At 43.6% G+C, this 72,089-nt stretch overlaps 2 protein-coding genes across 2 annotated transcripts in view; both read right to left on the bottom strand.

Annotated features, from left to right (window-relative positions):
* The window catches only part of SLC30A1 (solute carrier family 30 member 1), a 5,596-nt gene extending 1,505 nt beyond the window's left edge, over positions 1–4,091 (bottom strand). Inside the window, exon 1 of the mRNA XM_035111277.3 lies at positions 3,317–4,091. Coding sequence (XP_034967168.3) covers positions 3,317–3,914 — 598 coding nt within the window. The 5' untranslated portion in view covers positions 3,915–4,091. The remainder of the gene's footprint in view (positions 1–3,316) is intronic.
* A 39,682-nt stretch (positions 4,092–43,773) lies between these two features.
* Positions 43,774–58,689, bottom strand: NEK2 (NIMA related kinase 2). Its single transcript, XM_035110547.3, has 9 exons — positions 58,265–58,689; positions 55,338–55,555; positions 53,347–53,587; positions 51,853–51,935; positions 51,523–51,649; positions 51,196–51,418; positions 50,310–50,364; positions 50,164–50,234; positions 43,774–44,781 (listed from the first exon to the last, which is right to left on the bottom strand). The coding sequence occupies exons 1-9, from the start codon at positions 58,358–58,360 to the stop codon at positions 44,552–44,554; spliced, it is 1,344 nt and encodes a 447-aa protein (XP_034966438.1). The 5' UTR covers positions 58,361–58,689; the 3' UTR covers positions 43,774–44,551.
* Between the last annotated feature and the right edge of the window lie 13,400 nt (positions 58,690–72,089).

Here is a 72,089-nt window from a genome sequence, read left to right as displayed (position 1 = left end):
GGTGGTGTCTATCAAAAAAGAGTGGCATCTGTCAGGACCATATGAAGTCAAAAGCCAAACTTTGAATTTTATTGAAACAAACATGCACCCATCTTCCTTTACAAGTGTGCCCTCAATTCTGATTCAAATAAAAAAGACTGTCCCAGATATTAATAGTTTAGAGAAACCTCTCTGCAGCTTTTTGACACAGGCAATTGTTCTCACACTGGAATATCATACAAATGGGTTTGCCGATACAAACCACCCATTACATCAAAGGAGATTTTTCTTTTTGCGAACTGCAAAAAGTTTTTGAGATATTCACTCATGGATATCGACTGTGAGCAAAATTTTGCCTGGTGATTTCACCAATATAACCGGTAGAACTGGAAACCATCACAACTCCCACACTTGTTTCACCAGGTAAACTCCACCTATATAATGTACTTTACAAGTCCCAGAAGTAGCATCCTCAAGTGAGTTCAAGAGTTACGTTCACGCATACTAAAAAAAGAAGACAGCTTTTAAAAGTAGCAGAAAGTCAAGGTCTGCTAACAGGTATATGCTTAAGATATGAACTAAGCACACCGATACAACACTTTTAGGCTTCATGACCTGCAACTATAGGAACTATTCAATAAATCCTTCTTCCTGTTTTGCACTAAGCAATAAAGCTCAGTGAATACCGGTAAGCCAGTATATTGCCTAATTGTGATAGTCTTGCCCCGCCGGACCTAACATTTATCACCTCCAACTATTGCCAGACTAAGTTTATGCCCCACTAGTATTTTGCAAACTTACGTTCAACTTAAAATCCTTACTATACCTGGGGCAGGACATACAAGGTTTGCCATGCTTGGCATAACTTTTAAAAAATGTATTCAATTCCATTCACTTGCAGTTCAGTAAAGGAAATATAGCTGTGTAGTCTGTTGACAGCTAATCATCCTTCAACTGTATGGACTAGCTTCGGTGGAAAACTCTAGGCCACATACAGCCCTAGAGGAGCAACAGTGTCCTACCTAGGTGTCAATACTGAGGATGACTGGTGGGCTATAGAAATAAGACATTCACCCTATAGAGACAGAAAGAGAGAAGTTGGCCCACTTCTCTATGAAAGGGAACTTCGCCATACAACAACTTGGCCAGATCCTACCAGCTGTCATAATATGCTGCCTGACTATTATCCTATCACTGACTCCCTATTAAAACATGAAATAGAGGCCTAAAATAATTTACTGGCATAAACTAAAATTATATTAAATATAGCGTATTGCCATAGATTCCCATTTATTTCTACAGTATATAAGAAGTTCTTTCATCTGAGATGTTGCTAGGATCAATTATGAGTTCCAGTGGCCTGAAATTAAGAGATGACTTTTCAAATACATAGGGCCTTTATTTTCATTGTTTTACAAAAACCAAATTACTAATGATAAAAGCTTTAATGAAAACAGAATTAAACAAGAATACCAAATCAGAGCGAAGTAGTTCAGCTGACATAGCAACAAGCAACAATGTAAACATTTGTACCACTCCACTTTTATTTTGGTACGATCCCAGGAAATTATATCGGGCTGAATAGGTCTTTAATATTCTGACTACACTGATGGTTTTGCAATATTTCAAGTCTGTAGAAGAGCTGTAAGCAACACTTATAAACAGACACTGTATTCTGTAGGATCAGAAATAAAACAAACTGCTTTTTCATAAGGAATTTTACATCCCACATCCATAGTCATGATCACTGTCACCTATGGATATGCTTCCTATTGCAACTTGGTTCCATTTAAATACCTGGCAAAAGAGGAAGTGCTTCTAGTTACTGGAACCAATACGATCCAAAGGCTTTGGGCGTAGATCAGGAATGTCAGCAGAGTTCATTCTGCTCATCAGGAATGTTGGGAAGGCAGTTAACAGAAACTGTAGCTTCCTGTGAGCTTTGCTACTCTGTCCACTTTAATGCAACATGTTAACCCTTACATAGTGGGATGTGCAGATTTCCCCATGAGCCCAAACTGTGCTATAGGATATAAAGTTTCCTTCATCAAGCTGTAAAAGAAAGAAGGCTGGTTGTAGTACCTTAGTTGTCAGAACTGTTCTGGGAAGCCCAAGGGTTACTCAGTGGCAAGAACAGGGGTAAGCAACCTAAGGCCCGTGGGCCGGATGCAGCCCAGTTGCTTTCTCAATTCAGCCCATGGACGGTCCGGGAATTGGCGTGTTTTTACATGAGTAGAATGTGCCCTTTTATTTAAAATGCATCTCTTGGTTATTTGTGGGGCCTGCCTGGTGTTTTTACATGAGAATGTGTGCTTTTCTTTAAAATGCATCTCTGGGCTATTTGTGGGGCATAGGAATTCGTTCATCCCCCCCCCAAATATAGTCTGGCCCACCACATGGTCTGAGGGATGGTGGACCGGCCCAGAGCTGAAGAAGGTTGCTGACACCTGGGCAAGAACATTAACAGCAGTAACTTCCTCTGTAACAGCTTTCCCACCACTACTGTGCATGGTCACAGGAATTTATGGTTCCTAAAGTCATACTTTTCATTAAAGGGGGGTGAAAGGCATGCCTGCCCTGACTTACTTGCTTTATAATTTGCATCAGACTCCTCTGCAAGGTTCAAAGACAGACATGCTGGGTTGTCTCAGCAGACATCTTGGGAAGGGGGCTCTAAAGGTAAGAAATTTGAAAAGCACTGCTGTAGTTCCTTTCCTTGCATTCTGCGAAAGCTTAATGCCAACCAGCAAAGATTGTGAAATGTTGGTGGCTTTCATGTAGGGAATTCAAGGTACAGTACTTATTCTATAAAGTAAGGTGTGTTCCTGTTCTGTACAAAGGGCTCCTTCCATAAAACAGAACAGAATAACGAATGGGTGCTGCAGCAGCTTCTGTTAACTGCCTTCCCAACATTCCTGATGGGGAGAATGAGCTCCTTGACATTCCTTGATCTACACCCAAAGCCTTTGCATGGTATTGGTTTCCAGTAGCTAGAAGCACTTCCTCTTTTGCCAGGTCTTTAAATGCAACCAAGGAAGCATATTATGCCCCGATGACAACTATCACCACAACTATGAGATATGAAGTGTGCAATTCCTTATGAAAGGGCAGTTTCATTTTATCTTTGAACCTACAGAATGCAAATGTCTGTTTAGAAGTGTTGCTTACAAGCTCTTGTGCAGACTAGAAATATTGCCAGGCCATCAGTTTAGTTGGAATATTATGGAGGCTCGGACCGCTTCCGGGTACCGCTCATATTTGGGGGGATGCGTGAGAGAAGCCAGCCATCCCCGGGCAGAGGGGAGGCCTGCTCGCCCACCTCTCCCCCCCAGCTCACCTAGCTTCTCCAGGCTGACTCCATTGAAGCTGCCGAAATTGTCCACCAGGGTGTTGGTCTCCTCCTCTTTCTGCCGGTCTCCGAGAGGCTGCTCTGCCTTGCTCCGGCCTCGTTGGCCCCCTCCTCGTCCCCCGTGCGAATGCCCGTGGCCTCCTCCGCCACCGCCGTGCTGGTGGAAGAGGCAGAGCCCCAGGACGTTGACGAGGAGCCCTGCGGCGCCGACGCCGATGACCACCCAGGGCTGGCTGATCTCGTTGGGCTCGGTGAAGCGCTCGACGGCCTCGAGCAGGATGGTGAAGCAGAGCGCCGTCAGGAAGACGGCGTTGACCAGCGCGCCCATCACCTCGGCGCGCACCCAGCCGAAGGTGTTCTTCTTGGTGGCGCGGGTGCGCTCCGCGAAGCGCACGGCCACCAGCGCTACCACCAGCGCCATCACGTCCGACAGCATGTGGAAGGAGTCCGACAGCATGGCCAGCGAGTCCGTCACCCGGCTCACCGCCACCTCCACCACGAAGAACAGGAAGGTCAGCGCCAGCATGCACATCAGGCGCGCCCGGCGGCACCCATACCGGCGCCGGACCGGAGGCTCCGCGCCCATCCTCAGCCGAGACGGAGGAGACCCGGCAGGAACCAGGCGGCGCCCAGGAAGCCGCCGCTGTAGCCGAGGGAGGTGATGGAGCGGCAGCCGGCGGCTCTTCGACTGCGCCTCGGCCGCTTCAGGCTGTCGACGCCTCGGCTTCTTTGCTTCCGCTCTCCTCGGCCGCCGCCTCCGTCTGCCGCCGCGTTCGAATGAGGACCAGCAGGCAGCGGCACCGCCGTTCTTTGCAGACGGTTTGAAACTAAACTTTGCACCCGAACCCCCTCGCACTCCTTTCCACACGGAACCCCAGAGCCGCCCGCCGCGCGGGCCCGCCCACTCGGGGCCTCCTCATTGGCGACGGCTCCCGGCAACCACGCCGCCCGCCGTGAGGGCCCGCCCACCTAGCAGACTCGCTCATTGGCGGCGGCCCCGGCAACCGGGCGTGGATCGGTCACGCCTCCCCGCGAGCTGATTGGCACCGAAACGGCCTTGCGACCAGTCCCAACCGCCACGCCTATACGCGGCTTTGCGATTCGCCCGCCGAACCTTCGGCTTCGTCTGGAGGGGGCGGGGGCGCGGCCTCGGGGGGCGTGGCGCTGGTTTCGATTGGGGGGGACGCGGTCAGTCGCGGTGTACGGCAGCCTATCAGCCTTCGCTTTCCGCTCCTCGCTCCGTTCTGCCTCCGCCTCCGAAAGAGTCATTTTTTTCGGGACTGGTGCAAAACGTGGTTGCGCTGAAGGAACAGAAGAGCCTTCTTCCTCCTTCGCCCCTCCCACCCGCGCGCATCGCCCCGGTTTTCCACACGGCCCACCAGTGGAACGCGGCGGCATTTACCTCACAGCGGCTCTTTTACACCCGGCCCGAGCTTCCCCTTCCGCCTCGGCGATACTGACAGGTTGACCCTCCCGCTCTTGGCAACCGCGCCCGGACACGGGGCGAATGTGAGGAGGGCGCTGGGCATGTGTGAACCTGTCAGTGCGCACGCGATACACCGCACTCTTCCCCTTCGCAGCACCTAAGGGCAACGGTTCCCGAGTAGCGTTGTCCCTGTATGCGTCAAAAGCAATAACAATAGCAACAACACATTTCCATACATTTCTAGGCTCCCCTGCCTCGGGGGCGCCTACATATTACTTGCCTCATCATCGTCTTGCAATGTAGGTCGTGCCGGGGGGAAAAACAAGAGTGGCCCAAGATCGCCCAAAGAGTCTTGTGGCACCTTATGTAACAATAGATCTTGTTCGCCCTTTAGGGTGGCTACAAAACACTCGTGTTATTTAACCAGCTCACAGCTTCTCCACAACATCCAAGTAAGTGAGCAAGATTCGCCCACACCATAAGGGATATGGCAGGATCGACGGGCAAACCATCCCTATTCTAGGTCATATTTATGGCTTTGGGACCTTACAAAAGATGTTTGCTTGTGTTCTCCTGTGCTCAGGTCTCCCTAGATAGCAGCCTGCCCAAAGCATTGAGGGTCCTGCTTTTCTTCTCTTGGTAGATATCCAAATCCTCCAAATAACAAACAGATGCCAAAGCTACTAAGAATCCCAAATGCACACACATTTCCATGTTGTCGCCTCTCCTGGCAAAGCAATGCGTGTCTCCTAGCCGTATGGACACCACCTACCGCACCTACTGGAGTTGAAATGTATTAATATTGGCTTGCATTGTACGCACAGTCAATGCCCATCCATCTCTGCCCAGCTTGCTTTATGATGCACAAGTGGTTCATGACATCCAGGTTTTGACAATACAGGCACTAAAACAAATACACCAGCCCTCCCATCTCAAGTCTAACAGGCCCTGATGAGGTACCCCATCTTGTTGTGACAGCCATAAATTCTTCCTCTGAAACATGTTTGTGAAGGTCTGGAAATCCTATATTCAGCACAGAGCTACTGGTATCTGTAAAGTGTCCATGAATCTGGTAGGACTTGCAGATTTCACCGCCACCGCTTATAGTTTAGGTATTAAACTGATTGATTCAGTCACCATTCAGGTTACCACCCTGCTCTGAAAAACCTAGGTTTTACAATAATGCTAGAATTTAATCAACCAGTCAGTCAACCATTTTTATCTTAACCATAAGTCTCACCAGAAATAAAACCATCCCCAGCAGAAGGCTGTTACTGGAATTTGGCCCTTGGGATGTGTAATTCTGCCTGGGGGCTTGTGATGCCCAGAAAAGGCATTTGTTTTCCTTTTGGGGTATCTCCTCTGGAAGGCACAAGGGATGCTGTTATGGGTGAAATCTTATTTGGTCATATTTGTTGTTTTAACGAAAGCCAGGCACCACAGCTGACATAACACCTAATATAGCTTTATGCTATATTAGCTCACCACTGTTGGCATTGCTGCAGTATGCTTTCAAGAATCGCCAATACTTTATAATTTTCATTTTATTACTACTTCCTTTCTTTCATAACTTTAGAGGTAACTTTCATGAATTTGGGGGTTTGTGAAGGATTGACAACCGGCAATTGTTTAGTGATCTGTGGTTCCTCCACAAGAGGGATGTCTTGAGAATCTATTTCAGCATAGCCAATAATCAAATTCCAAAATTAACTGCCTGTTTACACTGCCAGTGCTTCAACGTCTTGCATCATTTCATTTTAAGGATATTAAAAGTTGCCTGTTTCCCAAATGCCGTTTTTCTCAGACAGTCTCGGTAGATTAAATCTCCTCGGTGAATAGTCCACACTTGAATTGTGGCAGTTAATTCCAAGGTCATCTGGCAGTGGAACCCACTGATTCAGTTATTCCAACCATTATTTTGATACAGTAATGGAATGTCCCTCAAACCAACTTTTTCAATTACTATTCCAAAAAGCAGCAGTTGAGAAGAGACATTGCAATGGCTAGAACTATTAGAGCAGTTTACTCTTGAATAGTCCAATGTATCTTAATGAGAGGATAAATTGTTTGGAGACTGCTGCAGTAGGGCTTCCCTTTGTGATTCTTAGCCAACTGCTCTGGGATATTTCTTGCTACTGAGGCTGCTATCTACCAGTACTGTATGGAGAAACACAATTGCTTGTGGTTACTTTAAATTAAAGGACACACTAGCTAATTCTATCTTCCGCTGCTTTGATTGTGTTGCCTATTTTGAATCAAAATGTCAAGATTTTACACTTGGAGCCAGCGAGATGTGACTGTTGTAAAGTTTTGGTTTGGCTGTGGTTACTTCAGGTTCAAACATGCTGCTGAAAGCCTCTTCGTAAATACAAAGTGACAAATTTTATGATTGTTTTGCTACTGAGTAAGCACTTGCTAGAAGTGTGCACTTGTTAATCCAACCTTCCAGCCAAATGTACCCAAACAATCTTTTTTTAAAAAAACAACAACATAGGTTCACATAAAAATATATAACATTCTTACATGTGCATCATGTGCAATTGCTGATGCTGTTATTCTGCAGTTAAACATGTGTATCCTGCTCCTTTGCCAAGGAATTAAGTTCCACCATATCATCAGATGTTAATTTAATTCATTTGGTAAGTTGTGGATTTTCAATGAAATTGATTTCTTTTAAGGCTGTAATACTTTGGATAATTACAAATAATTACAGATGATTATGAATTTCAAAGGATGGCTGTGTTTTGGTTTGCGTACTGTTTTGGAAAGTGTGAATTTGATAGATTTGGCTTTTAAATGCATAATGAATCAGATCTTTACTCCATCCCTACTTAGAGTAGAACCACTGAAATCAATGGGATTAAGCCAGTTGTGTCCATTGATTTCAATATGCCCAATCCAAGTATGATTCAGTCAGGTACAACAACCAAGTAGCACTACTTTCCAGTAACTATAAATAATGTTTGGTCATGATGTCAACATACCTTGGGTCAAAGCAATAGGACTTTTTAGTCCAAAGGCTTCTGGTTAACTTGTAAAGGTGTGATCTAGGTTATAGAGGTGGCCAGTTCCATATTCTACAACTCTATGAAAGGCTGGTTCTCAAAAGTTTGAAATTGCCATCTAAAATTTGCAATCTGAAATATTGTTTCCAGTACTGTATTGCCCAAATGAGGGAAAAATGCAGCCTATTTATACACAGATATGAAAAGGCATGATCGCCGAAGAATTGATGCTTTTGAATTATGGTGCTGGAGGAGACTCTTGAGAGTCCCATGGACTGCAAGAAGATCAAACCTATCCATTCTTAAGGAAATCAGCCCTGAGTGCTCCCTGGAAGGACAGATCGTGAAGCTGAGGCTCCAATACTTTGGCCACCTCATGAGAAGAGAAGAATCCTTGGAAAAGACCCTGATGTTGGGAAAGATTGAGGGCACTAGGAGAAGGGGACGACAGAGGACAAGATGGTTGGACAGTGTTCTCGAAGCTACGAACATGAGTTTGACCAAACTGCGGGAGGCAGTGCAAGACAGGAGTGCCTGGCGTGCTATGGTCCATGGGGTCACGAAGAGTCGGACACGACTAAACGACTAAACAACAACAACATGAAAAGGCAACCTACTTCCCAATGCATTTCTAGGCATTGTCAACCACTTTTCCTCATAATGATGTTCATTTCCATTTTAAGGGATGCAGTCTTCTCCAGTTTAATAGCACATGGAAGCTACAGCTATCCATTAACAGTATATGGATTTATCCGTTTAGCAGTACATGTCTACCCAGATGTTAAATTACATACATCCACTGCGCTCAGTGGGGCTTACTCCCGGGTGAGCATTACAGAATTACAGTATCAATGCATCAAGACAAAAAAAAGTATCATACTGCTGTACAGCTTCTCCCTTGAACTCCACCTGTATCAAGTTATGGGACAACACATAATCAGTGAGTTGCCGACTGCAGTGTCATATTTCTTCAGCAGTATCCACCCACTACGTCTTCAGTACGAGTTAATAAGCCAGTGTATTACCCAATTATGGAAATGAATGGCAAATTAGTCAAAACATCTGGCTCCTTACAAATCCTTTCTCTGCTGGGGATTGTGAAGGTGGTGGTGGGGAGAACATTTATTAAGAAGAGGAACAGAGTACTGTGTAGTTGAATTACTCTGGGAGGCCAGTAAAAGAAGAGGAAGAATGAAGGAGGGCTGACTCATGATTACTGCTCCTTACTAACTAAAGTATTTCACTGGGGATTTAATACAGAAGGTTTTTCTGTTTTCTCTGCAGACCTCAGCAAGGCTTGTTTGCCCCTCACCACCCATAAAAGTGAGCTCCACATGATATATTTTGCTGTTCCTTAGTTTGATTCTTTTTTCTAAAAGGGGGAATAAGCTCAATTGTTGTTGTTAAGTTGTTTAGTCATTTAGTAAACAAGTTATATTTAGCTAGTTACTTTTATTTAAAGCAGGGCTTCCCAAATTGGTCTGTAGACCACCAAATGTCATTGAGCTTCATTTAGTTGATCTGTGGTATGTCTGTAAAAATGCAATTAAAAATCATGCAGGATCTAGCACAGCAGAGGAAAAAAGTATTAAGTGGTCTGGCAGGACCGTCTGGTATAGAAGATTCCACCACACCACCCGCCGGGCACCATTCAACAAGCATTCCTGTCCAGTGGAGGCTTTCAGTCCTGACAGAAAACAAATCACAAAGTCATGCAGGGCCCATTGCTTAGTGCTTAGTGCTAGAGCACATCTTTTAAATGCAGACGGTCTGAGGTTCAATCCCTAGCATATGGAGGTAGGGAAATGGCCTGCCATTTATGCACATACACACACACACTCCTAGAAATCCTTTTAGTCTTCACTCCAGTAACAAATGGAATCACTCATAGCTGTAGTGCATGCCTTCAATTTACAATCCTTGTTTCATGCCATAATGTCCTTAATGGTTTAATCAGGATCCAATCTTTATCCCCACCTCTCTGGGAGTAAGCTCCATTGAACTAAATGGGACCTACTATTGAGTACGCAACTGCAGATTTTCACTTTTTAAAAAATAAATAAATGATTGCAACTAATAGGAACCCACTGAGACAGGAAAGCATTGGGAAGTTCAAAAGAAATTACAGATCCAATTAGAAAACCCCGTCTCTCTCTCTCTCTCTCTCTCTCTCTCTCTCTCTCTCTCTCTCTCTCTCTCTCTCTCTCTCTCCCTCAACTTTGTTCTTAAGAATGGCAGGTGGCTTGTAGGTGTTGCATTCTGGCATCTGCAAGTTGGGTAAAACAATACATGGCAAGGACAAATATAAGATTTTAAACTGTTTTGAAGGAGAGGGGAAAGTGTTGGTTTCGGTTTCAAAAATAATTGGTTTTTAAAAAAGAAAAGCTTTAAAACCTGGGATTCCTGATACTGGAGGGAAGAGTGGCTCTATAGTATTCATTGTCACGAAGCTGTGGCTATTTCTAATGCAGGCATCCCCAAACTGCGGCCCTCCAGATGTTTTGGCCTACAACTCCCATGATCCCTAGCTAACAGGACCAGTGGTCAGGGAAGATGGGAATTGTAGTCCAAAACATCTGGAGGGCCGAAGTTTGGGGATGCCTGTTCTAATGCATGTGTATGTGTGTAAATATAGATGTAGCCATCTCTCTCTATCCATCTTACATGTAGTCTTGCTATTCTGTTCATAAATAACCTTTTATACCATTTCCACTTTGGGAGGTTCCTTTGACCTTGTTCTGATACCCTGGGGGACCTTCTTTGTTTTATGCAGACCATAACTGACCAGCATAGCAGCTTCAACATATAAAATAGATATACGGTATATTTGTGGAAGGAAAAAGAAACGGCTTTGGCAATTATCCAAAAGGTGTATTTATTTTTGCTCTTTCCACATAATCATCTGTTCTATGGAAAGCACATGATAATGATTCAGCAGAAGGAAAAATTCTAAAAGCAATAAATTTGTGGAAGGAAAAAAGAACGGTAAATATTTTCCTGTCCTGTCCTGTAATTGCAGGAATTGCCCTGTGAGTGGCAAATTAGTAAACTGTACATTTGAGCTACTGTATATTCCTGCGTATAAGACTACTTTTTAACCCAGGAAAATCTTCTCAAAAGTCGCGGGTCACCTTATACACTGGGTCGTATTTCTTATATGGAGAGTATATCCCAAACTCTATATTTTAACTGGAAAAGTTGGGGGTATGCCGGAAGGTATTTTTCTTGCTAAGAATATATTTCTTGGAGGTGGTTTACAGACAGTCTTACTCAGCAATGGGGGCACAAGTTCTTTGGTGATCGGATATTTAATTATCTGTTTCCATTTCCGTTTGTTTCGGCCATTAACCATAACAAAATTGGTAATTTAAACACTTTGCAAATTAAAATGTATATGGGTCTGATGAGGTTTGAAGGGCAGAAGCCTATGATATAAATAGGGAAAGCTTCAGGTATACTCCGATACAGGTGTAAAAAAAAATTGTATAATCTAGGAAGGAAGAATATGAACAGCAATCCATTTCTTTCAAAATGGTGTCAAGCGTGTATCAGGGCACAATATCATTGTCTTGTCATCATTAGTGTTAATGAGAGATTTCCTCCGAATACAAATGCCAGGATTTTCATCAAGTCCAAAGGAAGAGAAGGAAAGGGTTAATTTAAAAAACCCAACCATCCCAGCTAATGCTCTTTCCTTCTTCTCTTTCTTTCTTTCTTTTAAAAAAACCCAACCTTGGACATTAAATGCAAAAGACACATCTAGCTTCACTGCTGGTTTGGTCCTGAGGCTGTATGATTAGGATACCCAGATCCATTTTCTACTCGGCTGTGAAGCTCACTATGTATCTGGGCCCAGCCTACCTCATAGGGTTGTTGTTGGGATAAAGGTATGTTGCTTTGAGGTTCCTGGAGGCAAGGTGGGATAGGAGGGCAATAAATAATAGCAAATTAATCATTCATAGTAGTAGTGAACCAAATTCTCCAAGTGTGAATGCTTACATAGCCAAAACACTTTGCAGAAGTATAAAAATACTTCCAAGAAAATATCTAAGGGGAACTCCCAGCCCAGCCCCCAAACACCCATTCCAATGGGGGCTAAGCATACTTGATGGAATGGAATATTGTGTGACAGTTGGAAATCCAGGGTGAAGGAGAAGATTTAGTTTTGAGAGTGGGAATAAAAAGGGGGTAAAAGATTTTGAAAATTAGTTTGAATATTTCTGGGTAAAAGGGTAAAGAATATTGGACAATTAAGGTAAAGAGAAGTATGAAGGGTCAATGGTCAAAAAGAAGTTATAATTTGGAAGAAAGAATGTAATTTTAGAATTGGAAACTGCAATAATTAGTGAATTATAAAGAACTCAAGGAGGGGGAATGAGGAAGTCCGAAATGTTTAGATTTGAAATTGAAAAAATATGATTATGTCTTTTTATTAGTTTTATGGGTTTTCTCTTTCCATCTTTTTTCTTCACTTTTTTATATAAATTGATTAAGAATTATCTATAAATAAGAGAGCTAAGAGGCATCCTGATGATGTTTAGTTAAGATTCTGGAAATGCTATGAATTAATTATAAAAGAATCGTAAGGAAGATAAGTGAAAAACATTGAAGAAACAAGACGTGATGATATTGTTCTATATATCTGTATTTTTTATTTTTTATAAAGTTTTTGTATTTTTCTCTTTTTTCGTTTTCTCTTTTTTTCTTTTTTTATGTAAAACTCAATAAACATTAAAAAAGAAAAAGAGAAGCTGGAAGCCTGACCAGCAGCTCTCTGCACAGTGTCACGAACTGGCTGGATGCTGAGGAGTGGTGGGAGGTACCAGCCGGGGAACCCCCAAGGGATGGAGGCTCAGAGCCTGGGGATTGGTGGTGGGACGATGGCAAGCGTGAGTAGAGGGAGAAGAATGGGAGGAGGAGGAGGCATCAGAAGCTGAAGAGGTAACAGGGTTTAGTGAGCAGTAAGAGTCTGTGGCAGAGGGAAGGTCCAGAAGCAGAGGAGGAGGGAGGCCAAGAGGCAGAGATGTCAGGGACTGGGCAGAGGAGGGAGTGGTGGAGACCGCCTCCCCAGCTTTACCCTTCCTGGAAGGAGGAAGAGGAAGACAGTTTAGAATTACAACAGGGGTTGGAGGGAGGTCACAGCTTAGAGGCAGATGAGGGGGAAATCTGGGAGATAATGGGGGACCAGGGGGACGACAGCTGATGGACATAGTTTCTTTAGAAAGCATTCCAGACCCCACCTCCCAGAACTCGGTGAGCCTTGAAAGTAGGAGAGCAAAGAGCTCAAAGGCAGAAGGCGTAATCATATTATAACTTCCCTTGAATCTTCACATGCCATTAGGAGCCAGCTTGCACAGTTTTGAATATATCCGCCTTCATCTCAACAAACTTCTTCTTACCATAAATGACAATTACCATTAGCTGAATAGCAAGGAGACATTATTGCATATTATTAAGATGGTTCTGTTTCTTCTCTATGAAATCCATGTTACGGTAATTGTAGCCTCCAGTTATAAAATGGCAATTAAAATAATAGAACATCGGGAGAATGTTTGCGAGCATGGAAAGATTTATTATCTTACGTTTTCAACAAGTTGTAAGAGTCCCTTGGGGAAACCAACTATAATTATGGATAATTTTGAAATATTAAAAGGCACTCTCCCAGAAACATAGCTCAGTTTTTGGATCACAACTGAAGCAGTAGTGATGGGATTAGCTCAAGTTTTTCATGGAGAACCTCATGAACTCAGAAAGCTGTAGCGCATCCTTCCCCAACCTGGTATCTTCCAAATATTGTTGGATTACAGTTCCCATCAGCTCCAGTCAGCTGCTATCTTTCTCTCTCTCTCTCAGTTTAGAGAGAAAGCTGGAAAAATCACATGTCCCCTGCCCCCATTTCTTTTCTATCAGCTCTATGTGATTTTCAAGACTCAGATTCATTCTACTATATCTGACTTTTACTCAGTTTCCTTGGAAAAGAGATGTATATGTGCATGTGTGGCTCTGCGGTCTGTGTGGCGCTGTGGTCTAAACCACAGAGCCTCTTGGGCTTGCCGATCGGAAGGTCGGTGGTTCAAATCTGCATGAAGGGATGAACTCCCATTGCTCTGTCCCAGCTTCTGCCAACCTAGTAGTTCGAAAACACATCAGTGCAAGTAGATAAATAGGTGATGGCAAGGTAAACAGTGTATCTGTGCGCTCTGGTTTCCATCACGGTGTCTCGTTGTGCAGAAGCGGTTTAGTCATGCTGGCCACATGACCCAGAAAGTTGTCTGCAGACAAACACCGGCTCCCTCAGCCTGAATGTGAGATGAACTCTGCAAGCCCTTAGTCACCTTTGACTGGAGTCCTTTGTCCAGGGGTCCTTTACCTTTTTTTTTTAAAAAAAAAAAACACACCTCTTGTTGGCTCTCAGGAGAAAGAGGTCAGGTGTGGACCTTGGTAATATTGCTGCCCTGTGCAAAGCCATTTGATGCCGTCCCTGCAGCCCTCGTGGTGTCGGCTTAAGCCAGGCTTTGGGACAGAGGAAGGGGGACTCTAGAATCCTGTCAGAGCCCAGAAGGCACTGCCTTAAATCTGCCCCTGAAGGGATTGTTTAGGGGAGAGAAGTAACCAGAGGGCATGGCACCCATAGCATTCCTCAAAAATCCAAACGTCCTTGTTGTTGTTTAGTCGTTTAGTCGTGTCCGACTCTTCGTGACCCCATGGACCATAGCACGCCAGGCACTCCTGTCTTCCACTGCCTCCCGCAGTTTGGTCAAACTCATGTTCGTAGCTTCGAGAACACTGTCCAACCATCTCATCCTTTGTCAGCCCCTTCTCCTTGTGCCCTCAATCTTTCCCAACACCAGGGTCTTTCCCAAGGATTCTTCTCTTCTCATGAGGTGGCCAAAGTATTGGAGCCTCAGCTTCACGATCTGTCCTTCCAGTGAGCGTCCTTATGGGCCTGTAAAAATTGGTGACCTTTGCACGAGGACTTCTGAGTGGAAATCTTCTGATTCAGAGGTGGGCAATTTGAGCAAAGAAGTACTGGCATGGTGGGCTTTGATTGTAGAGGTGCTTCTGGTATAGCATCTACATCTGGGGTTGGCCCTGAGGGCGAGTTCTGCTCTGATTCCAGTCTCTGGCCTCATCCCCTGGAAGAGAGGATCCTGCACCCACAGGCCTGTCGTCTACTTTGGAAAGGGTGTAACAAACACACAAAGAGGCTAGAGCTATTTCAGCTTCCGGCTCTTTAAATCTGCTATGGATCTATGGTGTTAGCGGGGCTTTTTTTTTTTTCCTCCCCAGCTGGAACACTCCGGAACTCAGTTCCAGCACCTCTCAGATGGGCGCCATTGCCATTCTAAGAAAAGAAGGGAGGTTTTCATGCACCTCATTTTCCATAAAAAAATAGCACTGGGTGTTAGAATTCATAAAGACTTGTTTGTTTGTTTGTTTGTTTGTTTGTTTGTTTGTTTATAAATTTATAAATTTATGAATTTATTTGTAGATCGGGTCACGAAGAGTCGGACACAACTAAACAACAACAAAATGCTTAGGATTCATGTTTAAGCAAGGATTATGCAGCAGACATAAGTCTCATGCCAACTCTGCTTCTGGGCAGGGGTGTAGGAAGGTGCGGGGGTGCAGTCCACCCTGGGTGTCATCCCTGAGGGGGTGACAAAATGGCACACCACCGGGGGGGGCACTTACCACGGGGCCTGGCCTGCAACGCGCCAGAGCCATGAATCTCTCCAGTGCTGCCCGAAACAGCAGCGTGGCGCTTGCGTCCGCCAGGCGGACTCCGTGGACAGGATCCTCCTGAACGGATCCTCCTGAACGGAACACTGCAGCGCTCCCTTGGGCAGCTCACCCCGCCCCACCACTCTGGGTGCCAGAGCAGCTAGCTACGCCCCTGCTTTTGGCTACTTCCTATTGTGCCAGAACTGTTCCCAACCCTTAGGATGCTATACCTAGGGAATCTCTCCTAGCCCCCCAACTACACCCTGTGGCTGTCATTGTTGGATATATTTGAGCACTTTTAAGGACACAGCAGGGACGCGGGTGGCGCTGTGGGTTAAACCACAGAGGCCTAGGGCTTGCCGATCAGAAGGTCGTCGGTTTGAATCCCCGCGACGGGGTGAGCTCCCGTGGCTCGGTCCCAGCTCCTGCCAACCTAGCAGTTCGAAAGCACGTCAAAGTGCAAGTAGATAAATAGGTACCGCTACAGCGGGAAGGTAAACGGCGTTTCTGTGTGCTGCTCTGTTTCGCCAGAAGCGGCTTTGTCATGCTGGCCACATGACCTGGAAGCTGTACACAGGCTCCCTCGGCCAGTAAAGCGAGATGAGCGCCGCAATCCCAGAGTTGGTCACGACTGGACCTAATGGTCAGGGGTCCCTTTACCTTTTACCTTTAAGGACACAGCAAGAAGCTGGAAGTGTCTGAGCAATGCCACAGCTGTTGATCTTTCTGCTGAAACAGGCCCTGGAATGTGGACTTTGCTCCTGTTTATTGACTTCCTTGTCAGTCCCACCTTGCCTATGTTCTCACCCTGACACTTTTTATTAAATGGCCAGACAGTTAACTTTGCTTGGATATATCCCTGCCTGCCCTGATTTAGGCTCGTCCCTTTTATGACTCGCTAACATTATTACCAGCAATGCAAGGATAATGCAGCATGCAAACCACAAGTCACAGGGAGCAAAAACGGCATAAAGCTCAGAGGGATGGTGAAAAGGCCTGAGCAAATAAAAAGATCTTCATCTGGTGCTGAAATGACACCACTGTAGATACCAGGCAAGTCTCTCTGAATAGAGCCTTCCACAGTCAGGGACCCAAGAATGAAAAAGCCCTCTCTTCCCTAATGGTGTATCAGCCTCTCACCCATTCATAGACTCATAAAGCTGTAGAGTTGGGAGAGACCCTGAGGGTCATCTAGTCCAACCCCCTGCAGTGCAGGAATCTCAGCTAAACCATCCATGACAGATGGCCATCCAACCTCTGCTTCAAAACCTCCAAGGAAGGAGAGTCTGTTTAAATCAGGCATCCCCAAACTTCCACCCTCCAGAATTTTTGGACTACAATTCCCATCTTCTCCAACCACTGGTCCTGTTAGCTAGGAATCATGGGAGTTGTAGGCCAAAACATCTGGAGGGCCGCAGTTTGGGGATGCCTGGTTTAAATTAACAAGCAGTTGTTGGTGAGCTCAGGATTTGCAGTCTCGTAGTTTGTGTAAACAATGAGGAGGATTGTAGAATAGCTAGCTGGCCCTTGGCATCAGCATGGCAGGGATGCTTAGGTTGGCAGGATGTGCAAGGTTGTCAAGGGCGCCTCAGAGCCAAAGGAATGCACAGGGCAGATAGTGAACTCTTTATTGTCAAAGATAACACAGCAGCTTCAACAGCTCTGTGTGCTATGCTGCAACAGGGGACCCCTCCTCCTCCACCAGTTTATGTACCTTTGCCCAGCAGGCTATGCCTGTGTGGAAACTTCCTCTGCTCATCCCTTTTCAGTCCCCTCCTAGTTCTGGGAGACAGTGATGCCAGGAGTGCACCACTGACCTGCCTCTTCCTCGTCTTCTTCCCATCCATCCATCCTGTGCTCCACCCTCCAGCTCTGACGCTTCCCCTGCCTTTGACTCTTGCCTCCTGGCCCATAATGTTGCCTACAAATCACTGTAGGGAACTAAGCTCTCATACTTGCTTAGGACAATCCAGGTACTAATTCCCTAATAAACTACTTCTCCAGTTCCTTGCAGCCCAATTCAGCAATGTCTCAGGATCTACTTGTAGGCTTCCCATGGGTATCTAACTGACCACTGTGAGAGCAGGGCGCTGAATTAGATTAGCCTTTTTGGCCTGATCCAGCACAGCTCTTCTTTTGTTCAATTAAACAAGTCACTGCTATTGAGAGTACATTTTAATAGGACTGAGATGACAACTCATTAAGGTTCCTTGACCTTCCCTGTGCGTAAGTAACACAACACTGCATCTATTATTAAGAGTTATATACTTAGGTTGGGTTCTTTCTGTCTAATAAGGCAACACATACATACCAGACCTTCTGACCCGTTGATTTCATGAAACTCACACACCTACCATAATAATGCTGGCATCTCAATTCTGGCCTTGCCTGCCGAAAGTGCTTAGTCTGTGTTGTCTGGCATTCACATATCCCATTTGATTTCAAGCCAATATATGGGACACGTTATAGACCCCTATCAAATATTGGCTAGCATGTTGAAGGAAAGCTACTTCCAGCGTAAAGGATAATAACAACAACGGATAAACAATGCAGTTCCTAAAGTGGGAAAAGAAAACAGGACTGCAATGCCCTCTCCCCCAGCTGTTTGCTTTACTGTATCTCCTTTAGACACATCCTTCAATGAAGTTTTTCCATTGTAGTGGATATCTTTCTATGCAGGTTGTTGGGTGTTCCAGGCCAGCATTATCTCAAAGAGTCCATGAACAGCGTGTTGAACCCTTAGTGACATCAGGGCAGCTAATAATTAAACCTGAGATTTTAAGTATTGCTGCTCAAATAAATAGCAAATACTCAAGGAAAGAATACACTTTTTACACACTAAACTAATACTAAAGTTTAGCATATATTTTTTCGATTGCATTTATATCCCACCTTTCCACCAAGGATCTCAAGAAAGAATCATAGAATTGTAGAGCTGGAAGGGACCACAACGGTCATCTATCCCACCCCCTTCAATGCATGAATAGTCCACCCAATGCAGGGCTCGAACCCACAACCCTGAGATTAAGAGTCTCATGCTCTACCGACTGAACTATCTGCTCCTCCTTGTTTTTGTTGTTTAGTTGTTTAGTTGTGTCCAACTCTTCGTGACCCCATGGACCAGAGCACGCCAGGCACTCCTGTCTTCCACTGCCTCCCGCAGTTTGGTCAAACTCATGTTCGTAGCTTCGAAAACACTGTCCAACCATCTCGTCCTCTGCCGTCCCCTTCTCCTAGTGCCCTCCATCTTTCCCAACATCAGGGTCTTTTCCAGGGAGTCTTCTCTTCTCATGAGGTAGCCAAAGTATTGGAGCCTCGGCTTCAGGCTCTGTCCTTCCAGTGAGCACTCAGGGCTGATTTCCTTCAGAATGGATAGGTTTGATCTTCTTGCAGTCCATGGGATTCTCAAGAGTCTCCTCCAGCACCATAATTCAAAAGCATCAATTCTTCGGCGATCAGCCTTCTTTATGGTCCAGCTCTCACTTCCATACATCACTACTGGGAAAACCATAGCTCTAACTATACGGACCTTTGTTGGCAAGGTGATGTCTCTGCTTTTTATCCATGAAGGGGCCTCCTTGTTTTAGCCTCACAAGTACCCTCTGGGGTAGGTTAGGTTGAGAGACAGTGACTGGCACAAGGTCACCCAGTGAAACTCATGCCCAAGTGAGAATTTGAACCCTGATCTCCCAGATCCTACACAACACTGGCTGATGAATATTGTTTTTGGTCAGGTCTTTACTGTTTATTTGAGTAACCAAGGGCAACTTTAAGTGCTACTCCAGCACATGTCTTCATAACCCTATATTCTTTTCCTTGGGTCAAAATCCTCCTACTGTACTATTGCATGAATCTTGGTGCACTGTGAAAACATCTTTATTTCAGCAAGCATTTCTGAAATGTTGATTTTATCCAGTCACATTTAATACTCTCCTGCTTGATTTGTTTGGTATGTAATTATGGATATTATGTTGTTGGCAATCAATTGGAGATCTATGACAATAGGTGGTTCTTAAACATCTTAAATAAGTAAATACTACCTGCAACCGCAGTAGCGCAATGCAGGAATTAAAAGGTGGGTTTCTAAATGCATGTTTGGGCTTCAAGGTGGTTTCTGGGTCTGGAAAGGTGGAAGCCAACTGACCTAAAGCATTCTGCTCTATTGCTGCTGGAACAGTTGGTTGCTCTGCCACTGACTTAGAGCAGGCATCCCCAAACTTTGGCCCTCCAGATGTCTTGGACTACAATTCCCATCATCCCTGACCACTGGTCCTGTTAGCTAGGGATCATGGGAGTTGTAGGCCAAAACATCTGGAGGGCCGCAGTTTGGGGATGCCTGATTTAGAGGTACTACGAGAAGAGAGAATCATATGTGTTAAAAAGCAATTGTGTCACATATAGCCCTTCAGAGGAGAGAGAGAGAGAGAGAGAGAGAGAGAGAGAGAGAGAGAGAGAGAGAGAGAGAGAGAGAGAGAGAGAGAGAGAGAGATTTAGTAGAGACACAGAGGTGGTGTGCATAAAGAAGAAAGTTTTAGCATTGCCCTCTCCCTGATGTTTAATTATGAGCAGGCAGTTTGCTTGTTCTTTGAATAGATCTTCAAAAAACTGAGCCCTCCTTTAACCACACCTGCAATGTGAGTTCAGCCACCTCTGTCTCTAACGTCACTGTGGGTAGTAGCACAGTTTGCACTGTTAATCCTTTTCAATGTCATTAGCACACCTCTTAATAACAGGCCTCTAAAGTGAAGCATCGTCCCAATCTAGCAACTGGGCATATGTTGACAGCTCCTTGCAGCCACAGTAACTCACCACTGACGTGTTGGTGTAGTGTAGTCTTTTAGCTCCCAGTCAGGAAGTAGATACTCTGAACAGTACTGGGCCACCTCGATGTGTGGCTGATCCCAGAAATATAAACTCTCCAAATTTTGTGTGATATGATGTGTGCAAAAATGTGCATATTAGGAGAAAGTGTGCATAAGAATAAATAGCTTACAAGAATGAATGGTGTTGGAGAGGCTGCTTGCAGAAACATCAGCATTTTGCAAAACTGCATGCACAAATATGAAATTTACGAGAAATGTGTGCTAGAATGCTGGTTGTTGTTTTTTTCTGTGGAATTAAAATAAATAAATAACAATTTATTGCAGAATAAGGAGAATGAAATTTGGGGGAAAGGAGAAATAGAGAGAAACCAAAATTGAAAGTTTTGTCCATCGGTTTGGCCCTGGTTCCCCTCCTGTTTACTCTTGCTGCCTACCTCCTGTCCCCTCTAAGCAGGGACAGTGGCAGAAGAAGGAGAAGCAGGTTCCACTCAGCTTGCCCCTCCCTCTGGGTGGCTGGGTGGCTGGGAGGATAGAGCCACAAGGACAGAGTTGCCATACAGTACGTCTGGAATTTCCTGGACGTAGACAGAATATGGCAGTCGGAAGCAGTATCAGGGAGAAATCGCTGAAATGTCCGGTAAAATCTGGATGTATGGCAACCCATGTAGATTTGGGTGAATTTTCTTTAAAATAGCTGAAAAATTTATTCTTATTCTTTAGATTTTGCCGAGAAAAGCTCAACAACTTTGGGCAAAACTAAAAAGACAGCAGGGAGATGGATGTGGAGAGTGCTGTGTGTGTCTTCTGAGGGCATGTTGCTGCCCCTAACCTGGAACCGCCTCCAAACAACATCTTGTTTATTAGCAAAAGCAACAAAGTGGCATTTTCGCTGCTGCATTCTAGTGTGTCTCCCTTTTTAAAAATAGAACAGATTATAGACTCATTCCACAGCGGGCATCTGTTCTTCCTTTCAGATATTATGCATCCATACTCTAATTCTCTTTTATGTGAAGCCTGTCATTCAAAGGATGCTTGGGGAACATGCAGAGATGGGGGGCTTCGGCCCCTTGTGGGCTACAGATATGCATTTGTACACACAAACATACACCACACACAAGTGTGGGGACTTTATTCAAGCATTCAGTTAACACATAAAGGTCAGGGGGTGGAATATTTCAGAGCCTCGAAGTGTCCCTGTTTGCCAGGGACAGTCCCGGGTTTACAGAAGCCATCCCGGTTTCTGATTTGATCCCAGAATGTCCTGCTTTTCCTTAGGATGTCTCTATTTTCATGAGAGCAAAGTTGCAGGGTGTAGACTTAGCTGGCCCCTGATCCATCTGAAGGCAGCCTTGTGTAAATTTTATTATGTTTTTATATATGTTGGAAGCCGTCCAAAGTGGCTGGGGCAACTCAGTCAGATGGGTGGGGTATACAGTGGTACCTTGGTTCTCAAACGCCTTGGTACTCAAACGCCTTGGTTCCCAAATGCCGAAAACCCGGAAGTAAGTGTTCCGGTTTTCGAATGTTTTTCGGAAGCCAAACGTCCAATGTTGGCTATTGTTTCCAGGGTGCCTGCACCAATCAGAAGCTGTGCCTTGGTTTTCAAACATTTCGTAAGTCAAACAGACTTCCGGAATGGATTGAGTTTGGTGCTTTTGTTTTTGCTATTTATTTTGCGTTTTTATTTTTGAGGCATTTTTGGTTAATTTGTTTTTGTGACTGTGTGGAACCCAGTTCAGCTACTGATTGGTTGGTTGTGTGACTGCGGAAATGGATAAAAGCCATTGATTGTGTGACTGCAGAAATGGATAACAATGGCTATCATCAGTGCAGGTAAGGAAAAAATAATAATTTTATTTTTATCATCTACAGTAATGTCTTTTTTGTTTTATAGTACAGTACATTGATTATTGCTTTCATTTTATGGATCAATGGTCTCGTTAGGTAGTAAAATTCATGTTAAATGGCTGTTTTAGGGGTTGTTTTTAAAAGTCTGGAATGGATTAATCCGATTAATCCATTTTGCATTACTTTCTATGGGAAAGTGCGCCTTGGTTTTGGAACGCTTTGGTTTTGGAACGGACCTCCGGAACGGATTAAGTTTGAGAACCAGAATGTCCCTATTATCATCAGAAAAATGTTGGAGGAGGTTTGATATTTTCATCACTCAAATAATGAGCAGTGAGTACCAACAGGATGACAGCCAAAAGAGGGCTGGTGGGGAACAAGAAGGAAGGAACCCTGAAGTCTGCAGAAGTACAAAACATTTTTAAAAAACACAGTAACAACTAAGGAGGCACAACACTCCAGAAACAATGCAGTGAAAACCGGGTGTGCTCAGTAGCCATGGAATGTTGAATCACTTGGAGAAGAAACCCAGGGCTGGATGGAATGGAGTATCCTGGGGAGGGCATGGCTGGCTGGAAACCTGAGCAGGAGCACTGCTGCCTAGAGAAAAAGATAGTTCCACATACACATGTAAACACCCGTGTGCTGTAACAGCAGTTTTGAGAAAGCACGGGGAGAGAAATATTTCAAACAAATATTATATAACACACATACTGGTAATTTGGGTGTAGCATGTAAATTACATGGAATGAGGAAGCGTTCTGGTCAGCACCACTTTAGTCTGCACATTGTGGCTGAAGTCGCAGCAACCGTGGTCAATAAATTACCTTAACCTGAAGTAATTTCTACTGAATCCCAGAATAGCTGGCTCAAGTTATCGACCTAAATATGAGGCTGGTGCATCAAAAACAGTAGTAACTCTTTGAGGCTGCTTCAAGTCTCTCAAAAGGTGCTCCCTTGACACTGAGATAGGGGAGCGTGCGTTGTTTGTTTGTAGTGTCGGAGTGGTAGTGGGCCAATTTTCATGGCAAGTCTATCAAACATTTCCAGTATCAAAGGAATCGGAAGGCCTTAGCGTGAAGCATTCAACACAGACACAGATCTATACAGTGGTACCTCTGGTTAAGAACTTAATTCATTCTGGAGGTCCGTTCTTAACCTGAAACTGTTCTTAACCTGAGGTAACACTTTAGCTAATGGGGGCTCCTGCTGCCACTGCGCTGCGACCGCGCGATTTCTGTTCTCATCCTGAAGTAAAGTTCATAACCAGTGGTACTATTTCTGGGTTAGCGGAGTCTGTAACCTGAAGCGTTTGTAACCTGAAGCATTTGTAACCCGAGGTACCACTGTAATCCTTACTTGACCTTTGTCCCCTGTCATATAGTGGTCAGCAGCACCACCCCATAGATCAGTGTTTCTCAACCTTGGTTCCCCAGCTGTTGCTGGACTACAATTCTCATCATCCCTAGCTAGCAAGACCAGTGGTCAAGAGTGATGGGAGATGTAGGTCCAACAACAGCTGGGGACCTAAGGTTGAGAGAAACACTGCCATAGATCATCGACTCAATGAAGAAAATTAAACTTTAAACACTAGTGGGCGTGGATTGATGAGGCTGAAATTCTTCGAATAATATTTAGGAAATACCGGTAAGTGTATCCAATGGGTTGCCTTTTAGAATGGTGAAATGATCAAGAATGTATGAATACAGGGGTGTTTATTTTTCTTAATCTACCCTCTATGAGCCTTACATGTCTTGTGGAAAGGTTTGTTCAGTCACACACAGAGAGGGGGGGGGGGCTGCTGTTACGTTGGGGCTGGATTTTGGATAACAATAGTCCAAGAATTTGCATGTGATCTACAGGCATATGCAACTTGGCAGATGGCAAGTCTCAAACAATGGGCCTCATGTCAGAAAAACTGGTGGTCTGGAACAAAAGGGGCACAACAGGCCATATGGTGGTGGCATATACTTGAAATGAAGAGAGGGAGTTTCTACGTAATTCCCAGTTAAAATATAAATATGATACATTGGGATACCATTAAAAAATTAGTAAATAGTGACATTCTTGGGCACATTAAGGGTCATTGTACTATAACAACGGTGATGAAGGTGGCTTACAGAAAATGGAAAAGAGTAATGGTTTAAAATAATAAAAATAACGACTGCAGTTAATAGCATGGAAATCTTTAGTGCACAGAAGCTGATGAGCTTCATCTATTGCAAGCAACAATTTGGCAAACTTGTTCCACTGGTTACAATAAGACCTGGCACAACAAAACAAACTTTAGCAGCAATAGGCTTATGCAGAGAGAGATGAGCATTTGCTGTGATGTGTGTTTCTACAATCTTCACTACCTCAGGCCAAAGATCCACCAAGTCCAGCATCCTTGGCCAACCAGATGATCATAGACTCATAGAATGGCAGAGCTGGAAGGGACCCCGAGGAATCTTTTGCCCACAGCTGCCCCTGGGTGGGCTTGAACCACCAACCTTCTGGTTAACAGCCAGATGCACTGACCCACTGCACCACATGGAATCCCCCCAAGCAGGAGCTCAAAGTCACCTCTTCTCGCCTATGTTCCCCAGGAACTGGCAAAGGCTGAGAGAGACCCCCGTTGGAAACCCTAGAGAGCTGCTTCCAGTCAGTGCAGGCAATGCTGAGCTAGTTGAACCAGCGGTACAAGGCAGTGCCATATGTTCCTGTACCCCTCTGTGTAAGCCTTGTTCACCGGGTCTAACAATAGGCCATTGGGAGTGCAATTCTGCAGTCCCCTAGCGTGCAGTTTATCCTGGAAGAAGCAGGAACAGAGAGACAATCTGGGGACCCTAGGGAAAACTAGTTGATGTGTGCTCCTGGGACAGATGTGGACGTTTTTGCCTTGGAGTGTGCTGCAGGCAGGGGCCTGTCCCAGAGCTAACCCAGGGAGCAGAGGTGCAATAGCTTCTGTGGGACTGCCCCATATGCTGCTCTGTAGGTGCAAGACCAAAAAAGGTCTATGTTATGGAATTCTACTCAATATTCATCCAGAGCAGGTTCCAGCGTATAGTTAGCAGAGTAAAAACTTAAAACACGTTGCAGGATTCAAAAAAAAAAAAATAGACCAGAGGCAAATAATATTACATCCAGCAGAGCTTTACTGCTACTGAAGGCAAATGAGCATAATGGTCACAAATCCAATACATTCAGGATTGGCACTGTCCAGAAGAAATCCAGTTGCAGCAGACTTAACTTAAACTTACAATAACTTATAAGAAGTCTAAAACCTTAGCACTATGCATACTGTGTACCACACTAGAAGGAAGAGAGATAGAAATAAAATGTGAAACCCAGGCTCCTTCTGGCCTTACTTTTATAGTCAGCATGACCTCGACAGAAATGCTAACAAAACCAGTTTAAACCAGCTGTACTCAGCTTCTCTGAAGGAATAACCCAAACATCATGAACCTTCTGCTTGTTTCTTTCACACAGAGAAGCTTCCAGAACCCTCTGGAATTAATTAGAATAGGAAAGATGTCTACACATTAGATTAATACTTTCTGCACTAGGAAATGCAAACCCAAAGGTCTAGGCTGCAGCTTGTGAGGTGTGTGGTTTGTGTTTGGGGTGGCCACACACCATGTCTGCCTTGGCCTTGCCTGCCCACTGGCATGCAGATCCAGAGGGAATATGACCCTCGGACTAAGAAAATGTTTCCCATCCCTGGTGTAGGACCAGTGAGTTAGTAGAGATGCAGATTGTCCCAAGGATCGATCCATTCTGAAATAAAAAATTATGACTACAGGCAGAGCCGAGCTGCAATGTAAGCAACACATTAATCAAGGACATGTTAATACACAGTGACTCTAAATTGGGAAAATATTGGCCCTCCATATGTTGCCGGACTACTTTGTCCCTGACCATTGGACTTGCTGTCTGAGGGTGAGGCAGATGGCAGTTGAAGTCCAGCAACCTCTCAAAGGCTACAGGTTCCCCATCTCTGCTTCAAACGAACAAAAGATCGGGAGATCCTTTGGTAAGCTGTTTATTTATTTGCTTATTTAAGAGGCGTACCAGTCACATAGCGGCTGAAACTAGACACCCTAAATAAAACTGTCGTGGTTGTTTTTTTTTAAGGTCCACACATATTTTCTTAAGTAGATCTAATGAGTCCGGATTAAGTGCCAGGGAAACTGATAACAGCTCATTAAAAATGGATCCTGCATTTTTCAGGAGGCTTTGAAGTCTAACCTCCCTAGCTCTAAGTAGGTGAAACTGAAGGTCAGCAAGTGGATTGAAGTCACCCTTGACTTCCAGTGAGTAAGGCCACCCATCTAGGCCAGCAGAAACCTGGGGTGGGAGCAATGAAGGAGAGAGGTATGCAGATAACACCACACCCAAACCCTTAATTGTGCTCTTGATATACCCGCCTATATACAGCCTATATATACATACAGTGTATGTATGAAAGATGTGCTGGGTGATAGTCAACTAAGTTTTACTCAGAACATACGTACTGAAATAAATGGACCTAACTTAGTCATGTTCATTAATTTCAATTAGTCTACTCTGAATTAAACACCTTTAACAAACAACAATTCCCAGGATTCTTTGGTGGACGGGATGGATCCTTTAAATGCCTACTTGAAATTAAGGTCCCACTCAAAAGCCCAAGCAGACATACAATAGGAGCCTTGGAGTCTCCAGTGACTGAGTTGGTTGGCATCTGTCTGAGGAGACAATGGAGGAGTGTGCCATTGGGGGTGAAGTCAAACTGTTGGAGAGTTACAGCGCCTGCTGTGGCTGTAGAGACTGAAAGGGGAGAAACGTGTTCTGTTGCAGCTGGGGCAGATGAAGGCGTCCGGTTGTGCTGATGCAGGTCTACCATGGCGTCGCTTCTTTCTGCGCTCCTCCCAGCAGTTGTTTTTCTTCTGGTCACTACTGTGGATACACAACCTCACTGATTGTCTCTAGGCACTGTGGTCGTCTGCAAGGGATTCCCACATGGCTTGGGTTGGTGTTGCCAGCCTTCATGTCATGTTGGCAGACATCTTTGTAATTCAGAGTTGGGCTGCCAATTGGCCTGGTGCCTAGAGCCAGCTCCCCATAGAGCATGGGTAGGCAAACTAAGGCCCGGGGGCCGGATCTGGCCTAATCGCTTTCTAAATCCAGCCCATGGACGGTCTGGGAATCAGCGTGTTTTCACATGAGTAGAATGTGTCCTTTTATTTACAATGCATCTCTGGGTTATTTGTGGGGCATAGGAATTCATTCATTTCCCTCCCCAAAATATAGTCTGGCCCCCCACAAGGTCTGAGGGACAGTGGACCACCCCCCTGCTGAAAGCATTTGCTGACCGCTGCCATAGATAATGTCCTTGGGGGTCCTGCCATCTTCCATTCTGTGGACATGACCAATAATTAGATCCTAAGATAAAAAAAGCCAAAACTAGTTATGTACAATCTCACTGCTTCCCTGCTAAGATGCTGATTCAAGCCAAGACTTTTCTGAATTCTGATTTTTCATCTCGTCTTCCAAAACGGATGCAGCACATCCGGTTTCTGTATCAGCCACCCGTTTAATAAATGTCCTCATGTGTCTTTGGTACAAGGTGAACGGCCAGCCACTGATTAACCCAGAAACAATAATGCTATTAACAGAGCCTTTTGTCTTAAGCAAAGGTTACGTTGCCAAGCTGTGACACAAGCCTGATGCTTGATAACTATAATATAGGATTGCGATGACACATAAGAGAGATGTTACATCTGGGCGTGGGGGAGATGTGAACAGTATTATTTCGACTACATTTTTCAACAGACAAAGCAGTTACCCTTTCTTTTTTCCTAACCCCAAAACTGCACAGTGAGCCAGTTTGAACACACACTCCACACACACACCCCGCCGCCGCATAAATGTATGAAAAGATCAAATCTACACCTGTTTCTCTCAGTCCACCCAGTGCACTGTTCCACCTGAATAGATCACCTGATTGTCACCTACATGCATGGAAATTGTGAAATTTCTTTATTTAACTACCTAGGAATCAACCATGCAAGTTGCATGCATGTTAAGTGGTCATTGGCTGATCTGTCCCTAAGTACACTGGCAGGGACAACACACTTAGTGGGTCAATGGAGAGGACCTGCACACACTTCCCATCATGCGCCGAGCTAGGTAGACTGTGGCGAAGTATTGGCACCTGTACCAATGACAAGACTTCCCCTTCCTCACCTCTCCAGAGTGGATTTTGAGGAGGCAGGGGTGGGGAGGGGACTGGAGAGCAGAGTGTCATGGAATTCTACTCAATATTGATTCAGAGCAGAACTCCGACGTATAGTTAGCAGAGTAAAAACATGTTGCAGGATTCCCAAAAAATACCGGTAGACCAGAGGCTATTAATATTACATCCATGGTCACAAATCCAATGCATTCAGGATTGGCACTGTCCAGAAGAAATCCAGTTGCAGCAGACTTAACTTAAATTTACAATAACTTATAATAAGTCTTTCAGTAGCACCTTAAAGACCAACTAAGTTTTTATTTTGGTATGAGCTTTCGTGTGCATGCACATCTGATGAAGTGTGCATGCACACGAAAGCTCATACCAAAATAAAAACTTAGTTGGTCTTTAAGGTGCTACTGAAGGAATTTTTTTATTTTGTTTCGACTCAGACCAACACGGCTACCTACCTGCAATTATAATAAGTCTAAACCTTAACACTATACAGAGGTACCTCGGGTTAAGAACTTAATTCGTTCTGGAGGCCCGTTCTTATCCTGAAACTGTTCTTAACCTGAGTTACCACCGCGCGATTTCTGTTCTCATCCTGAAGCAAAGTTCTTAACCCGAGGTACTATTTCTGGTTTAGCAGAGTCTGTAACCTGAAGCGTCTGTAACCTGAAGCATCTGTAACCCGAGGTACCACTGTATACAGAACACCAGACCAGAAGAGAGATAGAAAGAGAAAGTGAAGCCCAGGCTCCTTCTGGCCCTACTTTTATAGTCAGCATGACCTTGACAGAAAGAGATAACAAAACTAGTTTAAGCCAGCTGCACTCAGCTTCTCTGAAGGAGTAAGTCAAATATCATGAACCTTCTGCTTGTTTCTTTCACACAGAAGCTTTCAGAACCCTCTTGAATCAGATAGAATAGGAAAGATCTCTATGCATCAGATCAATACTTTCTGTACTAAGAAATGCAAACTGACACAAAGATGGGAAGGAGGAAGTTCTGTTGCACAAGTAGAAGGCTACTCTGTTGTATGCAACCCCTCATTTTATAGATGGAAGCCTAGTGGCAATGGAATACTGCTCGTGCTTGGATGCCTTGAGCGCAGGTAAAAGGCAAACATACTGGGCCACAGCCAAAAACTGAAGTGACAAACCAATTGACTTAACCGGGTTAGGAACATATCCCCGCTTTCTGGACTATGGCACCCATCTACTGAACCCACACTATTTCTTGCTTATGCAACATGCCGCAAGGAGCATGAGCTATGGCCAACTATTTTATGCGTAAAATATTCAAAACTGCACAACCCATTTGCAGCATAATAATTCAAAAAGCTTAGTCAGTTTGTAAGCAGGCAGTGGCATCTACTCCTCCTTACCACCACCTTGGGGTCTCAAATTTCAGCAGCACTCTGTGCAATGCCAAAATTTGGTGCCCCCCTTTCTTATCTTTCATTCTACATCATAGTTGTGGCAACCCCGAGGCTCTTCAACCATCACGACTGAACTGGTTGTGCTCCCCTAAATCCTCTTCTGCCACCGCCACCATTGGCAGGGCAGAAGAAAGAGGTGGGTGAAGAAGCGAGTAGTTTGCAATGGTGAAGAGGAGGAGCAAGTCCACAAGGGCTTCTTGTCCAATGGCCCCATCCTGGACTGTGGGCTCTCGGCAGGTGCCCAATCCTGGCGACCCTTGGCACTGGCCCCAACACCTACAAGCAACAAGGGATACGATTCAATAGAAACAGGTGGCTCTTTTCATTGTCTCAGCCTCACATTCATGCTGGCTCTCCGGTGCACATTTGAACAAAAACGGATTGTCCTGACACAAGAAAGGACAAGCTAAGAAATGTAAACAAACACTTTGTCCACCAGCTAATTATCAGCAGCAACTAACATGCCAAAGAACACTAGAATTGTGTGTACTTCTGTCTGGCAAAAACATGAGAGGAGCCTGCTGGATCAGACCAATGGCCCATCTAGCCCACCATCCATCCTTTTTCTCATAATGGCCAAGCAGGTGCTTGTGGGAAGCCAGCAAGCAGGATCTGAGCACCAGAGAACTCTCCCCTCCTGCCGTTTTCAGCAACTGGCATTCAGATTCAGCACAACCCTCCCTGCTTTCTACGTAGGAAGTGCTGAATCAATATGCGCTTTTCACAACCACTCATTCAACAACTCCAGATTGTGCAATGTTTTTATTTCGAACTGGGTGTAACCCAGTTTCAGTGTCATGAAACCTTCGCCTTGCTCTGCGACTTGGCAGTTTGAGAAGATTGTATGGATTTGTTGACAAACTGCAGAGCAAAGTTCTGATTTGGCTCGAGAGCCCAACTTTCCCACTGGCTGGAAGTGCTCCAAACGTGGATTACAGTAGTGCTAACCTACTGTACCTCTAATTATATTCTTGGCTTTCACCATATCCTTAGTATTAAAAATGAGGAAGAAGTCCTGTAAAAGTGACTCACAGATGAAGATGACTCAGAAGATACAGAACAGGTGCATTTGCTGATACTTTAATTAAAAAGTGCTTGATGTGCTAGCTATTGTCACAATCTTTCGAGAGATCTATTTTCTTCTTCTTTAGGTAGTCTAGTCTTTAGCAAACAAAGGACAGCATGGTTTAATCCTCAATATAAATTTAGAAACATTTAGGAACTGCTTATTTTTTTTAAACCTCTCTTAAGTACGGTAGTGTCCATAAAACAGTATTACTGAATGCACAGATTAAATTTCCAAATATGAAAAACAAGTGTACATAACTAAATTATATGTCTCGATGGGCTTGTTGAAATAATAGAAATTCATTGTGAGGTTGTTGTGCAACATATTTCTGCTTATCTCCTGAGAAAGCATCCATTGCCATGTTTCTTAACTATATGAAATCTAGAGAGACAAGTTACTCACAAACAATTCTTAGAATTAAAAGGTGGAATGGCTTGTGCTATCTCTTCTAGCTCTGGATTTCTTGCCAGAGCAAAGGGATGAACTAGATGGCCCTTAGATGACCCTTTTCCACTATGGTTCTCTCATTCTATGACTCAGCTCAGCATCCTTGTGAGGAACCATCCCTCCCTACCAAATATTTGAGGACTACTCCCTCCTCTGGTCCAGTTGTTGCATGGGACTGATTTGCTTGTACTAAAATCCAGGGAGGGGCAGGAAGTTGAGAGGGGGAGGGATAGAGTACTAATCAGAGTCCTCTGCAGTTAAGTATAAGAAAGGGCAACACAGTGGGAGTCCAGCCACTTTGTAAACAGAATCTGAGACGTCACAGGGAAGGTAAAAAAAAAATTACAATTAAAATTCAGAATTAAAAACAGTCAAAATAAATTGCAATCGTGGGAATAGGATGGGTCTTGAAAACATACATCCTCAGTATTTGCTGGAAGTTTTATAGTGAAGGTGCCAGATGGACCTCTGGAGGGAGGGAATTCCACAACGTGGGGCTGCCACAGAAAATTCAGGCCATGACACCTGAATTTCTGAGAGTGGAGGAACTACCAAGAGGCTCCACTACCAAGAGGCTCCACTTTGCTAACCTAGCACATGAGAGGGTCTATAGAGAAATAGGTGGTCTCTCGGATATTTCGAGTGTAAGTCGTTTAGGGCTTTAAAAACTAGTGCGAGCCCCTTGAATCGGGCCCACAAAGTCAATGCAGTTGTTTCAGAACAGGGGTTCAAAAGGCAACCTGGCCATTGCATTTTGAACCGGTTGAAGTTCCTCAGTCATCTTCAAGGTGAGCCCCACATAAAGCACATTGCAATAATCCAGTCTGGAAGTTCTTAAAGCATAGAATACCATGGCCAAGTCATCTCTGTCCCTGATGGCCCCAAGTCTCCTTTGATGTTGCAGGCATCATTGGGATAACAGAGGGCACCCTCCCTGACAACCTGTCAAAGTTGGCCTGCAGTGCTGAGCCTGTGAAGGTTCTGACCTATGGAACCAAAAAGGTCCCCCACCCTGGTTTAAGTCATTGTTAAAGGTGAAAATGTTTTAATCTGCTAGTTGCAGGAAAATAAACTTTTCACCTTCATTGAAGAGGGTTGCTGAACTGATGCCACTTTATCCTTTCTCAAAAACACGAGCAATGTAGTGTATCTTGACAACTCCCATATTGTCACTGCATTCATTTGAGCACAAAGTACTTGACATCTTTCTAGACAACCTCATTATACAAGTATCATTGTTTTCATTACTTTGTTCCACCACCCCAGAAGTCATTATCTCAAAGGATCTTGTGTCATGATTTATTGCCCTTCTTAATATTATCAGCTTTAATGTGTCTGGATTCTCCAAACAGTGCAGTTTAGTGACTTACTATATGACAGGTCACGGGAACATCAGTTGGTTCATGGCTGGGCTATGCCTCCTGCTTATTCTGAGGCACTCAGATAGCCTATTTAAACCAAGGGGATTGACCAAACAGTAGCTCTGTTGGAAGTGCAACAGCAGAGCTCATTCTGTGTGCAACTTAAGGGTTAATTTCCCTTAGCGTTAAGGTCAATTAGCTAAAAGGGGAGGGGTGGAGGGGTTGAGTGGATTTTGACTGAAGGCAGTGAAGGCACTTTCAGGGCCACACCCCTCCTCTAAGAGTATCACCTCTGTCTTAGTTCAAAGGAAACCGCCTCATGGGTCAGGAATGGGAATTTTAATTTTAACGATCTTATGAGGAAGTTGCAAGAAAGGAGATTCCTACTAAACCTCGGGAAGAACTTTCTGACAATAAGAGCTGTTCAACAGTGGAATGGTCTCCCTCGGGAGGTGGTGGTCTCTCCTTCCTTGGAGGTTTTTAAGCAGAGGTCGGATGGTCATCTGCCATGGATGCTTTAGCTGAGATTCCTGCATTGTAGGGGGTTGGACTAGATGACCCTTGGGGTCCCTTCCAACTCTGCAATTCTATGATTCTGTGATCTTGATTGTGATCTCCTGGGTGTGATTCAAAGTGCTGGATTTGATCTTTAAACATGTAACTAGTTTGTGGGGCTGAGGACACTTCAATCACTGACAGGTTGCACAATGCAAGCCAATTTGGAACTCTTGCACAACAAACCCGCTTTCCAAACAAACAAAACCTGGGCCTTTTGCAATAAGGAAAGGGGACAGAAAATTCTCAGACACATACAGCTCCCTTCAGAATTGGTACCTCAAGCAACTGCCTTGTGGGTGTAGCCAAGAGGGGGTGGGGTGAGGACAACTGTCCCCCATCAAGTAAAACAATAGAAATACTCAACTAACTACCTGACCAATCACATCAGTTCTTTCCCCCCAACAAAGTCCTGCCCCTCCCAACAAAAATCCTGGCTATGCTGATGCTCTGCCTCATGGTACTGCAGGCCCTGGCCCTGCCTACTGGCTGGTACTGTACTGTTGGAGTCCCAAGAATAGCTGGAGGGCCACAGGTTCTCCTGACCTGACTGAGGTTCCTGGGGATTTAAGACAGACAGACGTCTCTGCCAGCTCTATCTGAAGATGCCAAGGATTTAACATGGGACCGTCTACATGCAAAACAGTTGTTCTACCTCTAAACGGGGATGGGGGTGGCGCTGTGGGTTAAACCACAGAGCCTAGGGCTTGCCGATCAGAAGGTCGGCAGTTCGAATCCCCTCGACGGGGTGAGCTGTGGTTGCTCGGTCCCAGCTCATGCCAACCTAGCAGTTCGAAAGCACGTCAAAGTGCAAGTAGATAAATAGGTACCGCTAACCACAGATCCTTGGGCTTGCTGATCAGAAGTTCAGCGGTTCGAATCCCCGCGACGGGATGAGCTCCTGTTGCTCGGTCCCAGCTCATGCCAACCTAGCAATTCGAAAGCACGTCAAAGTGCAAGTGTAGAACAGAGCAGGAGCAATTCAACGGTATGCACTAGTGTGCTGCTTGTTCATAGTAAGTCATAGTTTAGGGCTTGCTATGATGAGGGACACAGATGGCGCTGGGGTTGGGGTCTAAACCACAGAGCCTAGGGTTTGCCGATCAGAAGGTCAGCGGTTCAAATCCCCATGACGGGGTGCGCTCCCGTTGCTCGGTCTCTGCTCCTGCCCACCTAGCAATTCGAAAGCACTTTCAAACAACAAGTGGATAAATAGGTACCACTACAGCGGGAAGGTAGGGACCCAGGTGGTGCTGTGGGTTAAACCACTGAGCCTAGGGCTTGCTGATCAGAAGGTCGGCAAATCCCTGTGACGGGGTGAGCTCCCTTTGCTTGGTCCCAGCTCCTGCCAACCTAGCAGTTCGAAAACATGTCTAAATGCAAGTAGATAAATAGGAACCGCTACAGCAGGAAGGTAAACGGCGTTTCCATGTGCTGCTCTGGTTTGCCAGAAGCGGCTTTGTCATGCTGGCCACATGACCTGGAAGCGGCCAATAATGCGAGATGAGCGTGCAACCCCAGAGTCGGTCACGACTGGACCTAATGGCCAGGGGTCCCTTTACCTTTACAGCGGGAAGGTAAACGGCGTTTCCGTGTGCTGCTCTGGTTCGCCAGAAGCGGCTTTGTCATGCTGGCCACATGACCCGGAAGCTGTACTCCGGCTCCCTCGGCCAGTAAAGCGAGATGAGCGCCGCAACCCCAGAGTCGGTCACGACTGGACCTAATGGCCAGGGGTCCCTTTACCTTTACCTCTGAATGATACCTCTTCAAGTTTTCTGCCCAATTATTTATGTATCAGTGGTCACTGTGCACTTGGACTTTTGCATCCCTGGTGAGGAGCAGCTATGGATGAGATGGAAAACATTATTGGTCTTCAGGCACTGTATATCCAAGTGGTCATCAAACTGCAGGAAAGGTAAAGATTAGGTCACATCTGGAAAAGTTAATGAGTGACAGAATTGACACCCTTGTGGTCTTGGCAGGAGTTTCTGTGCCTTTAATTCTGGGTACTTTCAGATTACCTGTTCATTGAGCATTCATCTTGATTTATTTGGAGGGAGATTAGATGCTGGCTAGTTAATGAACATTCACTGGAATTTGTTTGCAGGGAGGATAGCTGATGTTGCATCAAAGCCAGGGGTAGCTCACATTTTCTACTGTGTTTTCCTGTGACTTTCCTTATCACAAAAAGTTTGATCCTTTTCGGAAGCAGGTCTGTTGCATCAGACCTCTCAATCAACGATCAAGCTGGAGGTTCCCTTAGATCCCAGGTTCTTTGAGGCAAAGAGCTGTCTTTTGTTATGCTAACCTGTTAAGCACCATGTCCACAGATCTGAACAGGAACAGTAGCACATTATGTTTATTGGTAGTAACTAAAAATGGCAAGGGAGTTAACTTCGGTGATTCACTGAAATTCTCTTCGGGTTCAAAAAGTGGGCCATGGTTTGGAGAGGAAAACAATTGGGAGAAAGGCCCATTTGACCCAGTGAGCCTAAGGATAATTGTTGCTATTTTGAGGTGGGATACAACTGCATATTGGCAAAATTAGGTGTGCGATTATAGCGTATTGTGAGCCCTTGTGCCACAAACCAGTTTCCCTAAAAGATCAGACGTGTGTGTGTGTGTGTGTGTGTGTGTGTGTGTGTGTGTGTGTGCAATAATGCTTATTTAAATGAGCCACCATAGCCACGAGAGGGCTGTGAAAAATTGTGCCCTGGGCTTTTCAGGCACCTTCATGTGTCCATTCTTTATGGCACTGTTTCCCAAACTTTCTTTGTAGGGTTTTAGATCAGTGGTAGAGCACATGCTTGCATGCAGAAGTCCCAGGTTCAATTCCTGTAATTAAGAAGATTGCATGTTCCCTGCTGGAAGAGCCTCCCATTCTCACAGTGACCAATTAGATAATAAAATAATAATAGAATAGTTGAGCTGGAAGGGACCCTGAGAATCATCTATTCTAGTCCAAACCCCTGCAATGCAGGAATATGCAACTCCATGAGGTGGACTGAGGCAGCCGCCTCGGGCGGCAGAACACCAAGAGCAGGCACCCTGTCCCTCCTTGGCCGCTGGTGGGGAAGTGGTGGCAGCAGCATCTTCAAGGTCTCACAAGATCTCGCCAAAATCTATCTTGCAAGCTCTCACTGAAATCTCACAGGATCTTGTGCATGCCGCGAGATGTTGCAAAAGCCCTGCAAGATCTCACCAGAACCCACCATCGCGGCTGTGCAACCCAGAGAAGTGAGATGGGTTGCCAGACTCAATAGAGGACAGGACTTCTGTGCCTTTAATTGCCCTGCTCTCTTTTGAGTCTGGAAACCTTAAAGAGAAACCAGCAGACCCTTTGTTTAATTTCCAGGCAAAGGGTCTGCTGGTTTCTCTTTAAGGTTTCCAGACTCAAAAGAGAGCAGGGCAATTAAAGGCACAGAAGTCCTGTCCTCTATTGAGTCTGGCAACCCTAGAAGGGAGCCTTTGGTGACAGCAGGGGGGAACCTTCCCATTTCACCTCAAGTAGCGGAACAGGATGCTTCCCAAATGTGATTCCCAGTAGCTGGCATTCTGGAGAAGGAGCATAACCTTCGGGGGTAGTAGCCATCAATAGCTTTATCCTTCATGAATTTGTCCAATCTTCTTTTAAAGCCCCACCGCTGCTTTAATGGGAAGTGTTAGGACAGGAAGGATTTTTAAAATATTTTTTTCACGGGAAATGTGCTTTTGGGATTGGTGTGGTGCAGATCCCCCTTCATGGATCAATGCCTTGTCGTGGCGAAGGGGCTTGAATAACTCAGAGAAGCTATGAGCTATGCCATGCAGGGCCACCCAAGATGGACAGGTCATAGTGGAGAGTTTTGACTAAACGTGATCCACCTGGAGAAGGAACTGGCAAGCCACTCCAGTATCCCTGCCAAGAAAACTCCATGGACAAAGACAACAGGCATATAAAAGTTATGACGCTGGAAGATGAGCCCCTCAGGTCGGAAGGCGTCCAACATGCTACTGAGGAAGAGCGGAGGACAAGTACAAGTAGATTCAGAGCTGATGAAGCGGCTGGGCCAAAGCCGAAAGGACGCTCAGTTGCGGATATGCCTGGAAGCGAAAGGAAAGTCCGATGCTGTAAAGAAAAATATTGCATAGGAACCTGGAATGTAAGAACTATGAGTGGAGGTAAGCTGCATGTGGTCAAAAATGAGATGACAAGAATAAATATCGACATCCTGGGCATCAGTGAACTAAAATGGAAGGGAATGGGCGAATTCAGTTCGGATGACTATCATATCTACTACTGTGGGCAGGAATCCTGTAGCAGAAATGGAGTGGCCCTCATAGTCAACAAAAGAGTGGCAAAAGCTGTAATGGGATGCAATCTCAAAAATGACAGAATGATCTCGATACGAATCCAAGGCAGACCTTTTAACATCACAGTAATCCAAGTTTATGCACCAACTACCGGTGCTGAAGAAAGTGAAATTGACCAATTCTATGAAGACCTACAACACCTTCTAGAAATGACACCAAAGAAGGATGTTCTTCTCATTACTGGGGACTGGAATGCTAAAGTAGGGAATCAAGAGATAAAAGGAACAACTGGCAAGTTTGGCCTTGGAGTTCAAAATGAAGCAGGGCAAAGGCTAATAGAGTTCTGTCAAGAGAACAAGCTGGTCATCACAAACACTCTATTCCAACAACACAAGAGACGACTCTACACATGGATATCACCAAATGGACAGCATCGAAATCAGATTGATTATATTCTCTGCAGCCAAAGATGGAGAAGCTCCATACAGTCAGCAAAAACAAGACCTGGAGCTGACTGTAACTCAGATCATCAGCTTCTTATAGCAAAATTCCAGCTTAAACTGAAGAAAGTAGGAAAAACCACTGGGCCAGTAAGATACAATCTGAATCAAATCCCTTATGAATACACAGTGGAAGTGAGGAACAGGTTTAAGGATTTAGATTTGGTGGACAGAGTGCCTGAAGAACTATGGATGGAGGCTCGTAACATTATACAGGAGGCAGCAATGAAAACCATCCCAAGGAAAAGGAAATGCAAGAAAGCAAAATGGCTGTCCAACGAGGCCTTACAAATAGCGGAGGAGAGGAGGCAAGCAAAATGCAAGGGAGATAGGGAAAGATACAGGAAACTGAATGCAGATTTCCAAAAAACAGCAAGGAGAGACAAGAGGGTCTTCTTAAATGAGCAATGCAAAGAAATAGAGGAAAACAATAGAATGGGGAAAACCAGAGATCTGTTCAAGAAAATTGGAGATATGAAAGGAACATTTCGTACAAAGATTACCATAATCAAGGACAAAAGTGGTAAGGACCTAACAGAAGCAGAAGACATCAAGAAGAGGTGGCAAGAATACACAGAGGAATTATACCAGAAAGATATGGAGGTCTCGTACACCTCAGGTAGTGTGGTTGCTGACCTTGAGCCAGACATCTTGGAGAGTGAAGTCAAATGGGCCTTAGAAAGCATTGCTAATAACAAGGCCAGTGGAAGTGATGATATTCCAGCTGAACTGTTTAAAATTTTAAAAGATGATGCTGTTAAGGTGCTACACCCAATATGCCAGCAAGTTTGGAAAACTCAGCAATGGCCAGAGGATTGGAGAAGATCAGTCTACATCCCAATTCCAAAGAAGGGCAGTGGTGCAGATCTAGGAATTCTTTTGTGGCTTGGATTTTAATCTGATAATTGTAGGTCTTTAAAAGGTTACCTCCGCTATCCTGTGCTTGGGGAACTAGATGTTGTTATAAGAATTTTGAGGTCATATATATATATATATATAATAATTGTTCATAAAACATGTACATGAATGTACAGTACAGGCACATGTCTGAAGCAGCACAGGAAGACAGGCCTTTCTGACACCATTTTGACTCTCTCAGACCTGGCGTTCCTCTGCAAGGAAGAAGGGGGGGGAACCTTCTCATTGTCTCAGGAATTAAAGTGATAACCTTGGCATCCTGATACCTGAGTGCCAGACAAAAGGGTGTGATTAACTTGGCTGGGAAACAGGGAAATGTAAATATCTCTCAATTTTGTTGATTAGGTTTTGGGGGCAGGGGGCAGGGTCCAGACTGCTCAGATTACTGCCACCAGACCTCCCCATTCATGATGTACCTATGATGAATCTAGGGAGGGGGGGTCTTGGGCTACACCCCTTCTGTGACATATGGATGATGCTTCTGGGGGGTGGGCTGAAACCAATTTCAAATTTCTTTTTAAGGGCAAGACATCTTTGTTTGGGGGCCTTCCTTGTTCTCCTGCGTGAGAGGAAAGACCCTGTTGCAACAGCGAAAATAAAAGTGCCTTGCTTCGTACGTCCTGGTTTGGTCTCTGTTATTTGGTGGGCAGGAGACGCTTAAAATTGTCTGCTTGCCTGGATCCTTGGGCTCTCCCTGGGTCAGGATCCATTTCTCTGGGTTCATAGGAACCAGCTTAAATTTTACTACAATGTGTTGTGCATATACAAACCCTACCAAATTCTGACCACCACTCCTGTTAGGCGGTAAGGAGGGATATATGAGGCAGGGCCAAATTTCCTGCAGCTAGAACAGGATTCCTAACCAACAGAGAATGAATGAGGCAGGCAGCCAAGCAAATAAATAAGTAAAACTAGTCATGTGACACACTTTGAGTCTGTTTAAATTAAATATTATTATTTTTTAAGTATTTACAAGTACGTGAGCACTTAGGCACCAATATGCTTTGCAGTGAAAATATGGCCATCAAATTAATCAGGGACACTGAACAATCAAGTCCAAACTAACAGACAAACATTTCAATTACTTGGGGTCATATAAAACAGCAGACATCAACATGAATTTGCTGCAAGCAATGACAACGAAGAAAATCTCAAGTTTCCCATTTGCCAAATGACTCGAGGGCTGCAAATTAACTTTGCATGCTAATCATTTAATGCGTATGAACAGCAAGCAACCTGGGAAGACGATTGTAAGTGCTGGTTCCATAAATCATGTCTTGTTCCATTTTGTTTGAAAAAGCCAAACAAATGCTTGATGTGGATCTGTGCAGATACTGTATACACAGTGGACCAGGCCCAAAATCACAAGCACTCTAAATTCCATCAGCTTCAAATCTGAATCAATATTTAGTGACACGGGCCTGTTACTGATGGTCACAGAAAACGACTTCCCAGAGATTATATGCAGGATTAAGTCAAAGAAATTCCCAAGCGTGGCCTTTATCCTTCTGCACCATCCTGTGTCAGATACAGGCAAATCTTTGCTGTTATCATACTAACTTTCCAGTCTTGTTTGGCCGAAAAGATTAAATGGAAAAGCAGTGTAAATGACGCACAGTAGTAATGCAGTATTAATATCAGCCTATCAACTGTTCCGCAGTCGTAAAAATTAATATTTAATCTTTGGCTGTATTCTAACAGTGATCTGAAATAACCTTTAACAAATTAAAGCTATAATCCACCCTATAAACACTTATATAAGGATAAATCTCATTCAACACAGCGTTTGAAGTACACATGTATAGGATGGCATTGCCTGCCTTCAATGGTTTATGACAGGAGGGGGATAACCCGCCAGAAGTTGCAGAACTACAACACCCATCATTCCTAGCTATTGGCCATGTTCGCTGGGGCTGATGGACATTGTAGTTCAACATCTGAAGAGTCAAAGGTTCCCTGCAGCTGCTATATATGTACATATACATACATACATACAGGGCAGGCCTATAGATGTCTGCTCAGAAGTAAGTCCCATTGACTTCAGTGGGACTTTCTCCTAGGGAAGTGGGTATAGGATTGCAGCCTTAACCTGGAAGCCCCCTGGAGGCTTGCTCTGGAGTAAGCATACCTATGCAAATTCAAACTGTTGACCTTTAAAGCCCTAAATGGCCTCAGTCCAGTATACCTGGAGGAGCGTCTCCACCTCCATTGCTCTGCCCGGACAGCGAGGTCCAGCTCCGAGGGCCTTCTGGCGGATCCCTCACTGCGAGAAGCCAAGTTACAGGGAACCAGGCAGGGGGCCTTCTCGGTAGTGGCACCCACCCTGTGGAACACCCTCCCACCAGATGTCAAAAAGAAAAACAATTACCAGACTTTTAGAGGACATCTGAAGGCAGCCCTGTTTAGGGAAACTTTTAATCTTTAAGAAATTAGTGTATTCTAATATTTCTGTTGGAAGCCACCCAGAGTGGCTGGGGAAACCCAGCCAGATGGGCGGGGTATAAATAATAAATTATTATTATTATTATTATTATTATTATTATTATTATTATATGATTTTCTGTTGGTTTTGATTAAAACTACAATAGGATTGAATGTAACCATTTCATTTTAATGGTCAACATTGGGGCCTCCCCCTGCATTTCCTTGGGTTTGTGCCTGCTGACATTCTGACTGCTTCAAAGATTTGCACATTAAGTATACAATATGGGAAGATTTTGCTATTATGGAGGCTACAATTGTATGCACACTTAATCTAGGAAAGGAACACAGTAGGATTTGGTCCTGCATAAGCACACATAGCAGTGGGGTGCAAGTCCCATGGAAAACAATTGAATGGGATAGGCAATTGAATGGGATTTGCATAGGGGTACCGTGGAAATTTAATCAGAGGTAAATCTCTTTCAAGACGGGTGTGAGCCAACGTAACACAAATGTGCATTGGCTCGGGCAGTGTGCCTTCTCCTCACAGCAGGATTGTGACTGTAGAAGAGCGTGTGATTTGCATGCAAAAGGTTCCATGTTCTGTCCCCTCCTTCTCCTGGTAGGGCTGTGACACACACATCTGAATGAAGCCCTGGAAAGCCACTGCCAGTCAACAGACCCAATACTGAGTTAGATGGACTAAAGGTCAGATGCAGAAGGAGGCAGCTTCCTCTTCTGCCCAGTGCAGCTGCCCCTTCCACAAAATCTTCCCTCGATTGGGCGGGGTGAAATCTCTGGAGCAGATTTTGGGGTCACGTGGGAGTTCTAGGGAGATGGTCCCTGCTATCACCAGGTGCAGCAGGGACCAGAAGTCCTGTTGTGCAAACAGAAAGTGGGCAGACATTGGATGGTGCCCAAGGATGTTTGCTTCCAAATGTAACCTTGGAATACAATGGGACTTATTTCTGAGCAGACAAGCAAATCCTCAGCAGGAGGTAGCAGTAGCATTGCTGGCTTGGATGAGGACCCTAATCCTAGACTCCCTCAGCCCATTTCTGCTGCACCTGGAGAACAGCTTCCTGTTGGCCAACTAGCCACACCCACAAAGAGCAAGAACTTTGCTACAGCTGTAACGAGTTTTCTGCAGAAAGCCTATTTATTCTGAGGCCACGATAGGCTGGTGAATACTAGTCTTAGGCTCCCCAGCCTTTCTTCGCTAGACCATAGGATGGCAACATGGAGAAACCAGGTTTGGTAGGTTGGTTAGACCTGCCACTGAAGAGCAGGAGGTTTGCCACAGTTGGTTGTGGGTTGTTTCTGGGGGTGCAAGGGAGGGTAGCTGCCATTGCCCCTTTGGGCTGATGTTAAAGGAACACCTCATGGGGGGTTGCTTGTGAGTGGGTTTGCTCCTAGGTGAGAGACTGGAACGGATAGGGTGAGATATTATTTCCCCTAGGTACCAAGACCAAGGTGGAAAGCTGGGGAGCTGCTGTGTGGGGAAAGCATAACTGCAGCTCATGAGTGGGATTGGTGGGTGTTCCAGCACTGCTTTTTCTAGAAAAATAGCACTAGATGTAAAGAGTACTGCAAGGGTTTGGAAAACCTAGCTATTCAAGTGTCAGTGGAACATGTTGCTATAACAGCTTAAAATTCACATTTCCAGTTACTTTTGTACAGTAGTTTGTAAACTGGTATGCAAAGGGGAGGCACAAACCAATGGAAACCAAGCACTTATCTGGCATAGTTCTCACTGAAGATAGATAAGCCATTTCTAGGCTGTAATGCAAAATTTTGTGTGTGTGTGTGTGTGTCCATGTGTGTGAGAGAGATTTGTCAACAAAAAGCCTGCAACTCATGTGCCATGTGCATATGACCAGGCTGCAATGAAGACAACAGCTATCCCATTAATTCAGAACATGCATGTACAGTGGTACCTCGGTTTACAAACACAATTGGTTCCGGAAGTCTGTACTTAACCTGAAGTGTACTTCCCCATTGAAAGTAATGGAAAGTGGATTAATCCATTCCAGACGGTCCGTGGAGTACTTAAACTGAAAATATTCAAACCAAGGCGTACTTAAACCAAGGTATGACTGTATTTCAGAGGAACTGGGTGGCCAAGCTTTTCTAAAATAGTGTGGCATGTGAATATAGGTTAAAGCTGAATGCATGGGCCAAATTTATTTGACAGTAAGCTCTACTGAAGCAGAAAGGAGTTAATTTCACATATAGGCACTTGCAGCTGAGGCATAAGTCTGGATCACCACATCAACAGAGCAAGTGCACCATCTTCAGGCCACTATAAAATTAAGCTATTTAAATTCGATCCAAAGTTTTGGATTAATGAGAGACCAAAAGTGGCTTCATACATTCATCACAAGGTGCGAAAATGACAAAAAGGCATAAAAGACTATTTACACTTCTGCTTTTAATAACATGTTGCTTCATCCAACGAGTATGTATGCATCCTGACCTCTAAAGTCCACATATCTCCTGGGAAATTTATGACCTTCCTTCAGACGTAAGAACTCATATACAACCATATTTAATGTATAAAACCTCCCATGAGAAATGAATCTTTAAACAAAAGGCTACCTGTAGATTCATTTCCTCCAGTCAAATTTTGGTATCTACTCCGTTCTGTGAGGATGTCCTGGAACACATTACATACTTGGCTCTTTTTTAAACATTTTTCATTAAACAATGTAACATTACAGAAAATTTTGGAGGGCAAATAATTCAGCTAATTAGAAAGAAGGAACAGATATTGTGCTAGGTGCAACATTATGCTTGTAAAACATCCAACTATTATATGCATCTAAATTAGAGACTCAAAGAGAATCACTTCCTTAAATCTCATATCCAGTGTTGTGCTATTTGTTAAAATCACATCGTAATCATTAAAAAAAATCTAGCTAACCACACCATGAATATTTATATTTAGAACTGGCCTAGCAATGCAACACTAGCAAGCCAAATGCACAAGAATGCAAACTCTAAGGAAAAGAGTTACTCGCATACAACCACACAATTATTTACATTTATTTACATAGAGTTTAAAAGACTATTTTAGCACCTTTTCTAAAACAATCCTACTCAGATTTTCATCATAAATGCCACAGGAAACATCAGCTTAAATGACACTATTGAAAACATCACAGTTCTGTACACGATACGCACAAATATTCAGCGCATTCCGAGAAGCTGGCGGCTTTTGAGCTGGTAATGTTTCTCCAGCTCACAAAGGGCTTGAGCCCGCAGATTGGCAGCATAGAGACGCTTCTTCAGATTACAACCTTTTTCTTTCGAGGGGAGGGAATTCTCCAGGCTGTCCTCAGAGTGAGCATTTTCTTTGCTTTCGTCACCAAACTGAACCTTCTTTTTTCTCGTAAGAAAGACTGGCAGCGCTTCATCATCTTTAAAAAACAGAAAGATGCTTTTCAAATACTAAACTCTCACTCACTGAATATTCATTTATTCTTTACTCTGGGGGTGGATAACTTCTGGCTCTCTGATGTCGTTTGGACTCCCAACTCCCGCCATTCCTTATTGGCCATTCCATGGAGCTGGAGTCTGACAATGTCTGGCAAGCCAGAGGTCAGCCACCTCTAGTTCACTTCCTTCCATTTTGAGTTTTCAGCAAAGTCTACAAGTGTTCATACCCCTCTACAGGGCGAAATTTTGATTACAGTGAAGGCTCCACAGCTGCCACACTCCTTGTAAGAAAAAAATTCACCGAGATCACTGCCTTTTGTTTGGGGAAGTGTGTGTACCATGCTAGTTACATGGGCAAAAGCATTCAGTACTACGAATACTGAACCCAGCCAGATGTGCAGGGTATTATTATTATTATTAGTAGTAGTAGTAGTAATTATTACTAGTAGTACTGGTAACAATTGCTGCGGATGCTGCTGCTGCTGCTGCTGCTGCTGCTACTACTACTACTTATACCCTGCACATCTGGCTGGGTTCAGTATTCTTATAGGGCTCATCTGGGAGAAAGTGCCTTCTAGACTGTACACATTATTGCGAAGGGAAGGATTATCATATAGAGATCTTCTGTGTGTGAAAGACAGAAATAAATCTTGTTTGCCTTAGGAGAAAGAGCCAACGGATGAGGGGCCTTGTTTTTTACTTTTAATTCACCCCTGAAGGACAATATTGGTCAATGCACTTTTATTTTATAAAACGGAAGCAATTTGCAAGTATGAACCAGTTTAAAACCATGTCAAGTGGGTGCAGCATAAACATGCTTAGTTGAAGAAGCTAAATTTCATGTGTGGCAATTGTTTATACACAAGAAATTGGCAAGTGAGCACTTTTCATCATGTATATATTCTCCTTACACCCACAGTATATAACACTGCTCCTTTACTGAGTTTTAGTGTTATGTGTTTTTATTATTTTACACTGCACAGGAGGCTACATGTTCCAGATAAAAGGGTGGTTTCACTGAATGCTACAGGTTTTGATTTTATTACGTTTATACTCTTCGTAGTAACTCAGGCCACATCCACCTATACATTTAAAGCAGTATCAGACCACTTTAACAGTCACGGCTTCCCCCAAAGAATTTTGGGAACTGTAGTTTGTTAAGGATGCTGAGTCGTTAGGTGATCCCTATTCCTCTACCAGAACTCCAATTCTCAAAGTGGTTGACCAATCAATTGTTCTTCCCACAGAACTCTGAAAATTATTGCCATTGGAGGAGATATGGGGAGTTCTCCTAACAACTCTTAGCATCCTTAACAAGCTACAGCTTCTAAGATTGCTTGGAGGAAGCCATGACTTTTAAAGTGGCATCATAGTATTTTAAATGTATGGTGCAGACATGGTCTCAGACTGCATACCCCCCACACACACACATGGTCACAACCAGCTTGGGAGACAGTTTATGCCAAGAGAAACTGGCCCACGATTACTTAGCAAGTTTTGTAGCTGAGGAGGAATTTGAATACAGGTCTCCCTGTTCTAAGAGCTAGAAGTCGAGCAACATCTGGAGGTTCCCCATCCTTGATCTAAGAGCAATGATTAATCATGGTATAAGTATCTCAAGCTCAGACTTCAATTTGGAAGCAGATTTCTTCTCCACTGGTCAAGGGAAGTGTCAGATGTCAGCAATGATGGGCAGCTGCCAATGCCCATGTCCAAGGAGAGCACCCCACTGCCAATGCATGGAAGCCTCAGGCCCACCTTCAGCTGTCATCTTCTATTAATGATGCAACAAGGAGAGGTAACATCCACTGACTTCATCCTCTTCTTTGGGGAAACTAAGGGAGAGGTCAGTAATTTGGCAGTTTTGAAGGAGTGTCTAGACCCTGGAAGTAGCACTGACCCTGCTTATCAACTGATGGACATAACCTAAGATTCTACTGGAAGCAGCAGCAATAATATTTTTATTTATTTGTTCAAGTCATGAGAGAACTGAAGGAAATTGGACAACTAGAAGGACCCAGGGGAAAAAACAGCCCAACTTTCCTTGCGTTAGGTAAAAGCAGTCTTCTCCAACCTATTGCTCTCCAGATGTTTTGAACAACTCTCAGCTGCCAGCAGCATGGTCAGAGATGATCAAGTTATAGTCCAACACTCCTAGTGAACAGCAGGTAGGAGAAGGTCCCAACTCTGAAGATACTAAATACTATGCTCTCATGTCTGTTCCAGAACTTGGGAATGCACTGCCAAACTGTGGCTACAGCATTATATTTGTCTTTATCCCCAGCCAACCAAACCCCAAGTGCATGCCATTGTATTTTTTTTCTCCCACTCATCCATCCCTTCTCTGACCCACCTTTGGACAATGTACCATTTACTTTGATAGTGTCAGGATTTTCTCCTTTATTTAAAACAAAAAACAAGCCCACAAATTGTTCAGCTTCAAAACCCATTCACCCATGGTATGTTAGCCCGCTTCAACTGCAGCATATATCTAAAACCTGAAAGTAATCCCTGCACTATATGTCATGGAACCATATCTAGATTTTGGGTACATCTAGACAATAGCTGAAGATCAGTAATAAGAAAAGCACCAATAGCTGCCTTTACTATGCCTCTTTTTGAGGAGTCACTGGGCCTCATTTGCACATCACAGTAAACCATAGTTAACAGTTTATCATGAGCATGCTGCTCCAGGGCACTTTGCTCCTTGATGCTAGAAAACAGGAGAAACAGACCATGCTCTTTAGCTTAGCATTATGCTAAGACAGATATGTTGGTCTGCTTAGCTCCAAGAAACACGGGATTAGTAAGCCAAGAACAAACCTAACTACAGATCTTTACTTCTTAGGAGTGAAACAAACTATGATGCCTGACTTGAACATAACACTAACTGTGGGATTGTGGAAGCGCAAGTGGAGAGCAGCTTGCTCATAGCAAACCATTAACTGTGGTTTACTGTGATTCACAAGCTGGACCAATATCACAAAGAATTGCCTGAATGTAGAAGTAGATATTCAAACAGGCAGACTTATGCGTTGAGCTGTAAACAAATAAAAAGTAAGGCTTGTTTAAGGCTGCTTGTGTTTTGCTAGTCTGTGGCAGCCATTTGCCAGAAACCATGGGCAGGGTGGAAGTAAGATAAGAGCATTTTTCTTTCCTCATTTGCCTTTTGCAAAGTTTCAGAGGGCTTTGTCGTCATTTTAGGATCAGAATTCCATGGTTGGCAACGCTTTAGAATTTTTTTTCAACAAGAATCTATAGCAATCGTTGACCAATTACATGAACACTCACCTAACAAATTATTTCCTGAATATGCATTGTGTTTGGAGAGTGGAACTGGTGGGTATACAGCTTTGCTTACCATGAATGTTTTGGTAGTAATTTAGCCAAGCAATTTCTCACATCAAAAATATATTAAAAAGGTGACTAGTGGGCATGAAAATGAAGATATTTTGCAAGTTAAGGGGGATTCTTATGTTAAAAGAGCCTACTAGTCAGGCCTCCTTTACAATAGTTTTGAATAGACTTTAATACCTCATTGTAAGGCACAGAATACCTTTTTGATGCAGCTTAACTGCAATGCTTTCAGATTTCTTTGGCCACAGGAGATGTGAAGGCCCAGAAAACACTGGGAAAACTCAGCAAGCCCACCTTTGAAGGACTTTCAGTCAAAGTCCCCCCCCCAACCAAAAATTACATATTTTAATGATAAGTAAAGCCATAGAATGCAGCCTACATATGGAACAATAAAAGGCTACTATATGCAAGAGCTGTATTATTACTGGACAGCATCCAGCTAGGTAATATTCTGAATGTACTCCCTGAAATCAATGGACTTAAAGCCCATTAGTTTCCAAGGGGCATCACCCAGATAATGCAATTGTTACATTATTACTCAAGTCAAGTGGGTTTGCCCAGTGATGCAGGGCTGGAGTGGAAAAATATCAGTTGCAACCACAGTGGCTTTTTTTTTTGCAGAAGCTTCATTTTGATTTGAAGACTACAAAGAAGTTCACTTCCTGAAGATGCTTTGATACCACACCATTCCTTTTTGATAAGTCAGATAAATAAGAATTCTATCATCATTTAAGTTCGTGGTGATTAGCGAAGACCTGTTTGTGATTTTGAAGGGAAAGCCATTACCCACAAAGAAAAATGGTATTTTAAAGAGGCTACATTATTTGCTGGATTTCTTTACTACGAGTATTGCTCAAACAACATACTAGAATTTGCGTTTTGCATTGAGTAGACACCCCTTGGCAGTTACTCTGGTAGGCTTCCAGAAGTCCACACAGCTAGCTGCATGGGGTTTTAGGCTTCTGTTTATTATAAAGGAGCCACTCATGCTGCCTAACAGCTTTTGAAATGAAGAGGGAGGGGGGGTCCCAAAGAAAAGTAAAGGTTAAAGAAAAAAAATCAAGCTGCATCAGTTCATGGTATCCCAGACTATATGCCTAGAAAACAGCATAGAACCTAGAATTGCAGTGTTTTAAAGCAAGATATATGAAAATTGACTACAGTCAAAGAAAAGCTACCTGTATTTTGGCTGCTTTTGAATGAGGCTTAAATCCCCATCTAGTTTGGATATACATTAGGATGTACAGCCCATTCTAAATGGCCTCCAAGAACAAAAACCTACTAACTAGTAAGTCACCACCATATAAACCCCAAGGTAGCCTAAATTAGCCTCTTTGCACAGCCATTTACAAAATGGTAAGTTAAAATATATTTTATTTCAGGATTAACTTTAGAATTCAAGTAAGCCAAGATTGGCTCCAAATCGTAAACACGTAAGGTGACAGAGGTATAATGCACACACATAGATCTGGCACTAGAAAGTGACAGCTGAATTGTAGAAAATATTCACTGTAGTCATGATGCCTCCCATCTTGGGTAGCAGTGGTATCTAAACTAGGCTTAGCAGTTAAGTAGCAGCAGAGGCAAAGAGAAGCAGAGGTTTAGGTTGTCCAACTGTTCATTTGTCTGAGTGGCAAAGATGTTAAACACCTCTGCCACTGACCAAATCTTCAAGGAATTCACAGTATACAGCACTTCAGAGGCCTCCTCTTAAAGTCATGGTTTACCATACAGATGAGAAGCATCAACAGCTTGAAGTATCCAGCATTTACTACTGACAAAGGGAAGTACCACCACAGTGGGCATCCAATCTGGCCCCTTCATACACATATTAAGCCCAACCTAAGCTGCCGCCGGTATTAAAACATACTGGAGCTGCCAGGAAAGCTAGCTTAATATCCACCATAGAAGGAGTGTTACTAGAGAGGTCACTAGTACTAAGGCTGGTAACATCTGGGGATTCCTGGTTTAGCAGTCCGTTAAGAGCTTCCAACATCTTCTCCTACCTGGGCATGTCGCTGGCTGCAATAGCTTCTGGTCCTTGAATAAGTTGTAATTCTTCACCATGTTCTCAGCCCTGTTTAGAAAGGAGCTGGTTAATAAGAGAAAAGCCTTTATCCAAATAAGACACCTTTAGACATTTTAAACCAACCTAGCCAGTTTTTCTTCTGCCAGTCTCTCTCGAACACACAGTTCCCGCTCTCTCTCTGGAACAAAAGACAAGCCATGTTATCCAATTGCAGACAATGTGCACCCATGACAGCTTTTTATTTTGACCAGTAAATGCCCATAGGGAAAGCAGCATGCAACCTGCATAGTATGTGAAGGCCCTCTGCTTCTATGAAGTGTGTCCTTGGCTTATTATAAAAGGATGAACAAGATCCATAACGGAAAACACACGCAAGCAAAGTAGTGTCACTGCATCCATGTTTAGGCACCATGAAACTATTAGTTGAATAGTGCAGGTGCATTCCAAGTTACATATGACTTAACCCTCATTCATTCCAAATGGGCTGCCACATCATGCATGCAAGAAATGAGGGAGGTTGCAGGTGGTGCTGTGGTCTAAACCACCGAGCCTCTTGGGCTTGCCAATTACAAGGTGAGCAGTTCAAATTTGCAAGGCGGGGTTAGCTCCCGCTGCTCTGTCTCAGCTCCTGCCAACATAGCACTTCGAAAGCATACCAGCGCAAGTAAATAGGTACTGCTGCAGCGGGAAGATAAATGGCGTTTCCAGGCGCTCTGGCTTCTGTCGCAGTGTCTTGTTGCACCAGGAGTGATTTAGTCATGCTAGCCACATGACCCGGAAAGCTGTCTGTGGACAGACTCTGGCTCTCAGCCTGAAAGCGGAGATGAGCACTGCACTCCATTGTCAAATTCAACTGGACTTAACTGTCCAGGGGTCCTTTGCCTTGCAAGAAATGTATTAACGTTTCCTTCATGTTACCAAAGGGAATGCATCCCACTCCCCATTGAAGGCACTGCCGGAGCAGGATGGAATCCAAACCCCCGCATCCCATTGCTGCATTACTTCTTACGTTCTAGCCTGTGTTCTCTCTCTTTTATGGCTCGCTCCCTCTCTTGTAGCTGCTGCTCTTTCAGTTTCAGCTCATTCACTGGAGTTCCTGAAAGTCTTTCTACTTTATCTTGCTCTCCTGATCGCCGCCCTCTTCTCTCCACGTTTCTCCCTTGCTCCTCCAATACCAGGTTGGCTATCAGAGGGTTCTGCAGAATTTCTTCAACTGAAGGCCGACAGTAATCCTTGAAATCAGGGAGACTTATTATAGTCACTGTGCAGAAATGTTACGTTTAAAAAGCCATTACAATTCTTTTTCGGGCAGCAGCACATTTGGGGATCAAATTACCTTTAGGTGCAGCATCTTTGTGATGAGTTCATTCAGCTGATCTGAATAACGGTATGGGATCCGCCTGAACTTCCCTTCCCTTATCTTTTCTGCCAACTCTTTTTGGTTAAAGGCTGTGAATGGAGGCCTAGAAAGAGTGAACAAACATGATCTTCCACTTCACCCCAGCATCAACTTGAAATGAATTCTTATTTATTTGTTCTTTCTAGAATGTTTTGGTGCCCATGTTTTGATTTAGTTGCTTCTTCTCAAGAGCATGACAATACTGAGAAATGAGTTTAAATGCTGCCAAATACCTGCCTAGAAACTTTTGGCTGGTACTATACTTACGACAACGCACACAACTCGTAGAGAAGACATCCTAAAGACCAGATGTCAGATTTCTCATTGTAGGACATGCGATTTATTTGTTCCTAACAGGGGGGAAACAGAATATATTAGTTGTTGTTGTTGTTGTTGTTGTTGTTTAGTCGTGTCCGACTCTTCGTGACTCCATGGACCATAGCACATAGCTGCCAAGTTATCCCTTTTTTTAAGGGATTTTCCCTTATGCTGAATAGGCTTCCTCGCGAGAAAAGGGAAAACTTGGCAGCTATGCCATAGCACGCCAGGCACTCCTGTCTTGCACTGCCTCCCGCAGTTTGGTCAAACTCATGTTCGTAGCTTCGAGAAAATATATTAGTATTAGGCGCTTAATAATTAGTTTGCAAATTAGATTATATGTGGCCCCAAAATTGGTTACCAGTATGCATTCTGGAGTATTACTTAGGAGTTAAGCATTAAAAAAACACATAGTAAGTATAATAAGATGAAAAAATATTTTTTAATAATTCCAGTGGCACCTTTAAGATCAACTAAATATAAGCTTTCAAGGTATGAGCTTTTGTGTGTAATAAACACTTCTTCAGATACTCTGAATCCTACGTAGTAAGTAGCATTCCATAATGGCAATAACACTTTTAGTGCTAACTCAGACTTGCTGCTTACTGTATTTTAGGACTGTCAACTTGTCCACCTTTTGACTTGACCATGTCAATATAACACTGAAAGAGCAAGGTCATATTGGAATTCAAACCTGTCTCCAGCAGTTGGCGTTAAGAGGGTTAAGGCTTGCTTTTCTTAGTGAAATTTACCACCATTTTTTCCCTTTTCTAGAAATGCATTCTTTCATAAAATTAGTAACAATGAATGATACGAAACCAATTAAACTGAGCAGTTTCTAAGCTGCAATTCACTTTTAAGACTCCCCCTAGGAAGCATATATTAGTATGTTAACATTTAAATATTAAGAGAAGATTGAAGGCTCCAAAATCGGTTAAGGAAGCACATGCAATTAAATTTCCATGACTTTATGAGTTGACATGTTTTAAGCCCCCTGCTGATTTTAGGTATGTTTTGCATTTTTAAAAAAATTACCTGCTTTTAACTTTTCTTATGGACAATTCCAGTGTTGTTCTGTTTTTTTGTAAACTACTTAGTTTTTTATGATCAAGCTGCATATAAATATTGTAAAACAACCGTGTCAGTATTTACAAGTTTTACCATAATTTTAAAGCAGAACACAACATTTAAACCAGTGTAATTTATTTAATTCTTCTCTATTAAATATTTCAGTTGTTATTTCTGCTCTCTGAAAGATATTCTGGTGATATTTTACACAGTATACAGCATGGTATACCTTGACTTGTATTTTGTAAACAGAACAAAACATGCTATATACCAATTAATTTAAGGCACTGCTGCTGAAAGGTAACTTAGATCTGGCAATCACAAAGTAAAAATGCTCAAAATGCAAAGCAGTTGCTTTCATCTTGGGACACTTACTGGAGACATATAATATGGTGTGCCAACAAATGTTTTTGCAAAACTGGTATCATGGTGAAGTATCCTGGCCAGGCCAAAGTCACCAAGCTTCACATTCTTCTTGCCATCAAGGAAGATATTTGCTGGCTTTAGGTCCCGATGAAGCACAGTGTGGCCACCATCACTCCTTCTGTGGCACTCCTTCAAAGCCAAGGTCAGCTGGGTGAGGACGCGAAGGACAAAGTTTTCTTCCACATAATGTCTTTTGAAAGAGGAAACAAGTGGTTATTTTGAGTACCTTTAAGCCAAAATCCATTCTCTCACTTTCAGCCCATTTTCAAATATTCCATTACTTTAGTAAAGAAATTCGTGTTCCCCAAGTGCAACAATTTTCCCATAGAAGTGAATGGTTGCCATTCATTTCTTTGGATAATGTGCTTTGGATATATGTGTTTTGTTCACAAGCATACATGAAAGTAACTGAAAGCTAACTATAATCCCCTGAAAGAATCCCACAAATATTGCCTTGTCTTATTATCTAAATCCCATTTGTCCTTGGTATTATCTCCCTGCTCCCTAGTCCTTTCTGAGGCAGGAATTTCCCAATTATGCTAACACTGAAGAAAAGAACAGGAGACATTCTTGTTTCTCTTTGCCACATTGCTGAACCTCTGAAGACCTCCAGTACTCGTAGAGCACTTGGAAGAGAGACAGTCTTATCTAAATCTGCATACATGCCAGACAAGGAATCTCTCCTTTGCTAGTCATTATCTTATTCAAACTTCCACACAAGTGAGAAAAATCCCCACCTCTTTCCCCAAGTCCAAGAGGCAGACTCTTGTCTCACTTGCACAGCTGTTCAGAGTAGATCAGAATCTAAAGTTGCTGTTTATTTTTCTACAAACCCAAGAGAAGCATGGCTGCTGCTCCAGGCCCTCTGACAAAGAATTTGGGAGACAGCTTTTTCTAATATTACTCACCCAAGCATGGAACAGGTAAAACTGCAGATCACTGGTAATCCTCATTCTATTATCCCAATGCCAAAACTGTAGCTATCCCAAAAAGTTTAAGTATAAAGGATATTCTATCTCTGGGCAACTACCTGAAAGCCCCCACAATCATTTCATTACTTGCTAGGCAGATTAAACTTTTCACCAGTTTTTTTTTTAAACACGGGAAAAATGCAGTGCCAAAACAGAAGGATTCCAGCTCAACAAATTAGACATTTTATTTATTTAATTTTATAAAGCCAAGTGCAAGACATTACAACTTTTAGGCTATTTTACAGAGGGACATGGGTTCCTTGTGAGCAAACTGTAAACTGTATTTTTTAACTCTTAAATCAAAGATTTTGATGCATTTCAAATTTAGTACATCATGTTGTAATTTTAGGATTATCACAACTGTATTGTAGTGTTCACTACTGACAAGGGTGATATCCAAGGCTAAAACCCCTCTCACTGTATATTTTTTTAGTTGCCAGGACAGTCAAGTTAATGTTTTAAAATGCACAGGACATTGTCCTCATTTCCTTGATACTCTCTTGTAGATTTCCTATTCTAAAGCAAACAAACAAACAAACTGAAGTAATAAAAAAATAAATAAAAGAATGCACAGGAATATTCCTCCTGAGGATTACAGGGAATAAAGACAACATTTACTAAGTATGTAATTACTTAGGAAAGCGGTCGTCCGTGTCCAAGCAAACTGTTATTTTCCCACAAGCAGGCAGTTTGTGTAGCAAGTAATCTTATTTACCACATGGTAAAGCAAACTACTTGGTTGCCTGTATGGTTTAACATCTAGCCAAGTGGAAAAGAAAATTTCGCCAGTGTGGTAAAAATGGTCATCTCTGCTCAGCAATAATCTTGCACCTTTAATGACAGTTGGCTCAAAAATTAAAAATCACAATTATTTCCGGTTGCTGGCTTAAAATACCTGTGACCTCTCATAACTAATTTAATAACCTACAGCACCAGATAATGTCATGATAATCCAGAAGTTTTACATGCCTTTCTTTTGTACATTTTGCAATCAGAGTTGCCAGGTCTCCACCTTCACAGTATTCCATCACAATATAAAGTGTTGTATTTGTCCTGTCAATTATACGGTCATAATAACGGACAATATTCGGATGTTTTAGTTCACGAAGCAAGTTCACTTCAGAAACAAGCATTTGTTTTTCAGATTCTGTCATAGATCCATAGTCAAGTTCTTTCCAGACCAAGACCTGAAAAAAGGAGCAAGTCATCTCTAGACAATAAACATATAAAAAAACTTAAAACAATACAATGATTTAAAAGCTCAGTGGACTAGCATCTTACCGTACTTTAAACCAATATAAATCTCACCCCCACTCCCGCACCCAACAGCAGCAAACCTGACCTCATCTCTCCACTGCAAGAGATTCACACCTCATTTTATTAGTGTATTTTATTACTTGTGGTAGCTTTGTAATTTGAGATTTTGCTCATGGCAAATCTTCCCATGCCAAACATACTAATAAACGAAATCTGCAACTTCATTCTAAACATCTAGCCAACCTAATGCACAACTGCAGAATTAAGAGCACAACACAGTACAATGTTCTAATGAGGTTGGGGAATCCTTTCATGTGCCAGAACCAATCTGACGCTTTTGCTAGTGTTATAAGAATTTTGAGGTCATATATATATATATATATATAATAATTGTTCATAAAACATGTACATGAATGTACAGTACAGGCACATGTCTGAAGCAGCACAGGAAGACAGGCCTTTCTGACACCATTTTGACTCTCTCTCTGACTAGGTGTTCCTCTGCAAGGAAGAAGGGGGGTGGGGGGAACCTTCTCATTGTCTCAGGAATTAAAGTGATAACCCTGGCATCCTGATACCTGAGTGCCAGACAAAAGGGTGTGATTAACTTGGCTGGGAAACAGGGAAATGTAAATATCTCTCTTTTTTGTTGATTAGGTTTTGGGGGCAGGGGGCAGGGTCCAGGATGCTCAGATTACTGCCACCAGACCTCCCCTTTCATGATGTACCTATGATGAATCTAGGGAGGGGGGGTCTTGGGCTACACCCCTTCTGTGACATATGGATGATGCTTCTGGGGGGTGGGCTGAAACCAATTTCAAATTTCTTTTTAAGGGCAAGACATCTTTGTTTGGGGCCTTCCTTGTTCTCCTGCGTGAGAGGAAGGACCCTGTTGCAACAGCGAAAATAAAAGTGCCTTGCTTCATACGTCCTGGTTTGGTCTCTGTTATTTGGTGGGCAGGAGACGCTTAAATTCGTCTGTTTGCCTGGATCCTTGGGCTCTCCCTGGGCAGGATCAATTTCTCTGGGTTCATAGGAACCAGCTTAAATTTTACTTCACTAGCATATGTATATTTATTTATTTATTTATATTTATACCCCGCCCATCTGGCTGGGTTTCCCCCGCCACTCTGGGCAGCTTCCAACAAATACCAAAATACATTAAAATATCACAGATTAAAAATTTCCCTAAACAGGGCTGCCTTTAGGTGTTTTCTAAATGTCAGGTAGTTGTTTATCTCCTTGACCTCCAATAGGAGGGCATTCCACAGGGCAGGTGCCACTACCGAAAAGGCCCTCTGCCTGGTTCCCTATAGCTTTGCTTCTCGCAGTGAGGGAACCGCCAGAAGGCCCTCGGCGCTGGATCTGTGTCCAGGCTGAACGATGGGGTGGAGACGCTCCTTCAGGTATACAGGACCGAGGCCATTTAGGGCTTTAAAGGTCAGCACCAACACTTTGAATTGTGCTCGGAAACATACTGGGAGCCAATGTGGGTCTCTTAGGATCGGTGTTATGTGGTCTCGGCGGCCACTCCCAGTCACCAGTCTAGCTGCCGCATTCTGGATTAATTGCAGTTTCCGGATCACCTTCAAAGGTAGCCCCACGTGTTGTGGTGCAGTAGTAAAAACAGGAAAGGGGAGGGGGGAGCTCAAAGAAATGTTTTTTTTTTTTTGCACCAGGGCTGAGCTCTAACACTGAAGACTGTTTCTGATTCCAAGCTTTATTTTGCATCAAGCTTTCTTTGGTGGTATCCCTATGCATATGTTTTAAGACAGGGATAGTGAATTTGTGGCCTTCAGCTTTCTTTAGACTCCAACTGCCTTCAGCTCCAGGCTACATGAGCATTGATAAGGCTATCGATTCATCATGATGGCTGCATGCCACCTTCAGTGCCAGAGACAGCATATCTCTGAATACCAGTCACTGGGGAACAATAGCAGGAGTGGCCTTGATTACTGGCTTCCCTGAGGTATCCCATTGGCCACTATGAGAGAAGGACACCGGATGAAACCCCCAGCAGAGAAAGGAGCAACAGGAGCAACTGCAGGGCAGATAAAACTTCTTCCTGCACTGTATTTGCTGCTCCTACTGCTATGTTTGCATAAGAGAGCTGCTGGACTATTTTTGGAGAACGATACCCCTGCTCTAATTTACAGCAGCTGGCCTTGACACTGGAATTCTGGGTGTAGAGACCTATCTGATGACATATAACTAAATACTGTAAATTCATCATCATCATCAGTGTTTTTTTCTGGGAGGACGCAGGAGTATGCATATCCCTAAACATTTTGTGAATCTGTACTTTTGTCCATTTACTGTTTATTTTTCCTGATTTGAACTATAAAACGGTGGTTTTCTTGAGTCAAAATGAATAGCCCTAAACATTTTAAATAGGGGGGAGCATTGATAATAACACTAATAATATAATATGGCCTTTGGCCTTATCCAGTAGGGCTCTTCTCATGCTCATAGAGAATCTAGGGAGTTGTAACACAACAACATCAGGGGAAGCACAGCGTTCCCACCCACTGGCCTAGCCCCCGCCCTTACGCGGGGCATCAGAAGGGCTCCCACAATCCTCCGGGTTTCCCACAATCCTCCGGGGCTCCCCCCTCCCCCCGCTCGCAGCCTCTACTCACCTTGCCGTCCGACCTCCGCCGCACCTTCTGGCACCTGCCGTAGGAACCGGCGCCAATAGTGAGAAGCACCTCGTAGTCCTCCGGGCGGCTCGGCATCGCTCCGCGCTCCGCGGCGGCCAAACAACCCAAACACAGCGGAACACGCAGCCGTCCCCCAGCGCAAAAGACGTTTAAAACACGCCGCGCCTGCCGCCGATTGGTCTGCCGCTGGCTACGCCCGGCCGCCCGCCCTCTTTCCAATTGGCACGCGCGGCTGCCGAGGTCACGTGGCTCCCAACGGCTGCTCCTCTGCCCGGTCGCTAGGCAACCGCAGCTGCCGCTGGCGCTCGAGGGCGGCGCGAGAAAACTTGGGGCTGAGGTATTTTGGGTACGTTGCTTGGCACGCGGCGGAAGCGGGTTCCAACTTGCGCTTTGATCGTGCCCTGCCAGTCAAAAGACGTCATCAGGCAGGCGACGAGAATATATTTTTACCAAACCGAACAAACCCAAGAGTCGCACATAAGTCGTTACTTTTGGTTTCATATCGCAGGCATTCGACTGTTCGAGTGACCTAGTCGCTACTATGGACAGAATGGAATATAAATGTATACTGTATATTGATCATACCCAGAGTAGACCCATTGAAATTAATGAGAATGTCTGCTAATTTCAGTGGAGCTACTCTGAGCAGGACCCTAACGACCCAGGGAAGGCGAAACCCCTTTATTTTTAAATGACACCCTTAGTCTCTCATGGAAAGGCAAAATCAAGTGCATGTAGCAGGACATAAGAACTGAGCCAGGGTAAAGTGGACAGTGGGAATCACTATCTTAGTATATTCAGCCACCTCTCTCTCCCTCCACCACCCTCATTTGCCTTTGGGGTGCAAATAAATTGCTCTTAAATAATCATAAGCTGCCGTTTATTGTTCCTTCCTATCACACTTCCTTTCCATTTTTAAATTGATTACTGTACAGTTTTCCTTGCATTAGCCAAAAAAGATACAGTATTCCCATTTTCCAAATGGAATGAAGGCTGGGAGAGAGTTTCATGCTCCACCAACAGCTATGGGTTGCGACTTTGTGATTTGTCCACAATCAGACACAACACCGTTCATGAGACTGAAAATGGCTTTTAATTCCCAATTTCAGATCCCAATTTCTTTCGGAATTCATAAAAAAATTAGGAGCTAAAGTTTTGCATTTAAGCAGACCTGGCTTAGATGCAAAGCTTAGAACTGCAGTAAGCAGGACAATGCACTGGCAGTTTGCTGCTAAGTGGTTACATCTCTGAAGACACTGCACTTTTTGGTATCATTGCAATCATCAGAGGATGGGATTTTAGCCACTTAACCTTGATTTGCTGCTAATATGCTATGGTAGGTTTTCAATCATTGCAAGTTGATATCCCAAAAGTAACCCGTTGTATATACGGTATCCTGCAAAGGGGGCACAAGAAAAAAATGAAGAATGCCAGAGTAGGTTCTGAAGGAGCAAGATCCATGCCATATCTATTTTCCCACCTTTGCTCTAAACATGGAAATTATGTTGATATCACTGATTACCAGAAAGAATGTTCTATTGGGGAATATTTGGGAGTGGTCTGTAAGGTGGTTTGGTCATACTGATTTCAGTCAAACAGATTTACTGTATTCGAGTCTAATGCGCCATCAAATCTAATGTGCTTCTCAATTTTCAGAACCTTGAAACCAAAAAAAGTATTTGCTGGTGAAAGTAAATGTGCTATCAAATCTAATGTGCACCTTAATTTTCACAACGTAATTTGGCCAGAAAAGGAGAGCATTAGATGTGAGTAAATACAGTAAATGCAGTCACTTTGGGACTTAATTAATTGTGAATTGAGCTGAAAATCTGAAAAACTGATCTCTTGAAAAATAATGTTAATGAAACCTTTGCTGGTTTAATATTGGATGCTGTGCTACAACATTTCCATTAGATGGCACTTGGCCATCACTTCTGATATTGAGGGAAAACAGCAAAATTGGCACTTTCAGGATTTACAGATTTATTGTGGCATGAATTTTTGTGAACTCATTTTTTTAGATGTACCGTGTGCCCTTACACGTGTGTGTATATCTCACCTACACAGATTGAAAAGTGAGGTCAGAATGACATGAAATATAAGAGGCACAGATGATCTGTGACATTCTATGGAAAAGCCAAAAGCACAAAAGATGAATGCACAGTGAGTCATTTACAACAGCAGTCATAGGTCATAAAACTTGTCTTTTCAACTGCTTTGCTGTTTTAACACCTTTGGCCATGTTAGCACTGTGCAATTGATTGAAGTTGTGAATGGGTTACTGTGCTTCCGTCTAACAGTTTTCAAACTTTTATTTACCGTGGTCAATTTGAGATCTCAGTGTATCACAACTTTACAAATCAATGCATGTATGTAACTTATTTAAGTAACTATACTTTAGTCTTTCTAATTCAATGGACGAAGAAAAATAAAACAGCAACATTCCATTACCCCCCCCCCTTCAGCACTGGCATCGTTATCAAAGCCAGCATCAAATTTGTAGATGCTAGGCCAGGCTACTGAGAAAGGCTCTTTTAACTGGACCCTAGGCAGTATTGGTCTGTTTGATAATCCAGACCTGCTTAAAACAGCCTTGATATATTGTCCTATTAAAAAATCAAATAGAGAACCAGGTACGGATATTATTGACTGCTTCACAGCCTTTTTGTGGTCCACCTGAATGAGACTCTTGCTCCAGAAGTTTGAAAACCTCTGCATTGGCATGGTACAGAAACAGCACAAACCTTTTTCAGCTCCTTGCATTACCATTCACCCCTTTGAATCCATGTGTATATTATATCTGCCAAAGGCAGTTGGGGAGGGTCCTAATCCACAAAAACTGCTACCACACTCAGGATTGCGATCTTATACACACCTGGGGGTAAATTTATTTGAACTTATTGAAGCTTACCACTGATGAGACATGCATAGGATTGCAGTGTAAATCTGTTTAGTCTTTAAGATGCTATAAGATCCTGAACTATTTGTCTTCTGGAAATGATCCATAAGGCAAGATTAAATACATATGAAAGCTTCACATTTCATAGCTGAATAGCTTTGTGTATTGATTGGGTTAAAATGCTTTTCCTGTAAAAAAATTACATAGCATACTTTCTGCCATGCTGCAGCTTTAACATGTTTGTGTTTGTATTAACATACATCATAAATGGTCAAATTTAATTAAAAATATACTAACAAATATCAGTGATTCTCTTAAAAATTATTTTTCCAAACAGAAAATGTCTGTATCACATTTGCTGTTAAATTTATTGCAATTTGTTTCCAGGAGAATGAAAGTTCATAATAACATATATTGGAATAAATTAGATAGTAAGATATCTCAATCTCAGCCAAACAATACTGCTGTGTCTCCTTCCTGAATTATGTGTGGGGTTTGTGTGTCTCCTTGTTGCAGCATTCTCAGAAACTATGTGAAAATATTTGTGAAATGTAGCCTTGAATTCATAATGGCCTGATTCAGACAATTTCCCAAAGCCTGGACCCATGCCATGAAATATATTTTTTAAAAAATCTCCGCAAACTATGGTTAGAGCTTTTCTCCAGGCAGAATCAGAAACCCATGCTGAATCCCACTGGGGAAGGCAGAGCCATAGCTACGGGAGGGATGTTGAGTTTTTTTTTTTGCCGTGGGTAAAGCCTCCAGAGGGGCATCATTGAGGCTCCCAGCCTGTATATACATGGGTGGGTGGGTGCCAAATTGGGTCTTTGACCTGGGTGAAATAAAGCCTAATTTCATCCCTGGGGAAGGGCTGAAGCTCACTGCTAGCACATCTGCTTTGTATGCAGAAAGTCCCAGGTTCAGTATCTTCAGGTAGAGCTGTGAATGGTTCAACTGAAACCATGCTCTAGATCAGGCATCCCCAAACTGCGGCCCTCCAGATGTTTTGGCCTACAACTCCCATGTTCCCTAACTAACAGGATCAGTGGTCGAGGAAGATGGGAATTGCCGTCCAAAACATCTGGAGGGCCGAAGTTTGGGGATGCCTGCTCTAGATGGATCAACTATGCTCTAGAATGGATCACTGGTCTGACTCAGTATACAACAGGTTTCTATGTTCTATTAAGTTCAATAAGTTGTATTCCAAAATAAGGGTCCTTCAGAGTACAGCCTCAATTATGCTAAAGGATGCTCTTGCAAGATTTTTATGAAGTCGGGAAGGCTGTAATTCTACGCATGGGTATTTGGGCGCAAGCCCTTCTGAATGCGCTGGGATTGACGTTCCAAGTAAGCATGCATAAGGTTGTGTTATCTGTGCGTTGCTATTATTGCCTACAGCTGTGGTCCTGAACACATTTTCCTGGAAGTAAGCTCTTACCGGATGAAGGCCTTTATGTTAATGATATAGGTTAGCACCTCCACACACCCATGCTCAGCTGGTTGGAGCGTGGTGCTGACAACATTAAGGTTGCAGGCAGTGCTATTTTTCTAGGACAAGAGGTGGCAGAACTCACCAGGAATGCCTCCCTTGTTCTCTTATAATGGCAATAGCACCCACCTGAGAGGTGCCGGAACTGAGTTCTGGCTGGAAAAAAGCCTGGTTCAATCCCTGTAAGGGACAGCTGCATATTCCTGCAATGCAGGGGTTGGCCAAGATGAGCCTCAGGATCCCTTCCAATTCTATGATTGTATGAGATATCTATGCGTGTGTGTGTGTGTGTGTGTGTGTGTGTGAGAGAGAGAGAGAGAGAGAGAGAGAGAGAGAGAGAGAGATTTGGATATATGGTTATAATTCTGTTGTTTAAATGCTTTCAGACAAAAGTTGTTCCAACCACAGATCACATGCTTGGGCAGAAATCCTAAATACACTTACTAGGAAATGAAATTTGTTTCAAAGTAATTTATTTAGGAGTGGCATGTTGAAGCAGTAATTGCACCAAGACCCAGAGCATGGCCATAGCAATTTGTTCAGACCTTAACTGCCACTCAGTTAAAAATAGTTTGCAATTTCACAATGATGAGAATGTGAAACGCACATTTCAGATTGTCTTTGAAAGGAAGAACTTAAAAGGTTTCTTGGTTGCTGTTGCATTGCTGCAGCTGGGTAATGGGTGAATCACTGACAATTCTGGTTATAGTGACCTTACAGAAAGGAGGATTGTCTTACCTTATTAGCATCATAAATAGGCAGTGCCATTAGGAAATGAAATTACAAAAACAAAACTTTACCACATATATCTGTCAGGTTAGATTAAATTGTAATGGTCAACTTTAAATATATAGCTTTAAACGTCTCCCATGGAACAGAATCTCAAGTGTGATTACTCAAAAGTAAGCCCTATCTGAGTTCAATCTGACTTATTGCCTTGCAGGTGTGCTTAGTATTGCAGTTTGAGCTCATCAAAAACCATGATTTATCATGATGGGAATGAGCCATGGCAAGTCTTAGCTTCGCACACTCCCCACCCCCTTCCTCTTCCAGTGAGGCCAGTAAATATTTGAAAGCTTTTAATCCCGTTTTTATTATTTGAACCTGACAAACTGTGAGCTTGCAGTATCTCCAAATCTGGGAGAGTTGTGTACAGCTATTAACCAAATGAAAAACAACAAAGCCAGTGGACCTGATGGGATACCTGCCGAAATCTTCAAAGTGGGCGGAATTGAATTTACACAACAACTTCACAAGCTCATCGAAAAAATCTGGGACAGAGAAGAAATCCCAGCAGACTTTTGGGATGCCAAAATTATCAGTCTCTTTAAAAAAGGTGACAGAACTGATTGTGGAAACAATCGAGGCATCTCTCTATTAGCTGCTGCCGGCAAAATTCTTGCAAGGATCTTAGCAAACTGTCTCGTAACAATATCTGAGGTGACCCTTTCTGAATCCCAAAATGGTTTTCGGCCTTCTAGGGGGACAGTGGACATGATCACTGCTCGACAGCTTCAAGAAAAATGCAGAGAGCAAAACCAGCCCATGTATATGGCGTTTATTGACCTGACTAAGGCTTTTGACACTAAATCATAATGCCCTATGGACTGTCCTTCTGATAATTGGCTGCCCAGGTAAATTTGTAAACATCATTCGGCTCCTCCATTATAATATGACAGCCACAATTGCAGATAACAATGGCTCTCAAAGTGAACCATTCACAGTGGGATCAGGTGTTAAACAGGGTTGTGTTATTGCCCCAACTCTATTCATTATTTTCATTGCCATGATCCTACACTTTGTCAAAGGGAAACTCCCCACCAAAGTAGAAATCATATATCAAACAGATGGAAAGCTCTTCAATCTGAGCAGGCTAAAAGCAAAAAGTAAGGTTACCGTAACTTCCATCATAGATCTTCAGTATGCTGATGACAACGTAGTGTGCGGACGCTCAGAGGATGACCTCCAAACCATCCTAAATATATTTGCAGAAGCTTACGAAAAGCTTGGCCTATCACTCAACATCCAAAAAACTGCACCAACAAGTACAAAATAACCCCTCTGCAGTGCCACAAATCCAACTCAGTGGTGTAAAATTGGAAAATGTTGATCACTTCTCCTACCTTTCCACAAGGGCCAACATTGATGCCGAAATCCAGCATCACCTGAGCTCTGCAAGTGCGGCTTTCTCCCGATTGAAGTGCAGAGTGTTTGAGGACCAGAATATTCGCAGGGAAACCAAAATGCTTGTTTACAAAGCTATTGTACTACCAACCTTACTATATGCTTGTGAAACATGGACCACTCATAAATGCCATCTCCACCTCCTCGAAAGATTCCATCAATGGTGTCTCTGAAAAATTGTACACATCACTTCGGAAGACAGGCAAACTAATATCAGTGTACTGGAAGAAGCAAAGATCACCAGTGTCGAAGCGATGATTCTTCAACATCAACTTCGTTGGACTGGTCATGTTGTGCAGATGCCTGATGATCGTCTTCCAAAGCAACTACTCTATTCTGAACTTAAAAATGGAAAGCATAATGCTGGTGGTCAACAAAAGAGGTTAAAAGACTGTCTCAAGGCAAATCTAAAAAAAGTAGTATAAACACTGACAACTGGGAAACACTGGCCTGCGAGCGCTCCAGTTGGAGAACAGCCTTTACCAAACGTGTCATGGGCTTTGAAGACACTTGATCTCAGGACGCAAGGGAGAAACGTGCTAAGAGGAAGGCACACTTGGCAAATCCACACTGTGATCAACTCCTACCCGGAAACCAATGTCCCCACTGTGGAAGGACGTGTGGGTCCAGAACTGGCCTCCACAGCCACTTATGGATTCATTGTTAAAACCATGTTTATGGAAGACAATCTTATTCGGCTACGAGTGATCGCCAAAGAGAAGAGAGAGAGAGAGAACCTTAACCATGGTTTGTTCATAAAGATTAACCACAATGTAGAATTTGAACAGAAAGCTAAGCTATCATTGATATAAAATAATTGAAGTGAAAGCTTCTGGTCTTACTGGAGGAGGAGAGGAGAGTGGGGAGGTGCACAACCCCAAGGCTCACTTAGATTAATTCCTGCTCACAATAAATCACAGTTTAGCACAACGTCTGAACACAGCTCCTTTGTCATTCTGCTTGTATCTCTCCATTTATTTGCTTCAATCAAACCTTTATCACTGGACATTGCAACTTCACCTTCATAAACTGGTAATTATTAACTGCAAGGTAGTGATAGCTCAGTTGGTAGAGCATGAAACTCTTAATTTCAGGGTTGTGGGTTCAAGCCTTACATTGGGTGAAATATTCTTGGATTGCAGAGTGTTGGATCAGATGACCCTTGTGGTCCCTCCCAAGTCCCAACCCTATGATTCTATGAAATCTATATTCATGCATGCACACGAAAGCTCATACCAAAATAAAAACTTAGTTGGTCTTTAAGGTGCTACTGAAGGAATTTTTGTATGAAATCTATGTGCTTTTTTAGACTGCAGAATAGGGTCCAGTGGGGCTGCAATTTTTTGAACATGGTAACTGTGCCTTTAACAGCAGTTTAATGGGCAGACTTTGACAGGCAATAATGTTTTATTTCCTCGTGAAAATATTCACCCTACTGTGCTGGCTGGGGCTGATGGGAGCAGCTGCAGCCCAAAACAAGCCCAGTTGCAGCCCAAAACAAGCACCAAAATGAGCTGTGCTCTTGTCCTCAGTTTCCTTCTAGTGAAAGGCAAATAGAGCAGACAGCCTTAGGGCTGTCGTTTGGAACAAATCTAGTTTATTATCCTTTGCAGATACCACCAGGCAGATTCACCTAGCATAGAAGAAGTAACTTGCAAATAAGTACCCTTTATATAAGAATTTGTTGATGCATAAAGCCTAGGACTGCCAACTGACAGGCTGGATGGTGGGGGGGGGGATGTCAGGCTACTCTGAGACCTTTACAAATTGGCCTCTGAAACCTTTCACAGCCTGAAAATAAACGTTATCTCCGTCTGGTGTCTGTACATAAGACTTATGTTAAAGATTCTTCAGTGCATATTTAACCCTAATAAATACACAGGCTTGCCTACAGCACGTTATACTAATGACATTCCCACCCCCGGGGGGGGGAAAAATGTTTTTGATATAAGAATTTTAAGGTCTTAGATATATAATAAATGTTTGTAAACGTACCAAGCAAACACGTACATAAATATATAAACCACATGTCTGAAGCAGCACAGGAAGACAGTCCTGAAACCATTTTGACTCCCAAGCTGACCAAGTGTTTCTCTGCAAGGAGGGAGGTGGTGAAAAAAACCTTCCCATTGTCTCAGGAATTAAGTAATTACCATCTCAAAGGAATGGCCAGACTACCAGGAAAGGCAATCAGATAAATCAGATAACCTGGCAGACAGGAAAAACAACAACATTCAAATTTCTGTTGTAGACCTCCTTTTCTGTGATGTATGTATGATGTTTCTGGGGGTGGTCTTGGACTCCAGGGTGGGCAATTTAAAATGTCTATATAAGGGCATGCACACCTTTGTTCTGGGTCCTCCTCCTCTCTCCTGTGTGTGTGGGGAGCACCCTGTTGCAACAGTTTAATAAAGATCAGGCTTACTAGCTGCTTTGCTTCTCAATATTCTCTGGTTGGCCTCTGTTATTTTCTCCTACTGATGGAGAACCTACAAAGGACTCTATAAGGGCTCTTGTGTACCCCATAAGGGGATAAGGGCAGATTTTGTTTACAACAGATTTCAAGAGTATTTTTTAGAGGTTGTAGAGATGCAAAAATGGTAAGACAAAAGAGCTAGCCCAACAATGTAGGTTCATACCAATTTATCAAGCGATAGCATTGTGCACCACATTTGAGCAAAAATGTCAAGAGAGCTGGGAAGATAATTTTTTGCTTTCGGAAGTTGATTAAGATATGTGACCTGTTGTCCCCAGTACTTGGAAGCCTGCCTACCAGAACTTTAACTGGGAAAAGGAGGAAGTAAATGAAACAGATAAAAAGCACAAAGCAGGGGTTTTTTTTTAATAGCATGAGAAAAAAGATTAGAAACCTGTACAGAGGCAAACGAAGCAGACATTTCCCTTAACAATAGGCATGTAGGTTTTTGTTTGTTTATTCCCTGACCAGTTTTTCTTGTTTGATCCTCTATTATTTCCAGGTACAGTAATCTCAAAAAACAGATATAGGATAACCATCCCATTTAAACCAGTAGAGTAGGCTTCCCCAGCCACCTGCCTCACCCCAAGGATTCCAGACAAAGAGTTGTTTAAAACCAACAACATAATTATTTGAATAACACGATCCAGCCATCCTCTTAGCTCCATTTTCTAAGACGCACTGCTTTAGATCCATTTACATCCACTTCCATCTTCATAATCTCCCACAAGGGCTATTGTCCATTGTTAAAGCACACGTCTCAAATTTCTGTTTTGCCCTGGTAATGCTGAGGAGGGAGTGGGGATGTCTCCCTGAGACTTTAGTTTCAGTTCATTTCCGTGCACAATACAAAGTGTTGGTGCTCACCTTTAAAGCCTGTTATAGGAATTCTAAGGTCTCATATATATAAATCATATGTTCATAAACTTACAAGGCAAACACATACATAAGTATATAAGTAATAGTATAGGAGAGCAATCCTGAAGCCATTGTGACTCTTCCAGTGACCTGAAATATTCTCTGCAGTAAGGAAGGAAATAGCAAAGCTCCCCATTGTCCCTTTGCTCAAATCCTGTCTTAAGGACGTATTTGTATATGAATAGGGTGAGTTTGTGACCTGGATTCAGGAACTAAGTATTTAGCATCTCAAAAGGAATGGCCAGGCTGCCTAGGTGGAGCAATCAGTGACCATTGTCAGGTATCCTGACAAACAGGATTTCTGTGGTAGACCGCCCTGTTGGAGACTGCCTCCTTCTGTGATGTATGTACAGTGGTGCCCCGACTTACGAATTTAATCCATTCCGAAGGCACCTTTGTAGGTCGAAAAATTCGTAATTGAAAAGCGCCGTTGGAAACGTGATTTCCCATAGGAATGCATTGGAAACGGAAGAATTCGTAAGTCGAAGCAACCCCATCTAAAAATTCGCAAGTCGAAAAAACCCTATCTAAAACCACCGCGGTTTCCGTTCGGATGTCGAGAAATTTGTAAGCCTGCGGCCATTTGCCCCATTTGTAAGTTGAAAAATTCAGTTGTCGAGTCGTTCGTAAGTCGAGGTACCACTGTATGATGTTTTTGGGGTGTGGTCTTGAGCTACAGCGTGGGCAATTTCAAAAAGTCTATATAAGGGCTTGCACACCATTGCTTGGGGTTCCTCTGCTCCCTCCCTGCGTGGGTTTAGTGCGGGATCCTGTTGCAACAGTTTAATAAAGATCAGGCCTATTAGCTACTTTGCTTCACAATATTCTCTGGTTGGCCTCTGTTATTTTCTCCTACCGATAGGGAATCTACTCTATACAGGCTCTTGGATACCCCATAAGGGAAAAGGAGCAGTTGTTTTTTTTTCTTATAACAGTTCTAAACGGCCTCAGCCCAGTACTGTATACCCAAAGGAGTGTCTCCACCCTCATCATTCAACCCAGACACCGAGGTCTTCCTCTGAGGGTCTTCTGCTGGTTCCCTCATTGCAAGAAGCTAAGTTACAAGGAACCAGGCAGAATGCCTTCTTGGTAGTCATGCCCGCCCTTTGGAAAACCCTCCCTTCAGATGTCAAGGAGATTAAGAACTACATAACTTTTATAAGACAGTTGAAGGCAGCCCTATATTGGGAAGTTTTTAATGTTTGTTGTTTTATTATGTTTCATATATGCTGTAAGCTGCCCAGAGTGGCTGGGGAAACCCAGCCAGATGGGCAGGGAAATAATAACAATTACCGGTATATAAATAACTAGCTGGCCCTGCCACGCGTTGCAGTGGCTAATCCCTGTGACTGCCCCCACCCTGTCCCGATCCATGACCTATTCTGTTCCTTCCCCCCCCCTCCCCGGCTCATCCCTGTGAATCTCCCAACTCTGTCCCGACCTACATCCCATCCCCTCCTCCTCCAAACCCCCACCCAGGTGAGTCAGTACCTCCATTCGGCCTAGTCTCTAAAGGCCTGTTTTTAGTTGGTTGCTGTGGAATGTTGTGATGTCACCAATCATCTGAAGCCAATGGAGACTCTGCTTCTCCGTTCTATTTCCCAGCATGCACTTTTATCTGTTTGGTGTGTTCTGAAACATGGGGTTTGGGGGGTTTTATGTTGCACAGGTGTGACATCTGTTTTATCAAACTTTATAGGAACCTTCGGACATTTGCTTTGGACATTGTGTCAAAATTTGAGCGCAAGCGGTCAAGCGGTTCCGGAGAAAAGTGGACAGAAACCCACATGCCCTTTTTACATTTTTATATATACAGTATAGATAATAAAATATAATTATTATCATAACAATAAAGGTAAAGGGACCCCTGACCATTAGGTCCAGTCGTGACCGACTCTGGGGTTGCGCGCTCATCTCGCATTAACAATAGCCAAGCCTTTTTTTGGTCTGAGGGCCACATTAATCTTTGGTCAGCCCTCCAGGGGCCACATGCCAGTAATCAGCATGGCCAAAACAGGCATGGGGCACCCCACACTCTCACACAAACACACTCATATGCCTCGTACAGATCAGGTCACTACAGGGAGTGGATGGAGAATTGCACCCTCTCCTCTCATCAATCGTCATTTTGGGCGCTGTGATCTTACACGATTTCACACAGCGTTTTCCCCCTGGGGAAAAAATAACACATTTTGGGATGCCACGCAACGTCATGGCCCCCTAAAAAGCACTTTTTCAAGGGGGATCATGGTGCGAAGTTGCCTGAGATCATGGCACCAAAAATGGCTGCATAGCTGCCAAGTTTTCCCTTTTCTTGCGAGGAAGCCTATTCAGCATAAGGGAAAATCCCTGTAAAAAAGGGATAACTTGGCAGCTATGAATGGCTGCCATCTTCCCACAAGAAAAAAAGAGGGATGTCTCGTTTTTCCCTGGGACGCTTATGGGGTATGATATTTTTGAAGTGCTACAAGATCCAACAACAGCAGTGAACCCAGACTGGTGCCCCCATCCTTGTGCATTAGCTGTTGGGGGTGGGAAGAGTTGAATTCTGCATTGTTCTGGCGCACAAGCAGTGCAATGGCTACACATCACTAGGACTAACCCTGGAAAATCACAGTTCTAAATGCACGGGGAACCTACATGGATACAAAAGACTCCACATGAGTTTCCACAGCCCACCCCCCAATGTTTATATTAGCGTAACTGTAGGGCCTGAAGAAAAATTGCATCAAAATGGGTTTCTCACTTTTTTAAAAAATGGAAACAATGGGTTGGTTCACAAACACACCATGAAAAACTGCCAGGTAGCCAGCCTTCTCTGCTCTCATTAATGCTGGAGGCCGCAAGGAAGAAACATTATTAGATTAGGGTGACCCCCAGTCTGCAGAGCACAACTTAATCATAACATTTCTGTGAAAAATCATTACAAGGGATGGCAGGCAAATGAAGTCAGGCTAATTAGAACGTTGCCAGGCCACTTAGCGCTGCATAGCACGCACGCACACACACACACACACTTAAAACTCAACAGCAAATTTACGGAGGGTGGGTTGGAGGAACTTGTTCTAAACCACAGTGCTCTGGAAAAGATTAGTTCTTACCTTCTTTTAAGCTAGAGAGAGAGACAAAAAAGAGTTTTGTCGGGACAAATAAAGTGGTAGGATGGTGTCAGGAGTCAGGCATAGGTCAGCAATAAAGCACCCAGTGTCGGTGATGGTAACACTTTATTCAAAGAAACAAAACCAGCTCAGTCCTAGTGCTCACAGCAACCCATCCCAGGAGGTCTTGCCCCATTGAATCCGTTGCAAGGACCGCTCCCTAAGGCTTCTCTCTCAGTTCCTCAGAAGGCTAAGGTTCTGTTGCCCTTGTGGTTCCATCCTCGTCTCCCTCTGACTGTGCATTATTGTCCCATCATCAATCCCCTGGGCTCTGAGCCTTCTTCCCTTGGGGGTTCCCCAGCTGGTGTCTCCCACTACTCCTCAGCATCCAGCCACTCCATGACAGCTAGAGCTGCTATTGGTACCGATGGCTTGCGGCCATCTCACTCCATCTGCCACTGGTTCTAGTTGTTGTTGTTTAGTCGTTTAGTTGTGTCCGACTCTTCGTGACCCCATGGACCAGAGCACGCCAGGCACTCCTGTCTCCCACTGCCTCTCGCAGTTTGGTCAGACTCACGTTGGTAGCTTCAAGAACACTGTCCAACCATCTCGTCCTCTGTCGTCCCCTTCATGGATCACTGCCTTGTCGTGGCGAAGGGGCTTGAATAACACAGAGAAGCTATGAGCTATGCCGTGCAGGGCCACCCAAGATGGACAGGTCATAGTGGAGAATTTTGACT

Source organism: Zootoca vivipara, chromosome 3 (genome assembly GCF_965207765.1).
Source record: "Zootoca vivipara chromosome 3, rZooViv2.hap1.1, whole genome shotgun sequence".
Classification (NCBI taxonomy): domain Eukaryota; kingdom Metazoa; phylum Chordata; class Lepidosauria; order Squamata; family Lacertidae; genus Zootoca; species Zootoca vivipara.
Note: the sequence above shows the minus strand (reverse complement) of the source record. Positions and strands in the feature narration are given on the sequence as shown.

Bases quoted from the DNA above. Each gene is read 5' to 3' on its own strand.
- NEK2 (XM_035110547.3), bottom strand. From the start codon at position 58,360: ATGCCGAGCCGCCCGGAGGACTACGAGGTGCTTCTCACTATTGGCGCC. The intron at 51,650-51,852 runs GTAAGTATAGTA...CACTCTTTCTAG, and splicing joins TACGAGTTGTGTGCGTTGTC to GCCTCCATTCACAGCCTTTA. The intron at 44,782-50,163 runs GTAGGAGAAGAT...TGTTTTTTAAAG, and splicing joins GCAGCCAGCGACATGCCCAG to ATGATGAAGCGCTGCCAGTC.